The following is a 72,089-nucleotide window of genomic DNA, read 5'->3' on the forward strand; positions in this document are numbered from 1 at the left end:
ACTTCAGCTCAGGGCTTCCAATAGACACATCTCAGGAGAGAAAGCCAGGTGGAAGTGATATTTTTTTTTTTTTTTTTTTTTTTTTTGAGACGGAGTTTCGCTCTTGTTGCCCAGGCTGGAGTGCAATGGCGCGATCTCGGCTCACCGCAACCTCCGCCTCCTGGGTTCAGGCAATTCTCTTGCCTCAGCCTCCTGAGTAGCTGGGATTACAGGCATGCACCACCATGCCCAGCTGATTTTTTGTATTTTTAGTAGAGACGGGGTTTCACCATGTTGACCAGGATGGTCTTGATCTCTTGACCTCGTGATCCACCCGTCTCGGCCTCCCAAAGTGTTGGGATTACAGGCGTGAGCCACCGCGCCCGGCCGGGAGTGATATTTATCACCTTTAAGATCAAGCCTCAGCTGGGCATGGTGGCGGGCACCTGTAATCCCAGCTGCTTGGGAGGCTGAGGCAGGAGAAATGCTTGAACCCAAGAGGTGAAGGTTGCAGTGAGCCGAGATCACACCACTGCACTCCAGCCCAGGCAACAGTGCAAGACTCCGTCTCAGGAAAAAAAAAAAAAAAAAAAGGCCAAGCCTCATAAGTCAGGGATCATCACTACCCTGCATTCTATCAGCCGAGGCAGTCACAAAGGCCTGCCCAGGTTCAAGGGGAGGGGAAATAGTCTCCACCTCTTTATGGGGGAGACACAAATCATGTGAGACTCAAAATATTGTTGGAGCCATTTACGGAAAATACAACATGCTACAGGAGTCAAAATGTGACTTGCTTTGGACAGTGTCCAGATTGTGACCTCAGCCCTTGGTGAGCCTTCGGTTCCTCATGAGAGCAGTGGAGCCTCATAGCTGTCCCTGACCACCTGTCCAGCTGGGCCCAAAAGACATAGGGAAATGTTTCTAGCTCTGAAACCAAAGTGACCTCATGTCTGTTTGCCTTCTTGGAGCTCTTGTGGTTTGTCACATTGCTGTTCATTCAAAAGCCTTTGAGGGATGAGAAATATCTAGGATCGTTTTCTAACTACAGGTTCTCATTCATCATATCCCTTCCCTTGTCTCTGGTTGACATGGACATCCCATCTGAAAGATGTGGGCCTGGCTGTGTTGGCCTAAGTGCTGGAACTGCAGCCCAGGCCTTCCACACCCTCCGTGGGAGTCCTGTGCTCAGCCACAAGCAAGTCCCTCTCTCCCCTGCTTTAGCCGGGGGACCCTTCTGAGCACTATGCTCAACTCCATCACCAGCCTGCTCGCCATATCTTGCACAGGGTCCTCTGCCTCAAAGAAATGCCTTTTTAATGAGAGACCTAGTGGCTCCTGTAGCCATGTGATCTCTTCCCCTCCTTCCTTCTCTTGCTTCCATCTTCTCCTCACTCACTTTCTCATCCGCACCAGGCCTTGTTCAAAAATGCAGCCTTAACATGCAGCCATAAAAAAGAATGAAGTCATATCCTTTGCAGCAACATGGATGCAGCTGGAGGCCATTCTTCTAAGCAAATGAATGCAGGAACAGAAAATCAAATACTGTGTGTTCTCCCTTATAAGTGGGAGCTAAACATTAAGTACACACATGGGAACAATAGACAATGGGAAATACTGGGGTGGAAAGGGAGGAGAGCAAGGGTTGAAAAGCTGTTGGGTACTACGCTCAGTACCAGGGTGGCGGGCTCATCCTTATCTCAAACCTCAGCATCATGCAATACACCCAGGTAACAAACTTGCACATGTACCCCTTAAATCTAAAAGAAAAGAAAAAAAAGTCTGGACATGATGGCTCATGCCTATAATTCCAGCACGTTGGAAGGCCGAGGCGTATGGATCACCAGGTCAGGTGTTCGAGACCAGCCTGGCCAACATGGTGAAACCCCATCTCTACTAAAAATATAAAAATTAGCTGAGCATGGTGGGGAGCTCCTGTAGTCCCAGATACTCAGGAGGCTGAGGCAGGAGAATCGCTTGAACCCAGGAGGTGGAGGTTGCAGTTAACCCGATATCACACCGCTGCACTCCAACCTGGGCAACAGAGCAAGACTCTGTCTCAAACAAAACAAAACAAAAAACCAGAATGCAGCCTTGGCTCTTTCTGTTCTAGCTGCAGAGGGACCCACTGGAGGTGAGAAACAACCTCCCCCTTCTAGAAGAGGTGGTGGCCTGGGGCCATAGGGGCCGCCACCTTCTCTGGTTCCCTGTCTCCTGGGGCTCTGCTTGAACTGTGACAGGCTCTGGGTCCCTGAGCACTCTGTCTCTTCTCTGCCTGCCCTGACTCAGAAGAAAACCCACTATATTCTTAAACGTTTTGAAAGGATCTCTGTGGATCTAAAGGAAAGCAACTGCTAGAACGATAGCCTGAACAACTTTATGTAACTGATGTGTTTCGCTCCTACTCCGGCCACCTTCTGGGCTGAAGGTAGGTGCTGGGGCCGATAAGCCCAGGGTCAAGGGAACGAGTTCCCCGCCTCCGCCTCTCTTGAGTGGCAGCTGATGGACTTCTTGCAGATGGGATGGGGCGGTGTTCTGGAGGACTAGGCCAGGTTCAAAGGACGCAGTATTTCCGCTCACCGCCTTGGAGGGCCTTTCAGGTGGAGTTTCCCAACTATTGATTTGTGCGCAGTACTAACCTGATAACGTCAAGCAGGCTAAGCTATGAAATAATTTTACAGAACAGGCTAGAAAAGGTAAATAGATACGAATGCTGCTCTGCCACCCATCGCGGAGAGCCGACTTTCCTGGGATTTAGTGTCCTCACCTGTCAGGTGAAGCACTGGGAAGCAAGAAAACGGACAGGCCAGACTCAGGCTGGCAGGACAAAGGGCCCCGCCGCATGCGCCGGACGCCCAGTTCCAGACCTGAAATCCCCTCAGGAAAGTGTCACCCAACTATTTCTTTCCCGAAAGCTTTGCTTCCAGCGGGTCTGGGGCGGGGGAGGGGTGGGAACTGCAGGTGGAGAGGGAGTGGGAGAGGGAAGTTCATAAACAGGCTGGCGCCACCCCTCCCCTCCCCTGGTGGCCGCCCCACTTGGAGGTCTGGGTGGGGTGCTCCTCCCGAGGGCACAGTCTGCCAAACTCCCACCCACCGCCGCCGGCGAAGCCCCCAGGAGACCACAGAGCAGAAGGAATTCAAAGGAGCCTTCTCAGATACAGGTGTGTGCATTCCAGGCCTGCCAGCCGCCTCCCCCGCCGCCTTCCCGGGCCGTTTGTCCGAAGGCATTATGCAAAATAAAGCCGCCTTGTTTCCCGCGCCCAGTAACCCCGGGCTTCCCGGAGGCTTTTTTGGTGAGGGGAAGGATCCCAGCGCGGCGACGCGGCTGAATCACAGCGAGTCGCGAACCTTCTTCCCGCCGCTCGTTCTGGCCCCCCTGGGAATTCGCAGTGGGCAGCAGAGGAAGATAAGACCCAGCTTCCACCTCAGCAAGTGTGGCCCCCTAACTCTTGGGTAGCCCCTGGCCAGGGGACCGCGCCTCAAACACTTAGCGCTGCGCGGGAGGAGATGGACCCGCGCGTGAAGGACGGTGCGGGGTGGGGGTTGGAATTCAGGCCGCGGACCAACTTGCAGGAAGAGGAGTTCCAGGTCGGGCCTCTAGGTGGCGCGATTCTTCCCGGAGACGCGTGGGTGAAACGTTGGCTGGGCCTGGGGCTGTGGCACGGAGAGGGAGGCGTGGGAAAGGTACAGGGCACAGAGTAGCGCCACTTTTCAAAGTTAATCAAGCCCCACCTAAGCTAACAGCCCAGAGACGAAAGGTCCCCAATCTGGATTTCAGCATCTAGCGAGGCATCACAGTGGGACAGAACAGCCAGGGTCCTAGATCCGGTTCCAGCACATCCCCTGCTAGTGGGCTCCTTTGTCTACTCATTAATTTCCTGGTGCGCCCACGCTCTCTCTCTTCTCTGTCGGTACCAAACTGCTGAGGAAGGAGCACCTGGATGAATAAGAGAGCATCACTCCTCCCTCCTCCACAGAGGACTTCTCCAGCTTGACTCATGGCCTAGAGAAGAAACGTGTGTTGTTTTAAGTTTTCTTGGGGAAAGCAGTTTTATAAGCAGATAATTACAATGCAGTATGATACGGTTATAATAAAGGTATGTACCAAGTTTTATGGCAGTTCAGGGAGAGGGAAATTAACTCTTCCAGGGACGTTGAACGAGGTTTAACAGAGGAATTGGGTCCTGATGAAGAGTAGGCGTCTGAACGACAGGAATGATAGAAATTCAGACAATAACATCAGAATCAAAGACCTTGAAGCAAGAAAGTGCAGGTAATAGTTCAAGAATAGTATTACTATTTTCAGATGATGTGAAGATCTACACTGAGAACACAAAAAGAATCATCTAAAAAAGTATTAGAGGCCAGGCATGGTGGCTCACACCTGTAATCCCAGCTCTTTGGGAGGCTGAGGCAGGCGGATCACATGAGGTCAGGAGTTTGAGACCAGCCTGACCAGCATGGAGAAACCCTGTCTCTGCTAAAAATACAAAATTAACAAGGGGTGGTGGTGCATGCCTGTAATCCCAGCTACTCAGGTGGCTGAGGCAGGAGGATCGCCTAAACCCTGACGATAGAGGTTGCAGTGAGCCAAGATCGTATCATTGATTCCAGCCTGGGCAACAACAGCGGAACTCTGTCTCCAAAAGAAAAAAAAAGAAAAAAGAAAAGTATTAGAGCTAATTAGACCTGATTACAAAATATACCTGAAAAAAATCGTTTGATTTTTTATACAATTCTACAAGTAAGCAATGAGTAAAAAGGTTTCCCTTTTGATAACAATAGCAACAACAAGCAAAAGAGTAAGAAATAAATGTGCGGAATGTAGATTAGCAAAATTTCAGAACTTTTTTTTTTTAAACGGGGTTTCACCATGTTGGTCAGGCTGGTCTTGAACTCCCGACCTCAGGTGATCTGCCTTCCTTGGCCTCCAAAGTACGTGGATTACAGGTGTGAGCCACCATGCCCGGCCTCAGCACGTTTTTTTTTTAACCATCTTGCTCTGCCACCCAGGCTGCAGCGCTGTGGAATGACAGCGCAATCATTGCTCATGGCAGCCTTGAACTCCTGGGGCTCAAACAATCCTCCTGCCTCAACTTCCAGAGTAAACAAGAACTACAGGGGCATGCCACCACTCCTGGTAATTTTTTTAAAAATCTTTATAGGGATGGGGTCTCACTCTGTTGCCTAGGCTAAAACTTTAGCATTTTCTTTCTTTCTTTCTTTTTTATTTTAAATAAAGATGGGGTTTCACCATGATGGCCAGGCTGGTCTTGAACTCCTGACCTCAGGTGATCTACCCACCTCGGCCTCCCAAAGTGCTAGGATTACAGGCGTGAGCCACCACACCCAGCCACAGTACTGTATTTCACATATATTTTCTATTTTTTTCTCTGTTATGTGTTGAGTTGCATCTGCCAAAAAGATATGATGAAGTCCTAACCCCAATACTTCATTCAGAAAGTAACTTTAGCTAGGCACAGTGGCTCATGCCTATAATCCCAGCACTTTGGGAGATCGAGTCGGGCAGATCACCTGAGGTCAGGAGTTTCAAGATCAGCTTGGCCAACAAGGTGAAACCATGTCTATTCTAAAAATATATAAGGTAGTCAGGTGTGGTGGCGGGCGCCTGTAATCAATCCCAGCTACTCAGGAGGCTGAGGCAGGAACCTGGGAGGTGGAGGTTGCAGTGAGCCAGGATTGTGCCACTGCACTCCAGCCTGAGTGGCAGAACAAGACTCTGCCTGAAAAAAAAAAAAAAAAAAGATGGTAACTTTATTTTGAAATAGGATCATTACAGATGTTATTAGTTAAGCTAAAATGAAATCTTAATTACAGTGGGTCCTTAATTCAATATGACTGTTGTCTGTGTAAGAAACACACAGGGCTGGGCACAGTGCCTCACACCTGTAATCCCAGCACTTTGGGAGGCCGAGGCAGGTGGATCACCTAAGGTGGGGAGATCGAGACAGCCTAACCAACGTGGAGAAACCCTGGTCTCTATCAAAAATACAAAATTAGCCAGGCATGGCGGCACATGCCTATAATCCCAGCTACTCAGGAGGCTGAGGCAGGAGAATCACTTGAACCTAGGAGACAGAGGTTGCAGTGAGCTAAGATCATGCCATTACACTCCAGCCTGGGCAACAAGAGCTAGACTCCATCTCAAAAAAAAAAAAAAAAGCATACAGGGAGAAGCCATGTGAGGATGGAAGCACAGATGCACAGGTTGGAATAACATACCTACAAGCCGAGGATTGCCAAGGGCTGCCAGCAACACCAGTAGGTAGGAGGGGCCACGGAACAGATTCTCCCTGGGAGCCCTCCAGAGCCACCAACCCTGTCAGCACCTTGATTCCGGACTTCTAACCTCCAGAGCTGTGTGAGGAGAATTTCTCCTCTTTTAAATCTTCTAGTTTGTGGTGTAATTTGCTGAGGCAATTCTAGGAAACCAATGCATTCTCTAACAAAAAGAGAAATATGGTTCATGCATTATTTGAGTGAGTTCTTTTAAAGTCTACTAACCACCAAGTAAATGATATTTAATGGAGTCATTCTACTTGCATTTTTAATAAAGTGATGCTGGTAACAGAAAGTGTGCAAGGCTACTGGCAGGCATATGAGAGGGCTGAGCCCCCCTCTACCCAGCCCCAACCTGTACCCTGGCTTTCCCTCAGAAGCCCAAAACGCAAGTTGGCTGCCTTCCCAGGCAGCCGCCCCCCAAGGGGAAGCCACCCAAGCTCCCTGAGTTAGTTTGGGGCTGCAGTTACCTGCTGAGGAAAATGCCTCCCAAACAGCACAAGAAAAGGACGGTGGGACACTGCGTAAAGGAATCTGAGGGTGTGGTGTTTACCACCCAGACCAGCCACTTGCTTTAAGTCTTAATAAATATACAGGGTAATCTCATCCAGTAAGTATGGAACCAAACTTGTGGGCAGTTTAGGTTTTCCAGCCCCAATGTCCTAACTGATACAATGACAATAGCCACCTGCTGTTGAGGAGAGCCATATACGTCCTCTGTATATCCTGGAACTTTTATAAAGAGAGGCTACCTGGGGAAATCACACCAAAGACTTCAACTTCTGGGGGAATCTCATCGTTCCAACCCAGTCTAATAGGCTACATGGAGCAGGTCTTTCTGGGTTGGTTCATACTGAGCCCTCTTCCTTTGTGTCTCCCTTTCCTGCCACAAAGGCTTCATATGATTGCCTCCTTTGTTTAAAATACTCTTCCCAATTTTCAAAACACTGCGTCCACCCTGCTCTTTACCCAGCCCCCTCTTACGAGATCTCGAGTTTAACATCATTTTATGGAGGAAATCTCCATGCAGCACCACATTCTTTCTGCTCAAAATTCTAGATAAGGGATAGTTAAATGATAAATCTAAAACTGCATGATTAAGTATGAGTTCAGGATTTCCAGGAATAAGGTAACCTAAATATACTGAAATCCTCCAATACAAAACAGTTCCACCCTTTAATGCCTGGATGAGCTTGCAAAAAGAAGGTCAAACAACAAAGGGAAATCCTTGTGAGAAGAGGCAATGCTGGGTAATCAGCAGCTCTGAACCCTCAGCTGCCCTGAGGGCACCATTTCACCCCTAGTGCCTAGAGTTTAGACCACTTGCTGGGAACTAGACAAAGACTTCAGGTCAGAGCCAGGAGTAAGATCAGACACCCCCTTTTAAAGCTGGACCTCCACAAAGGGCTATACCATAGGGAAAGAGTGAGACAGGACAAAAAAAAAAATGTATAGGAAGAAGACAGCATGGAAAAGAGTTTGTCTTGGGCTTGGTTCTAGGTGGTTTCAGGGAGTCTTCTCAGAAAACTCATAGTCAAAGGTCTGGGTTTCTTTAGGTGTGATAATGGTAATGTGGTTTGGGGCTTTTAATAAAGTACTTATCTATTAGATGTACATAGTGAAATATTTATAGGTACAATTATAAATTATAAGATGTTGTAATTTACATGTCATGATAATTGAGGGGGACATGGGTAGAGGCTATCAGTGGAAACTAGAATGGCCATGATATGACGGTTATTGAAGCTGGATGATGGATAGATGGAATGTCATACTCTTCCAATTTTGCACGTTTGGAAATTTCTATCATGAGTTAAAAATAAAATAAAGTGGACCAAACCTGGCAATGCTTTAAGAGGTATCAAGAAAAATAATACAAATCCTTTCTAAAGATATATACCTTCTTCAGAAGCCTCAGAAGCTTCTCACTGGTAGCATTTCAACAAATATGAGCTCACAGTTGAAATACACATGACAAGGTTTTGAGATCAAAGATTCAAGACCAAGAGTCAGCAGAAAAAGCTGTAGAACCAACATAAATTCAAGAGTTACAGAAGTCCCCCACTTAGCCCTGGTTTCACTTTTTTTTTTTTTTTTTGAGACAGAGTCTCACTCTGTCACCCAGGCTAGAGTGTGGAGTGCAGTGGCTCGGTCTTGGTTCACTTGGTTCACTGCAACCTCCACCTCCCAGTTCAAGAGATTCTTCTGCCTCAGCCTCCCGAGTAGCTGGTATTACAGGCATGCGCCACCATGCCCAGCTAATTTTTGTATTTTTAGTAGAGATGGAGTTTCACCCTGTTGGCCAGGCTGGTCTTGAACTCCTAACCTCAAGTGATTTACCCGCCTTGGCTACCCAAAATGCTGGGATTACAGGTGTGAGCCGCTGTGCCCAGCCAGTTTCATTTTCCGTGGTTTCAGTTACATGACATCAACTATATGGTTCAAAAATATTAAATGCAAGGCTGGGCATGGTGGCTCACGCCTGTAATTCCAGCCCTTTGGAAGGCTGAGGCAGGTGAATCATTTGAGGTCAGGAGTTAGGGACCAGCCTGACCAACATGGTGAAACCCTGTCTCTACTAAAAATACAAAAAAATTAACTGGGTGTGGTGATGCACACCTTTAGTCCCAGCTACTCGGGAGGCTGAGGCAGGAGAATCACTTGAACTCGGGAAGCAGAGGTTGTAGTAAGCCAAGATCGCACCAGTGCACTCCAGCCTAGGAGACAGAGCGAGACTCCATCTCAAAATAAATAAATAAATAATAACATTTTTATTACTTGTGCATTCTAATAAATGCGCAAGTAATGCAAAATACAAATACAAAATAATTAATAAGTAACCTTAGCAAAATTGCTGTATACAAAACCTTTTTAGAAAATTTAGTTGCGGCTGGGCGTGGGGGCTCATGCCTATAATCCAAGCACTTTGGAGGCCAAGGCAGGCGAATCACCTGAAGTCGAGGGTTCAAGACCAGCCTGACCAACATGATGAAACCCCGTCTTAAAAAAAAAAAAGAAAGAAAAAGAAAACTTAGTTGCATTCCTATGTACTAGCAATATACGATTAAAAAATCAAATTTTAAGAATATCATTTCCAATAGCATTGAAAACCACCAAAAACCTAAGAAAAATCCAACAAAAGAAGAACAGAGCATTACAGAGAAAACTAAAATCATTACTGAGTAAAATTAAAATCTAAATAAATACAAGGACATACCTCCACAGATTTGAAGACTCGAGTTTATAAAGATGTCCGTTTCCCCCAACATAATCTATAGTTTTGATGCAATCATAATCAAAATCTTAACTGTGTATGTGCCTGTGTGTGTGAGTGTTTATAATTGCCTTTAGGACCAAGCATAACTGACAATCTCAAGGAAAAAGACGAAGTAGGAGGACCACTTTTGCTGATATCAAAACTTATTCTAAAGCAATTGTGATAGAATTGTGGTGTTGGCAAAGGATAAGAAAATAGACTGATGGAACAAAATAAAGAGTCCAGAAACAGACTCACATACAAATGTTCACTTGTATGAATATACTTATTTAGTATATTTCTATAAATAAGAATTCGTATGAATACACAGTATATTTCTCTTTTTTTCCCCTTTTTTTTTTTTTAGAGATGGAGTTTCTCAACGTTAGCCAGGCTGGTCCTGAACTCCTGACCTTGTGATCCACCCATCTCGGCCTCCCAAAGTGCTGGGCTTACAGGCGTGAGCCACCGTGCCTGGCCAATATATTTGTATAAATAAGAATTAAAGTTTATTTTTAAGGCTCAATAGGAAAATTAAATAGGAGAATATACATTAAAGTGAGAACTGATGAAAGGGAGATAAATATAAAGAAATTATGAAGAATGTGACTTGGAGGAAAAAAGGTGGAAAATATAATAAAGAGGTTAAGTAAAAGAAATGATGGAATGAGTTTGACCATATATTAAACTATTAGAAAAAAGAACAGAAACAATGAAGGAGAGGTGGTATTCAAAAAGATAATTGCTAGAATTTTTCAAAATTGATGATGGACATTGAAAAGACAAAAACTCTCATTTAGAGCATATAAAAAGAACTCCATACTGAGACATATCTTAATAAATCTGAAGAACATTGAAGACAGCAAGATTATTGAAAAGTAACTAAGAATGGACCAGAGATGGACATGAGATTAAAAAAAAAAGGAGGCCAGGTGCAGCTGCTCACGCCTGTAATCCTAGCACTTTGGGAGGCTGAGGCAGATGGATCACGAGATCAGGAGTTCAAGACCAGCGTGGCCAACATGGTGAAACCCCCGTCTCTACTAAAAATACAAAAGTTAGCCGGGTGTAGTGGCACAAGTCTGTAGTCCCAGCTACTTGGGAGGCTGAATCAGGGGCATCACTTGAACCAGGGAGGTGGAGGTTGCAGTGAGCCGAGATGGTGCCACTGCACTCCAGCCTCGGCGACAGAGCAAGACTGTCTCAAAGAAAAAAGTTACTAAGAAAAAAAAAAAAATCTCTGTGTAGTAATAAGAATTAGACTGGAAGTTAGCTTCTCAACAGGAACAAATGAATATCAAAGATAGTGAAAAATATCTTCAATGTGAAGCTAGCTTCACATTAAAAAAATGAAGGCCTTTGTTAGATAAGAAAAAACTGAGTGAGTCCAGGTGTGGTGGCTCACGCCTGTAATCCCAGCATTTTGGAAAGCCGAGGTGGGTGGATCACCTGTGGTCGGGAGTTCAAGACCAGCCTGGCCAACATGGAAAAACCCCGTCTCTAGTAAAAAATACAAAATTAGGCTGGGCGCTGTGGCTCACGCCTGTAATCCCAGCACTTTGGGAGGCCGAGGTGGGTGGATCACGAGGTCAGGATATCGAGACCATCCTGACTAGCATGGTGAAACCTCGTCTCTAAAAAATACAAAATAAAAAAAAAATACAAAATACAAAATTAGCCAGGCATGGTGGCAGATGCCTATAATCCCAGCTACCCAGGAGGCTGAGGCAGGAGAATCACTTGAACCCAGGAGGCAGAGGTTTCAGTAAGCCGAGATCGCGCCATCACACTCCAGCCTGGGCAACAAAAACGAAACTCCATCTCAAAAAAAAAAAAAGAAAGGAAAAAGAAAAAACGGAATGAGTTTATAGGAACAAAACGTCACTAATGGAATTCCTAAAGTGTGTATTTCAAGAAGCCAAATTTTAATGTCAAAGGACGATTTGAGATTCAAGAAGCAATTTTAGCAAAGAAAATGGTAAACAAGAGGAGAATTATTGAACAAACATTTCCACTATAAAACAATACCAGAAAATCTCTCTGAACCTATTCTGGTTTGTGAGACTGCCGGATTGAAAAAAAAAAAAGAAACAAAAACAATACTAATAATTTAAATTTGCAGGAGTACAGAATAGAAGGCTGGCTCACGACTATAATCACAGCACTTTGGGAGGCTGAGGTAGGTAGATCACCTGAGGTCAGGAGTTCGAGACCAGCTTAGTCAACATGATGAAACCCCCTTCTCAACTAAAAATAAAATTAGTTGCAAATGTCATGTAGAGAATACAGAAAGGCTGTGTGTGAGATGGTTAAAGAAATGAAGGATACAATCACAAAAATGAGCATAACATAGGAAAGCATCAGAAATAAAGAGGCAAGCTTAAAGAAAAAGATGGAAATGATCGGAAAATTCCAGTAATTAAAATTACAAACTCAGAGATTGTAGTGCATAGCAAGTTAGATAGTATCCTTTTCCTAACTTTTAGCAAGATGCTTACTACATTAATTTTCATTTTTCTTTTTTTTTTTCCTTTTTTTTTTTTTTTTTTAGGAATTTCCCTCCTGTTGCCCAGGTTGGAGTGCAGTGGTGCAATCTCAGCTCACTGCAACCTCTGCCTCCCAGGTTCAAGCGATTCTCTTGCCTCAGCCTCATGAGTAGCTGGGATTACAGGTGCCGGCCACCATGCCCAGCTAATTTGTGTACTTTTAGTAGAGACAGGGTTTCACCATGTTGGCCAGGCTGGTCTCGAACTACTGACCTCAGCTGATCCACCCACTTTGGCTTCCCAAAATGCTGGGATTACAGGCATTAGCCACCACACCCGGCCAATTTTTCTTAGTTTCTAATACAAGCATTTGAAGATCTAAATTTTATTTTCATTTTTATTATTTTTTTGAGACAGAGCCTCATATTGTCGCCCAGGCTGGAGGGCAGTAGTACAATCTCGGCTCACTGAAACCTCCACCTTGAGGGTTCAAAGGATTGTCCTGCCTCAGCAGGAGAGCTTTCGCTGATCAGAGCTTTAACTGCATCTTGTAATTGTTTATATTTTTGCTAAATTAAATTCTAAATGATTTATAATTTTCAACAGATTTGGAAATCAATATTTCTTTCAAGTCCAAGATTTCTTTCTTTACTCATGAGATAATTAGAAGTGTGGGGTTTTTTGTTTTTCTTTACAGAAGATTCAAGTCCAATATAAGTGTGTTTTTAAGGTTCCAAGTAGTTTTTTATTAATGATATCCTACTGATAATCTTTATTGACAAAGAACGTAAAGTCTATACTAGATTTTTGTTTTGTTTTTTTCTTTCTTCTTTTTTTTTTTTAAAGATGGGGTTTCACCATGATGGCCAGGCTGGTCTTGAACTCCTGACCTCAGCTGATCCACCCACCTCAGCCTCCCAAAGTGCTAGGATTACAGGTGTGAGCCACTGTGCCCAGCTACGCTAGATTTTTGAAGTTGAGTTTTATATTACAGCTTAGTGCCTAGTCAAGTTCATAAAGCTTTCTTATGTCCTTCAAGAGATGTTATATTCTCCAATTGTTTCTGTATGTGCCCATCAGAGCAACAATCAACCTTGTCAATAGGTTCTAATTTTCTGTATTCTTTTTTTTTGAAACGGAGTCTCACTCTGTCGCCAGGCTGGAGTGCAGTGTGTGATCTTGGCTCACTGCAACCTCCACCTCCCAGGTTCAAGCAATTCTCCTGTCTCAGCCTCCCAAGTGGCTGGGATTACAGGGATGAGCCACCACTCCAAGCTATTTTTTTGTATTTTTAGTGGAGATGGGGTTTCACCATATTGGCCAAGATGGTCTTGATCTCTTGACCTTAAGATCCTCTGGCCTCGGCCTCCCAAAGTGCTGGGATTACAGGCTTGAGCCACCACACCCGGCCATTTTCTGTATTCTTAATGATGTTTAACATCACTAATCATTAAAGAAATGCAAATTAAAATCACAATGAGATCGGACTTCACACACGTTAGGATGGCTATTACTAAAACCAAACACAGAGGCCAAGCACCTTGGCTCAGGCCTGTAGTCCTAGCACTTGAGGAGGCCTAGATGGGTGGATCACCTGAGGTCAGAAGTTCAAGAACAGCCTGGCCAACATAGTGAAATCCAGTCTCTACTATAGCTGGACGTGGTGGCAGCCGCCTGTAATCCCAGCTACTCCGGATGGTGAGGCAGAAGAAGCATCTCTGGAACCTGGGAGGCAGAGGTTGCAGTGAACTGAGATCATGCCATTGCATTCCAGCCTGGGCGACAAGAGCGAAACTTTGTCTCAAAAAAACAAAGAAACAGGCTGGGCTCGGTGGCTCACATCTGTAATCCTAGCACTTTGGGAGGCCGAGGTGGGTGGATCACCTGAGGTCAGGAGTTCAAGACCAGCCTGGCCATTGTGGTGAAACCCCATCTTAAAAAAAAAAAAAAAGAGAATTAAAAAACAACAACAACAACAACAAAAAAAAAAAACCAAAGAAACAGAAAATAACAAGTGTTGGCCAGGATGTGGAGAAGCTGAAACCCTTAGGCACTGCTGGTGGGAATGTAAAATGGTGCAGCTGCTGTGGAAAACAGTCTGGTGGTTGTACAAAAAGTTAAATCAACAAGTGGATAAAGAAAATATGGTAGATATATCTACCATATGACTACTCAACCATAAGAAAGGAACAAAATAGTGGCATTCGCAGCAAACTGGATGGAATTGGAGACAATTCTAAGTGAAGTAACTCAGGAATGAAAACCAAACATCGTATGTTCTCACTTATAATTGGGAGCTAAGTTATGAAGATGCAAAGGCATCAGAATGATACAATGGACTTTGGGGACTTGGGAGAAAGGGTGGGAGGGGTGTAAGGGATAAAAAACTACACATTTAGGTACAGTGTACACTGCTTGGGTGATGGGGGCACCAGAATCTCAGAAATCACCATTAAATAACTTACTCATGTAACCAAACACCACCTGTTCCCAAAAACCTATTGAAATACAAAGTAAATTAAAACAAATAAGTTAGACCATGTAGAATTACCGTAGAACTCAGAAATTCCACTTTGGGTATACCCCCAAAAGAATTGAAAATAGGAACTCAAACAGATATTTGTACACCCAGGTTCACAGCAGTATTATTTACAATTGCCAAAAGGTGGTTACAACCTAAATGTCCATCAACAAATGAATGGATAAACAAATGTGGTATATACATAAAATGTAGTATAATTCAGCCTTAAAAAGGAAGAAAATTTTGATTCATACTACAACAGGGATGAAACTTAAAAATGTTATGCTAAGTGAAATAAGCCAGACACAAAAGGATAAACATTGTTTATGTTTATAAAAGGTATGATTCCACTTATATGGAAAACCTAGAATAGTTCAATTCATAGAGACAGGAAGTAGAATAGTGGTTATCAAGAAGGAAATGAGGAGTTACTGCTTCATGTACAGACTTCCAGTCTGGGATGATGAAAAGTTTCTGGAAATGGACAGTGGTGAAAGTTACCCAACAATGTGAATGTACTCAATGCCACCAAATTGTACACTTAAAAATGGTTAAATTGGGTCGGGTGGCTCACGCCTGTAATCCCAGCACTTTGGCAGGCTGAGGTGGGTGGATCATCTGAAGTCGGGAGGTTGAGACTAGCCTGGCCAAAATGGTGAAACCCCATCTCTACTAAAAATACAAAAATTAGCTGGCTATGGTGATGCATGTCTGTAATCCCAGCTACTCAGGAGGCTGAGGTACGAGAATTGCTTGAACCCAGGAGGCAGAGGTTGCAGTTAGCCGAGATGGTGCCACTGCACTCCAGCCTGAGCGAGACTCCATCTCAAAAAAAAAAACGGTTAATTGTAAATTTTATGATCTGTTCCCCTCTACCACCACTGCAGCACTCTGACAGTGTTTTATTTCAAACTCTGATCTCTGCCCTGTGATTAAAAGAGAATTCTGCTGGTTATCTCCCACAGTCCCTGCTGTGGGAAAAACTGGTATCCAACATTCTCTGAAACATACTGCCTTTCATCTAGACTCAGAAGCTAGACATACAATTTCAAACAGAAGAACAGGAGTCATGGCGGTGTTACACCTGTCACCTGCCTGGGCCCAGCCATCAGCTATGGTTGTTGATGGTGAGACTGCTGAAAAGACCTGAGCAGTACGGGAGAGAACAAAGGTAGTTCTTTCTATAGCATGATGGGGATGGAAGACGTCAAACTTCCAGAAGCCTCGTCTCCCATGCTTCACCCCAGAAGTTATTTTTGCGGTCAGGCTAGCTGAGGCTTCTGGGCCTCTCCTTGTGCCTCTTCATATTGTTCCCCTGGTTTCAGCTGAGGGTCAGGGATCATCACCGTCTTAAGGACAGTGCTTAGATGGGGAACAATCTTGCCATGCATTCTCCAGCTTCCATAGGGGTTTGTCAGGTGCTTTTCAAATAAAACATACTCCAAGACACCGTTGGGTACATCTCCCTGTCCATACAACAACAGGCCAAACTGGTCATGGATGGCCAGAGTCTGCTGGGTGTGCAGGCCTATGGTGACCTGGCCATACATCATGCTCTCGTTTATCAGATTTGAACAGCAAACTTAAACCACATGATAGGGCTCTAAAGATTCCACGAAGCTCCAGCAGATGGTCTTATATTTGATATCCCAGATCATGTCTGGAAAAGTGTTCAGTTACCAAGGTATAAAGTCGGTCATGTGTGAGTTGTTTAGACAAAGTTAAGATTCAATAAAGATATCCTTAGCTTTCTCAGGGAAGTCCTTTGTTTCAAAATTGTCATCATCCTTTTTTTTTTTAGATAGAGTCTCGCTCTGTCGCCCAGGCTGGAGTGCAGTGGCATGATCTTGGCTCACTGCAACCTCTGCCTCCCGCGTTCAAGATTCTCCTGCCTTAGCTTCCTGAGTAGCTGGGATGACAGGCATGCGCCACCATGCCTGGCTAATTTTTGTATTTTTAGTAGAGACGGGGTTTCACCATGTTGGCCAGGATGGTCTCAAACTCCTGACCTCGTGATCCACCCACCTCGGCCTCCCAAAGTGCTGGGATTACAGGCGTGAGCCCCATGCCTGGCTGTCAACATACTCTTATCTTCTGGATTAATTGTAATGCCACGTTATTCTTCATTCGTTCAATTCTGTTTTAGTCCTTCCTTTGAAAGAGATGACATTCGGCCGGGCGTATGTCATCTCTTTCAAAGGAAGGACTGAAACAGAGAATTGAATGAATGAATTACACGCCTGTAATCTCAGCAGTTTGGGAGGCCAAGGCGGGCAGATCACCTGAGGTCAGGAGTTCGAGATGAGCCTGGCCAACGTGGTGAAACCCTGTCTTTGAAAAAAAAAAAAAGAAAGAGATGACATTTGAATATCACACTCAAGAGGAACATAGGCATCAAAGATACCAGCTGTACAGGCCAGATGTATGGGACAATCCAAAGGTTCTGGAGGAGTAACCAGTCCTGCTTTCTAGGCATGTTCCATAAACTTCTTTTCTGTTTTGTATTTAGGTTGATAAATAAGAGGTGTGAAACGTTTTTTTAATTTTTACTGGAAATATAGCTGCAGACCGAATCACCAGAACTAGCTGCCAAGACCACCAGCCCAGAACCTTTGATAAAAGAGACAACCCCTGAGGTATAGGGGCTGTCATTTTGTTCACACAAAGGCCACTGGGAAGGTGTTTTTTTTTTATTTTTTTTTTTAGTTTTTGAGAGGGAGTCTTCTCTGTCTCCCAGGATAGTAGAGTTCAGTGGTGCAATCTCAGTTCACTGCAACCTCTGCTCCTGGGTTCAAGTGATTCTCATGCCTCAGCCTCCTGCATATCTGAGACTACAGGCACACACAGCTAAGTTTTGTATTTTTTAGTAGAGATGGGGTTTTGCCATGTTGGACAGGCTGGCCTCAAACTCATGACCTCAGGTAATCCACCTACCTTGGCCTCCAAAAGTACGAGGATGACAGGCGTGAGCCACCATGCCTGGCCAAAGCTCTGTATATTTTATCATAATTTTTTTTTTTTTTTTTTGAGACGGAGTTTCGCTCTTGTTACCCAGGCTGGAGTGCAATGGCGCGATCTCGGCTCACCGCAACCTCCGCCTCCTGAGTTCAGGCAATTCCCCTGCCTCAGCCTCCTGAGTAGCTGGGACTACAGACACGCGCCACCATGCCCAGCTAATTTTTTTGTAGTTTTAGTAGAGACGGGGTTTCACCGTGTTGACCAGGATGGTCTCGATCTCTTGACCTTGTGATCCACCCGCCTCGGCCTCCCAAAGTGCTGGGATTACAGGCTTGAGCCCCCGCGCCCGGCTTTATCATAATTTTTAAAAAGGAATGAAAGGCCAGGTATGGTGGCTTATACTTGTAATCCTAACACTTTGGGAGGCTGAGGCCAGAGGATCCCTTGAGCACAGGAGTATGCCAGCAGCCTGGGCAACATAGGGAGACCATGTCTCTAAAAACAAACAAAAAAATTAATTAGCTGGATGTGGTGGCACATGCTCGTGGTCCCAGCTACTTGGAAGGCTGAGGTGAGAGGATCACTTGAGCCCAAAAGATGGAGGCTGCAGTGGGCTGTGACCACACCACTGCACTCCAGCCTAGGCTATAAAGTGTGACGCTGTCTCAGAAAAAATAATAATAATAAGGAAGAACTGATGCATGCTACAATGCAGATGAACCTCTAAAACATGCTAAACATGCTAAATGAAGGAAGCCAGACACAAAAGGTCACATATGACATGATTCTATTTATATGAAACATTCAGAATAGGCAAACCCATAAAGTCAGATAGCAGGTTAGTGGTTTACTAGGGCCAGAGGAGAAAGGAAAGAAAGGAAGATACAGAGTGACTGCTAATGGGAATGAAATCTCCTTTGCGGGTAATGAAAATATTTTGGAACTAGTTAGAAGTGGTGGTTGTACAATATTATGAATATACTAAATGCCACTGAATCATATACTTTAAAATGGTTAATTTTATATTATGTGAATTTTACCTCAAGTTAAAAAAATCTTACTTGATGCTACATATCAGCTGGGATTGAAAAAGAAAAATAAATTTAAAAATACTTGAGAATAAAGATGAAACATGGAGACACCATAATGACTAAAGAAATTGAATGACTATTTGAGAATCTTCCCACAAAGAATACATTGAACCCAAATGGATTTACAAGTGAATTCTTCCAAATGTTCCAACACCCAAAAGTGTAATTGAGTGGAAATGTGAGAAAAAGTTTTAATGGCTGGAGAGCAGAGTGTGGAATAGTGTGGTGCTTGGTGAAAGGTGGGCTGGAGAAAATGGGCAAGAACAGTCATGATAAGAGTCTATCATGGGGTTTGGACTATCTTAAGGGGCCTTGGGAAGATTTTGATAAGTCTGAGCAGGAGACTGAAATATTACCTTTGAACCTCTGCCTTATGTGGTGGGTGGGTTTGACTATAAATAATGCTCTCAATTATTGCCATGTTGGACAGGCTGGCCTCAAACTCATGACCTCAGGTAATCCACCTACCTTGGCCTCCAAAAGTACGAGGATTATGGGTATAACTTTTAAATTTTAAAAATTATTTAAAAAATAACCTTGTACTGGGAGCATCGTAATATCCTTGGCATCATTCTAATTTTAGTATATGTGCTGCTGAAGCAAATACCATATAACTTTTATAGGCTTTCATTACCAGTGCCTTTTCTTTGTTTACTCTTTTCATTTTTTTCTCCTATTCTTTCATTTATTTATTTATTTTTTTTTTGAGATGGAGTCTTGCTCTGTCGCCCAGGCTGTAGTGCAGTGGCGGGATCTTGGCTTACTGCAACCTCCACCTCCCCAGTTCAAGCAATTCTTCTGCCTCAGCCTCCTGTATAGGTGGGATTACAGGCATGTGCCACCATGTCTAGCTAATATTTTTTTTTATTTTTATTTTTAGTAGAGACGGGGTTTCACCATGTAAGCCAGGCTGGTCTCAAACTCCTGACCTGGTGATTCTCCCACCTCAGGCTCCCAAAGTGCTGGAATTACAGGTATGAACCACCACGCCCGGCATCATTTATTTATTTATTAATATTATTTCTAGAGATAGATCTTGCTCTTTTGCTCAGCCTGGAGTGCAGTGGTGCGATCTTGGCTCACTACAGCCTCAACCTTTTAGGTTCAAATGATCCTAGCACCTCAGCCTCCCAAGTAGCTGGGACTGCAGTCACCCACTACCATACCTGGCTAATTTTTTTGTATATTTCATAGAGAGGGGGTTTCTACTATGTTGCCCACGCTGGTCTCAAACTTCTGGGCTCAAACAACCTGCCCACCCTGGCCTCCCAAAGTGCCTGGATTATAGGCATGAGCCATCGCACCTGGCCTCTTCCATTCCTTTAAATGCGATCTAAGACATAATGACCAGAAGTTTTAAAAATGAGTCTCAGTTTATTAAGATTAATTCATCCTTCTAAACTGTTGATATGCTTATTAATTCTGTCCTAACTATGGTCTTATTTTATCAATATTTTTTGAGACAGAGTCTCATTCTGTTGCCCTGGCTGGAATGCAGAGGCGCAATTTCGGCTCACTGCAATTCCACCTCCGAAGGTTCAAGCTCCTGCCTCAGCCTCCTGAGGAACTGGGACTAGAGGCATGTGCCACCACCCCTGGCTGATTTTTGTATTTTTAGCAGAGACAGGGTTTCACCCTGTTGGTCTCAAACTCCTGAGCTCAAGTGATCCACCTGCCTTGGCCTCCCAAAGTGCTGTGATTACAGGCATGAGCCACTGCGCCCAGCCTCTAACCATGATTTTAAACATAATTTGTTTTTTGTCTCTTTTTTCTAACTTTTTATTTTTGTATTTTTAATATTTATTTATTTACTTAGAGACAGGGTCTCACTTTGTAACCCAGGCTGGCGTGAACATAGCTCACTGCAGCCTTGAACTCCCAGGCTGAAGTGATTCTCCTGCCTCAGCCTCTGGAATTGCTAGGACCACAGGCATAGACTGTTACAGCTGGCTATTTTTTTTAATTTTTAGAAGAAGGAGGGCTTATTATATTGCCCAGGCTAGCCTCAAACTCCTGAGCTCAAATGATCCTCCTACATTGGCCTCCCAAAGTGTTGGGATTACATGTGTAAACTTTTTATTCTGGAAAATTGTGAATATACTGGAAAGTTAGAAAGTTAGAAAGAATGGTGTAATGAAATCTCATGTATACATCATCCAGCTTCAGTAAATTTCAAGTAATGGAAAATCTCTTTCATCTATACTGTCACCCACTTCTTTACCCTCATTGTTTTGAAAGAATACCTAGACATTATATCAGTTTGTTTGCAAATATTTTATTATTAAACATAATCATGTTCCATTATAAAATGAAATTACTAAACTTCAATTCTCAGGTGTCTGTTATACATGTTGGTATATGATGATCATTGAGGATATTACAAAATTATCTTTTTTTTTTTTTTAATTGAGATGAAGTCCACTCTTGTCTCTCAGGCTGGAGTGCAATGGCGCGATCTTGGCTCACTGCAACCTCCACTTCACAGGTTCAAGTGATTCTCCTGCCTAGCCTCCTGAGTAGCTGGGATTATACATGCCTGCCACCACGCCCAGCTATATTTTGTATTTTTAGTAGAGGCAGGGTTTTAGCAAATTGGCAAGGCTGGTCTCGAGCTCCTGAAGTCAGGCAATCCAACTATGTCGGCCTCCCAAAGTGCTGGGATTACAGGTGTGAGCCAATGCACCTGGCCTCCAAAATTATCTTTGAAAATAAAATGTGGGCTGGGAACAGTGGTTCACACTTTTAATCCTAGCACTTTGGGAGGCCTAGGTGGGAGGATCACTTGAATCCAGGAGTTCAAGACCAGCCTGGACAACATAGCAATATATTATCCCTATTTTATTTTTAAGGTAATTTATTAATTAAAATAAAATAAAATATGGTGTGTATATTTGGAACTTTGTTCACAGATGTCAGGAAAAATTATAAAATTCACCATCACCCATTGAAAATAGCTTTTAACCTGGTTTCATTGACAAGGTATCTCTAAGAGAAAGAGTAACAGATATAACTAAAAATTATTTGTTGGCAGGCAGGGGGAGGGGGGTAATACATAAATAAATAAATAAATATTATTTGTTAACTTTGTATAAGACTTTTTGATATATTTCTCAGGAATTGAGAGAGGGAAAAACACTAATAACTTGGCATTATTTTCTTCACTGGGTGGTTTCCATTTATTTTATTTGTTTATTTTATTTTTGACATAGGGTCTTGCTGTCACACAGGCTGGAATGTAGTGGCATGGTCATAGCTCACTACAGCCTTGACCTCCAGGGCTCAAGTGATCCTCCCACCTAAGCCTTCAGAGTAGTTCATTCTACAAGTGCATGCACCACCACATTCAGCTAATTTTTTTTTTTTTTTTTTTTTTTTGAGATGATGGAGTTTTGCTCTTGTTGCCCAGGTTGGAGTGCAATGGTACAATCTCGGCTCACTGCAACCTCCGCATCCCAGGTTCAAACAATTCTCCTGCCTTAGCCTCCTGAGGAGCTGGGATTACAGGCATCTGCCACCATGCCCAGCTAACTTTTTTTTGTATTTTTAGTAGAGATGGAGTTTCACTATATTGGTCAGATTGGTCTTGAACTCCTGACCTCATGATCTGGCTGCCTTCGCCTCCCAAAGTGCTGGGATTACAGGTGTGAGCCACTGCTCCCGGTCCTCACATCCAGCTAATTTTTAAACTTTTTCATAGAGACAGGGTCTCACCATGTTGCTCAGGCTAGTCTGGAACTCCTGGGCTCAAGCAGTCCTCCCATCTTGGCCTTCCAAAGTCCTGGGATTACAGGCATGAGCCATATGTCTGGTCAATAAAAGATTTTATTTTATTTTATTTTATTTTAAAGACGGGGTTTCACCATGTTGGTCAGGCTGGTCTTGAACTCCCGACTTCAGGTGATCTGCCCGCCTTGGCCTCCAAAGTGCTTGGATTACAGGCGTGAGCCACCACATCCAGCCCAATACAAGATTTTCAAGCAAAATTATATTTGGATAAGATTCTGGGAGGAAAAAAGAAATATAAAATTTCCAATTTTACAAAGGTTGTTTATGTGTTTTTCAGTGGCTGATAAATATCAAAGTCACTGTGGAATTTAGATTATACTGGATAAATACAAATTGGAGAAACAATCTTTTTTTATTTTTTATAAAATTATAAAAAAATTTTAATTCTTTTAAAACTTAAAATTTAAAAACTTTTTAAAAATTTATTTATTTTTTTTTAAAAGATAAGAGATGGGGTTTCTCCATGTTGGCCAGGCCAGTCTCGAACTCCCGACCTCAGGTGATCTGCCTACCTCGGCCTCCCAAAGTGCTGGGATTACAGGCGTGAGCCACCGTGCCCGACCTAAAAACTTTTTTTCTTTAGAGATGGGGTCTCACTACATTGCCCAGGCTGGAGTGCAGTGGCTATTCACAGGCTCCATCCCATTACTGATCATCACCGGAGTTTTGACCTGCTCCGTTTCTGACCTGGGCCAGTTCACCCCTCCTTAGGCAACCTGCTGGTCCCCCGCTCCCGGGAGGTGACCATATTGATGTCGAACTTAGTGCGGACACCCGATAGGCATAGCACTACAGCCCAGAGCTCCTGGGCTCAAGTGATCCTCCAGCCTCAGCCTCCCGAGTAGCTGGGACTACAGGCACGTGCCATGGCATCCGGCTTTTTTTTTTTTTTTTTTTTAAGAGACGGGGTTTCACCATGTTGGCCAGGATGATCTCGGTCTCCTGACCTCATAATCTACCCACCTGGGAACTCCTCTCCCTTAACATCTGCCTGAAATATTTACTGATTTTAAAAATTCTTTTTTCAAGATTTCCTACCACAAGGAGCCACTTGATCCACCCCATCAAACTTAGGCTCTCTTTCTTTTCTGGTTCAACGGAACACCCATCCCTGCCTCAATCTCCCCTACCCTTTCCCAAACTCCGTCCCCATCATCCTAAAGCCCAAGAGTCTCTCAGCCTGGTTGGAGCTCTGAGCTGCCTATAAACTTGAAAGAATTTGTATACCCATAACTAAAATGAACTTTTTCTGCCATCATTTAAGTCACTTAATTGAAAAGTGCATTTGTCCCTTGGTATCCAAGAGGGACTGACTCCAGGGACTCCCTCAAATACCAAAATCAGTGGATGCTCCAGTCCCTTATATAAAATGGCATAGAATTTTGCTTATAACCTACATACATTCTCCAGTATACTCTAAATCATCTCTAGAGTATTTATAGTACCTAATAGAATGTAAATGCTATGTAAACAGTTGTCATACTGTATTGTTTAGAGAATAATGACAAGAAAAAAGTCTGTGCATGTTCAGTACAGATTTTTTTTTTTTTTCTTTTTTGAGACAAGGTCTGGCTCTATTGCCTAGGCTGGAGTGCAGTGGCACAATCTCAGCTCACTGCAACCTCCACCTCCCGGGCTCAAGCCATCCTCCTACCTCAGCCTCCCCGAGTAGCTGGTAGCTGGACCTACAGGTGCACACCCCCACACCCAGCTATTTTTTTTGAGTTTTTTTTTTTGGTTTTTTTTTTTTTTTTTTTTAGAGATGGGTTTTGTCATATTGCCCAGACTAGTCTTGAACTCATAAGTTCAAGCAATCCTCTCACCTCCGTCTCCCAAAGTGCTGTGATTACATGCATGAGCTACCACACCCGGACAGATGCAATTTTTTTGTCTTTTTTTTCTTTCTCCAGTGTCAGTGTTGATCAAATATTTCCAGTCTGCAGTTGGTTGAATCCACCAATGCAGAACCCATGGAAACAGAGATCTGACTGTATTGGACTGTGAATCATTCATGTTATCTCCAGAACAATCGATGTAGCCTCCTGTATCTTTGTCCATGAATGACCTAAGGCCAAAGGCTGACTTTGACCTCAAGGTGAGTGCCTGAAGGCATCAGGTAATCACAGCCCTCCGGGGTCACACTTGTTTAATACCTCTCAATGGTGCCAAATACTGCAGACAATAGAATGCAATCTCCCAATTTCCCTTTTTGACTGGGACCTTATCTTACTAACCTCAGTTAAGGTCACTCTCCTCTTCTCCTTTCTCACTAAACTCAACCACCCCACTTTTCTTCAGCCTCCGGACTAACTCTCTTCTGCCCCTCTCCTCTGCCTTTGCCTTCAAGGTCCTTTAGCCTGGAGTGTTTTCAAGACTCCTTCAGTGATTGGCTGCCTCTTTCTCTTTGGGTTTGCTGCAATTTGACAGTAACTGTCAAGATGTAAGATATCTGCCCATGAGCCCATATGAAGAAATATTCATATAGTGCTCCACAACATTAAAATAATGCTTATTGCAGCATTTTTTATTTTTTATTTTTACACAGAGTCTTGCTCGGTCACCCAGGCTGGAGTGGAGTGGTGCGGTCATAGCTCACTGCAGCCTTGAACTCTTGGACTCAAGTGATCCTTTCACCTTAGCCTCCCTGGTAGCTGGAACTATAGGCGTGCCACCACTTCTCACTAGCTTTTTATTTATTTCTGTCTTTTATAGAGATGGGTCTAACTATTTTGCCCATGCTGGTCTCTAACACTTGGCCTCAAGAAATCCTCACGCCTTGGCTTCCCAAAGCACTGGGATCACAGACATGAGCCACCACACTGGGCTCAGCTTTTTTTTTTTTCTTTTTTTGAGACAGGATCTTGTTCGGTTGCACAGGCTGAAGTGCAGTGACACAGTCATGGCTCATTGCAGCCTTGATTTCCCAAGGCTCCAACAATCCTCCACCCTCAGCCTCCTGTGTAGCTGGGACTACAGGTATGTGCCACAATGCCCAGTTGATTTTTAGGTTTTTTCAGTAGAGATGGAGGCGGGGGTCTCACCATGTTGCTCAGGCTGATCTTGAACTCCTGGGCTCAAGTGATTCTCCTGCCTTGGCCTCTCAAAGTGCGTGGATTACAGGTGAAAACCACATCGGCTTTTTTTCTTTTAAATAGATAAGGTGTTTCACAATGTTGCCCAGGCTTGTCCCAAATTCCAAGGCTCAAGCAATCCTCTTGCCTCCACCTTCCAAAGTGCTGGGATTACAGGCATGAGCCACCACACCCAGCCTCGCCATTTTTTAAGAGCAAAAGAAAAAAAAAATGTTAAGAATGTAAATACCCTTCAAGAAAGGGATGGTAAAATGGTTGTACATATGCAGCCATTAAAAAGAATGAAGCAGATCAGGAAGTCCCGGCAAGGGTAGAGGTCCATGGTACTGAATATTGCATGTAAAAGAAGAAAATCACAGCACATATAGAGTGTTTAGTCCTATTCATGTAAATACAACAAAGCCACCATGCCTGTGTGGTTATACAGAAAAGGCTCCAGAAAGCCTCACACTCCCCAGGAGTGGAAGAGTAGAAGAAAGAACATTTTTTGTTTCCTCTACTTATTCCTATTTTGTGTGAGCATTTTACAACAACTGTGTGTCTGTGAAATAATATAAATTTGAGGTAAATTTGAAGGCAAGGAGCTATCTGCAAATTGGTGTCATGCTAGGGAAATACGATCTTCCAAAGAGATACCAAAAGTCTGAAGCAACCTCCCTGGCACCTGCCTTGAGCTAAGCAGGTAAGATGTGACCCATTGCCTTGGTGCTGGAATTACCAGTTAGATGCTTATTGTCCATGGCCAGGCACAGTGGCTCATGCCTATAATCCCAGCACTTTGAAAGGCTGAGGTGGGTGGATCACTTGAGGCCAGGAATTTGAGACCAGCCTGGTCAACATGGTGAAACCCTATCTCTACTAAAAATACAAAAAAATTAGCTGGGGGTGGTAGTGGGCACCTGTAATCCCAGCTACTTGGGAGGCTGAAGGAGGGTGAGGCAGGAGAATCGCTTGAGCCCAGGAGACAGAGGTTGCAGTGAGCCAGAGTCGTGCCACCGCACTCCAGCCTAGGTGACAGAGTGAGACTGTTTCAAAAAAAAAAAAAAAAAAAAGATGCTTATTATCCAGACCAGGATCACATCTTTTGACCTAAATTTGTTAGATGGTGGGCAGGCACGGTGGCTCATGCCTGTAATCTCAGCACTTTGGGAGGCTGGGGTGGGCAGATCATCTGAGATCAGAAGTTCAAGACCAGCCTGACCAACAAGGTGAAACCATGTCTCTACTAAAAATACAAAATTAGCCAGGCATGGTGGTGCATGCCTACAATCCCAGCTGCTTGGGAGGCTGAGGCAGGAGAATCACTTGAACTCGGGAAGTGGAGGCTGCAGTAAGCCAAGATCACACCATTGCACTCCAGCCTGGGTAACAAGAGTGAAACTCCATCTCAAAAAAAAAAAAAAAAAAATTGTTGGATGGCACAGGCTGGGCCACCATGGGCATGGATGTTATCATGGTTAGTGTGTTAGGCCATCCTTGCATTGTTATAAAGAAATACCTGAGGCTAGGTAATTTATAATGAAAAGAATTTTAATTGGCTGATAGTCTGCAGACAGTACAAGACGCATTATGCCAACATCCATTTCTGGTGAGGGCCTCAGGAAGCTTACTTCCTGAAGTATTATGTTGGTGCAAAAGTAATTGCTGTTTTTGTCATTACTTTTAACATCAATTAAAAGTATTACTTTTGCACCAACCTAATAAGTACTTACTGGCTGAAGGTGAAGTGGGGAGCAAGTGTCTCACATGATAACAACAGGAGCAAGAGAGAGAGGAGGGTGGAGAGAGGAAGAATAGAGAGGAAGAGAGAGAGGCTCTGCACACTTTTAAACAACCAGATCTCAAGAGGACTCACTATCTCAAGGATAACACTAAAGGTCTGGCACTAAATCATTTATGAGAAATGTCCCCATGGTGCAATCACCTCCCACCAGGCCCCACCTCCAACATTGGGAATTACAATTCAACATGAGGTTTAGCAAGGACTACATCGAAACCCTACAATTAGAAATGGTTCATTTCAGGCCAGGCATGGTGGCTCACGCCTGTTATGCCAGCATTTTGGGAGGCTGAGGCAGGTGGATCACCTGAGGTCAGGAGTTTGAGACCAGCCTGATCAATATGGAGAAACCCCGTCTCTACTAAAAATACAAAAATTAGCCAGGCGTGGTGGTGCACCTGTAGTCCCAGCTACTTGGGAGTGCTGAGACAGGAGAATCACTTGAACCCAGGAAGTAGAGGTTGCAGTGAGCCGAGATTGCGCCATCACACTCCAGCCTGGACGACAAAGCGAGACTATGTCTAAAAAAAAAAAAGAAATGGTTCATTTCTTTTTGGCGGGGAGTCCCAGCCAAGGCAAAACTTGTTTTCCTTCCCTGGGGCAAGAAAGGGAAATGGGAGAGTAGCAGGGGCCGGAAGATAAGAAAATAGAAGTGGAAGAATAAATGAATCAGGAGAATAAAGAAGAGAGGAGAGGAACAAAAGGGAGCAGATGGGAGAAGAGAGAAGGGAATGAGATGGGGCAGGGAAGAGCAGAGGAGAGAAGGTAGGAGAGAAAATGTGAAGGGAAAGGAAGGGAAAAGAAAGGAGGAAATAGGGGAGAGGAGGAGAGGAGAGAGATTCTAATCACGGGAATTTAGGTCAAAGTGGGCATTTGAGAAAGAGGAAGGAAAGAAAGAGAGAAAGAAGGAAAGAAAAAAAGAAAAAGAAAGGAAGAGAGAAAAAGAATGAAAACTCAATCTGATAGTGACTACTATTTTAATTTCTAAGCCAAGTAGAAGAAGATAAATATAAACTATAGGTTGTTTCTGAACAGCTGATAATTGGGAATGCTTTGTTTTCCCACCTCTGCCAGTCTAAATAAACCAAGGTGTCTACTGCTGCATAACAAATTACCCAAAGCTTAGTAGCTTAAAACAACAAACACGTATTATCTCACATAGTTTCTAAGAGTCAGGAATCCAAGCGTTGCTTAGCTAGTAATTCTGGCTCAGAGTTTCTCATGAGGTTGCAGTCAAGATACAGCCAGGGCTACAATCATCTGAAGGCTTGACTGGGGCTGGAGAATCAGATGGTTCATCCATGCTTACTACAGACCTCAGCTCTTTGCCAGCTGGGCCTCTCCATAGGGCTGCTTGAGCATCCTCATGACATGGCAGTAGACTTCCCCCAGAAGGAGTGACTCAAGAGAGCAAGATAGAAGCCACAATGTCTTTTATGACTTAGCCTTGGAAGTCACAGACCATCACTTCTACCCTATTCAATGGGCCACACCCACCTTTGATACAGTGTGGAAGGCAGCTACAGAACAACATGAATATCAGAATGCGAGGATCATTCAAGGCCATTTTGGAGGCTGATAATCACACAAGGCAGAAGAAAAGATTTTTTTTTTTTTTTTTTTTGAGACAGAGTCTTACTGTTCACTGTCACCTAGGCTGGAGTACAGTGGCACAATCATGGCTGACTGCAGCCTCAATCTCTTGGGTTCAAGTGATCTCCCCACCTCAGCCTTCCAGATAATTTGGACTATAGACACTCGCCACCATGCCTAGCTAATTTCATTTTATTTTAGTAGAAACAAAATCTCGCTAATGTTGCATAGGCTGGTTTCGAACTCCTGGGCTCAAGCGATCCTCTCACCTCAGCCTTCCAAAGTTTAGGATTACAAACATGAGCCACCTCACCTGGTCTAACAGACAAATTTCTGATGAGCCAGTCTCTTCTCTAGCTGTTTACAATGACTTAAGAACTAGTCTTGTCAAATCTCTCTGGGATGCTTCTCACTCAGCAGATTCTCTTCCAGTTATATTCTCTGGAAATATGTGTACTAGTGGACAAGAATATCCCTAAAAGCATTGCTCCTGGACAAAAAATATTTGATAGCCCAAACACCATTCAGCAATTGACCACATAAGTTGTGCTGTATTTATATGACATAATATTCCAAGTATAAACCCACTATCACGATTAACCCACTATGGCCACATGCAACAACCTAGATGAAGCTCACAATGTTGAACAAAAGAAGCCAGACCAATATATACTGTATTAATTCGCATTTAGATAAAGCTTAAAACATTCAAAACTAAACTAAAATGTTTAGGGCCGCCTACTTAGGTGGTAAAACCATGAAGAAGACAATGAACTTATCAGCATGAAACTTGGGAGAGTGATTTCTTTTTTGGGGTGATGAAAGGCATTGCAATCAGGAAGGGAGCAGGATGAGACTTCTGACAACGTTCTATTTCTTTGCCTGAGTGCTGATTACAAGTGTTTCCTTTTTAATAATACTTTAAGCCATAGATTTACGTGTTAGGCACTTTTCTGTATATGTATCATTTTACAATAAAAGGGCTTTAAAAAAATATCTTAATTCTCCAAGATCTTGTTTTGGAAAACAATCAACAGTGATGATAGTAATAATCAGCCTATAATGTGCACATAGTTCCCATCCCTCTGGGGATTTGCAGCGAGTAGGGAGAAGCTTGTACCCTCAAATAAGTGACACGCACTGAACCCTGACCCCTGGTGCCCATCGCTGCAGAGCCTCACGTTTGGACGCTGGGAACTGAATACCTATTGTTGTGACCTCTGAGCGTCTCCTTCCAGAAACCTTGGTCCTGGAGGAATTTCAGTCTGGTTCTGCCATCATGGGTCTCCCCCATCACCCGTCCTTCTTTGCCTGCTCCCCCGCACCCCTTCTAATCCTAGCTTTTTCTGAATATCTTTTGTTAAGCTGACAGAAGCCATAATTGAGCCCCCTGACAAGAACTGGACTGTGCTTTTCTCTCTCTTCCTTTTTTGCAATCTACAATGAGCCTTCCAAGTTCATTACCGCAGATGGTCCTGGTCAAGACCCAGGGCCCGATGGGAGAAGCTTATTATCCGGCCTCAGGGACAGTGAGAACTGGCTGGCAGCCGCAGTCATTCTGAAGCAGTCATGTCCAATTAGAAGAAACATTAGGCACTTTCCTTCTGGAGCCCCATTAACAAATTAGTCCTACCACAAACTGAGAGAGACTGGATGGGACCAAATACCTTTTGACCACTGGATAATTTGATAATTTGGAGAAGAAACAGTGCAGAACACTGCTGTGTGTGTGTGTGTGTGTGTGTGTGTGTGTGTGTGTGTGCGTGCGTGTGTGTGTCTGTGTGTACGTGTTGGAGGTAGGAGGTAGCAGGTGGTTTGGGAGGAGGATTTGACACCGTATGCCTGTGCCACCCAGGAATGAAACCTTTCTAACTCTAAGCCATGCCTGTTACTGGGTTAAAATGGTCAGGGATTTGGCAAGAAAAGCTGTCTTTTCCGTGGTCAGTATTTCATCCATGCTGGACTTGCTGGGCTGGAGAAGCTGGCACTATGTCCTTAGGAATTTTTGTTAAGTTTTAGTTCCAGGAAGTTTGTGGAAAGTGGGTTGGGAAATCCAATGCTCCATGTACCTGCTGTGATACAATAATCTTAATTCACTATTTTAAAATTATGCTGGGTTTTCAAAATATTGGTTGTAAATGGCTTGCTCAGGAAAAGTACTAATTAGACCTCTGAGATTTTTTAAATTCCAAAGTCTGAACCACAAATAAGTTTTTGTTGCTAAGGAAACCACTGCATTCAAATTACCATTGCAAATTTAAATTGCCATTTTAGGTTCATTTGCAATAGAGCAAAAGCTTGGAGCAACTCTTCTAAAAGGGAGAGAGAGAAAGGAAGATGAGGTAGAGAGGAAAGAATGTTACTGGTGAGAACATGATGCCTACTTTTGATTGACAGCTGAAGAACTAAGAAAATCTAGAAGCAAAGAACTGCAGAGAAGGTCCGTATGATCTCTCATTTCATAACAGGTTATCAATCCTGAAGTCTCACATTAGAAAGATTCTTAGAGATTTTCTGCCAACTCCTATTCAGTGCAGGAGTGTTCTTTTTATTTACTATAGATCTTACACATATAAACAAATAATAGGATAATCTTATAAACAACTTCATGCAATATGTTCAACAACCTAGATAAAAAAGACAGGTTCCTTCAAAACCATAATTTTTTTTTTTTTTTTTTTTTAATAGAGACAGAGTTTCACCATGTTGGCTATCAGGATAGTCTCGATCTCTTGACCTTGTGATCCGCCCACTTCGGCCTCCCGAAGTGCTAGGATTACAGGTGTGAGCCACCGCGCCCAGCCTCCAAAACCATAATTTATCTAATCTGTCATGAGATTAAATTGAAAAGAAGAAAAACTTTTATTTTTTATTTATTTATTTATTTATTTTGAGACGGAGTTTCGCTCTTGTTACCCAGGCTGGAGTGCAATGGCGCGATCTCGGCTCACCGCAACCTCCGTCTCCTGGGTTCAGGCAATTCTCCTGCCTCAGCCTCCTGAGTAGCTGGGATTACAGGCACGCGCCACCATGCCCAGCTAATTTTTTGTATTTTTAGTAGAGACGGGGTTTCACCATGTTGACCAGGATGGTCTCGATCTCTTGACCTTGTGATCCACCCGCCTCGGCCTCCCAAAGTGCTGGGATTACAGGCTTGAGCCACCGCACCCGGCCGGAAAAACTTTTAAAAAAATTAAAAATTAAGGACGTGTTCGTGACCCGGGTTCCGGAATGAATCCCAAGCGGCTGTGGCGACCGCCAAGGAGCAGTGGGTGCTGGTGGAGATGGCACAGGTGCTCTGCGAGGCTCCTGCTTACCATCTTATTTTGGAAGGGTTTCTAATACTCTGGATAATCAGACTTCTTTTCTCTAAGACTTACAAGTGACTAGAACGATCTGATCTTATAGTCAAGGAAAAGGAAGAACTGATTGAAGAGTGGGAACCAGAACCTCTTGTTCCTCCTGTGCCAAAAGACCATTCTGCCTCTCAACTACAACATCGTTTCAGGTTAAGTGAGCACCTGGTCTTTGAGAATCTTCTCTTGAGACAGCTCTCTTTGGTTCCACAACTCTTTCATCCACTTTGTGTGGCCTTGCACCCTTGGCTGCGTCTGCCTCCTCCACAGTGGCATATGTGAAGAACCCAAAGCCCCTGGAGAGCTTGGTGTTTGGATCCCTCATTACCACACAGTCCGTGAGCGTTCCCCATGGCTCAGAATGGCTCCTCAGCCTGTCATTGGTTGTTTCAAAGCTCAACACTCCAATGAAGAACTTCCTCAGCTGTTCGGCTCTTTAGGAGACTCTGACTTAGACATGATCACAGGGAGCAGAGAGACTTTAATGATGCTTCTTCAGTGGCATCCACGGACAGAAACGACTATTAATTATTTTTGACACAGAGTTTCGTTCTTGTTGCCCAGGCTGGTGTGCAATGGTATGATCTCAGCTCACCACAAGCTCTGCCTCCTGGGTTCCAGCGATTCTCCTGCCTCAGCCTCCCAAATAGCTGGGATTACAGGCATGCGCCACCATACTTGGCTAATTTTGTATTTTTAGTACAGATGCGGTTTCTTCATATTGGTCAGCTGGTCTTGAACCCCCAACTTCAGGTGATCCACTCGCCTTGGACTCCCAAAGTGCTGGGATTATAGGCATGAGCCACTGTGCCCAGCCATAGATATCAATTTTTACTCAATTCTTGGTGTGGTCAAAAGTGAAGGGATGGGCAGGATGAGGGGCCCAGCAGCCACTTGGGCCAGGTCAGAGGTAGGAGGAGGAGCTGGGACCTGTGACATGTAGGTGGCCTGAGGCAGGGAGTCTCAGCAGGTGGGAAGACATCGGGGCAGGCTGGCTGGCACTGCAGTTTACCATATCTTCTTTATCCTCCCATGTCACTTTTTCAGTCTCCTGGATTGTGATGTTCTACCTAATGCCCCCATGTTGTCCGTGAATCCTTCCAGGGATAGGCGGGGACGTTTAGCGGTGAGGGCCCCTCGTCTCTCCCCCACCTCCATTGCTGGGGAGAAACCAGTGGCAGCTGCTGGGGTTGCCCTGACCGTTTTGATTGTCGGGAACTGTGGCTGGCAGCTCTGGGTGGAGAAGAGCTGCTTACTACAAGAGCTGCAGGATCCTTGCGCTGGGCCTCCTTCCCCTACATCTGCAAGCCAGAGGAGCCGGGCAGGTGGTCTTTCTCCAGCGCTTCAGAGGCCGCCTTCTCTGGCCAATGGGAGCAGCTGGGAACTGGGCCAGGGAGCACTGCTGGAGCTGAGTCAGGCTTGCCAAAGGGAAGGACGCCTCCTGCAGGGCTGTGTGCGCTGGGCACTCCACGGTCCTTGGAGTGAAAACTCACTGCAGGCACCTGGGCCTTGTCAGTCGTGTTCGTTTCTGTCAGGCTTCTGCTATGGACATTTCCCTTTAAGGCCCTGGGGCTGCAGTCGAGGGAAGCGAGGTTTCACTGAGTCTCCCGGGTTCTCGAGGTGGATGCTGCTCCCCCATTGCTACAGGGCTCCCCTTTCTCCTCCTCCTGCCCCTGGGTCTCTACCTGATCGTCCACCTCCACTGGTTCTTCCGGCTCTTCTTCTGCCCTCACCTCCGTCTTCAGGATCGGGACGGAATTCCAAGACCTGTTCCCCGGCACTTGTAGCGAACGCAGTTGGAGGGGAAACTTGAGTCTTAGACGAGGGATCCTCACGGGGCTGACACATGCGAACATCATGGAGTTGCGTGCAGACAGCATGGGTTTCTCCCTTGCTGGGTGGGAGGGGGGGCTCCAGACCAGAGGAGGCAGGTCCCGCAGTAGGGCGCTCGAGTTCGGGGTGATATTCCAGCTGGCTGGAAAACAAGGCCCAAGACCTCGCTGAGGGTTCAAGAAGAATCGAGAAGAGTGTAGGGCTCCCGGGGCAGGCACACACGCATAAGCTGTGGGGTGAACCCGGCGAGCCGAAAAGTCCGCATGGACAAAAGGAGACCATTGCTGTTGCTACCGCGCTGGGGCCTGCAGTGGAATCAGGAACGAAATCTGCTTAGGAAATTTCCCATATTGCACAAGTTGTGCGCGGACAAAAATCACGGTCAGAAATGGAGAGGTTACTCCTGAGTCACCCACTAGTCTGTGGCCGGGAGGGTACTGGGCAGCTGGGCTCTTATGACATCTCAATGGGGCTGGTGACAGAGCAGGGTGTGGGGCAGTGCACAGGAGCCCAGCAAGGGCACCTACAAATGGAGTCAAAGGGCAAAGGGCGAGGCTCCCCACCCGTCCAGCTGGACTCTCTAGCCCCAGGGATGTCCTGCTCCTGGGGGCAGGTGTGTGGCCCTGGCTGGGCCCCGCTGTGGGGCTGTGGGGGATGCGGGGCTGTTCTGCCAGAGCCCTTCCCACCTGGTGCGTGGCCCAGGCACTGGCTGGCACCCAGTGGCCATGTCTTGGCTGGCCTTGTCCCCTGGGTCACAGGGCCAGACTCTCCTGGAAGCAGAGCGCAGGACTAGCCAGATCCTGCCAGGCTCCCCTAGGGCCTCTTCAGCGCCTCTGTGCCTCCCGGAGCCAGGCCCGCCTTCTCCCTTGTTGTCCTGGCCTTGCCAGGCAGATTTCAGGAGAGAATGCATGCCCCGGCTTGACTGACTGCCGCCCCTTACCACTTCCCTTCCCGGCAGGCAGGGTCTCCACTTCTGTTTACAAATTTGCCTGAGAACTTTCCTCAGGTCGTTTGGGTGACCATGACCCAGCCAGGCTTTGAACCCAGGCTATGTGATTCCACAGCTGCCACTCTGGCCTGTGTGCCTCCGCATCGTGGATACAGCATGTATTCTTAATTTTCCTGTAGTCCTACGGTACTTAGCACCGTGACATATCTGTAATAAGCACATACACACATAGAAGGAGGTCTTCAACACATAAGTTGACCATGGCCCACTCTGGGCTCCAGTCCTCTTCAAAGATGTTGGGCAGGGATCACCAGCTGTCAGCACAGCACCATCCCACATTGCGCTTCTAATGGAGACTTTCAGCCCAGATGTTCTTTCTCTAGTGGGAAGAATCTAAGTACGTAAAGACGATATTCTAGATCAGCTTTGGTCTATCCTGAAAGAAATTCACCAGTGGATTATTCCATATAGATAAAAGCCAGTTTATCTAGTCTTCCTGGATGTGTCTAGAAAGCAAGTACATTATTTTTTTGCAAGTTATAGTGGATCAATATATTGGATTAAAATGTGATCAACATAATTTCGCTATTGTGAGCATGCCAGCTGGGTCCAGTCTTCACCACACATTATGATACTCTAGATTTTCTTATGGCCAAGAGAAAAACATACACTTGGTTGTCGGGACTAGGGAAACATGTATGAAAAACCATTCGGTCACTCCACATCCTTTCATTAGAGAACTGAAACCATCTATATTCGAGGATATTACTAAACGGTAAGAAGTTACTTCTGTCATTTTGTTAACTGTTTTCTGGTTGTTTTGTAGGTCTTTTGTTTCCTTCTTCTTTTACTGTTTTCTTTATAGTTTGGTGAGTTTCTGCACTGATAAGCTTTGATTCCTGTCTTCATTTCATTGACATAGCTGATATAATTTTTTCCCTTTGGTTACTCTGTAGCTTACAATTAAAAATTTATAGTTATGATAGACTATTTAAAGCTGATAAACAGTTGTGATCACACATGAACATGCTATACTCCCTCTACATCCCACACCAATGCACAAAATTTATGCTTTTTTGCCATGATTTACATTGTTCTGTGTTGTGTATTTGTTAACAACTCATTGTAAATATAAAAATAAAGGATGCTCAACTTTCTCAAGGGTGAAAAAAATTTAAAAAAAAAATAAAAAAAGAAGAAAAAGTATTAAAAAAAAAAAACAAGAATAAAGTAATTTATCAAAATGGACCCAAGAAGAAATTTAAAAATCTAAATAGCTTCATATCTATTAAATATGTTGAATTATTACTTATTTTTATTTATTTATTTTTATTTTTTGTAGAGACGGGGTTTCTCCATGTTGGTCAGGCTGGTCTCAAACTCCCAACCTCAGGTGATCTGCCCACCTAGGCCTCTCAAAGTGCTGGGATTACAGGTGTGAGCCACCACACTCAGCCTATTATTATTTTTTGAGACAGAGTCTCACTCTGTCACTCAGGCTGGAGTGCAGTGGCATGATCTCGACTCACTGCAGCATCCGCCTCCCAGGTTCAAGCAATTCTGCCTCAGCTTCCCAAGTAGCTGGTATTACAGGCAACTGCCACCATGCCCAGCTAATTTTTGTATTTTTAGTACAGACAGAGTTTCACCATGTTGGCCAGGCTGGTCTTGAACTCCTGATCTCAGATGATCTACCCACCTCAGCCTCCCAAAGTGCTGGGATTACAGGTGTAAGCCACTGAGCCTGGTCAAGAAAGTTATTTTTAAAAATCAATGCTGACTGGGCACGGTGGCTCAAGTCGGTAATCCTAGCACTCTGGGAGGCTGAGGTGGGCAGACCACAAGGTGAACAGTTTGAGACCAACCTGGCCAACATGGTGAAACCCCACCTCTACTAAAGATACAAAAAAATTAGCCAGGTGTGGTGGTGCTCACCTGTAATCCCAGCTACTCAGGAGGTTGAGGCAGGAGAATCGCTTGAACCCAGGAGGCGGATGTTGCATTGAGCCAACAACATCGAGCCATTGCACTCCAGCCTGGGCAACAGGATAAGACTCTGTCTCAGGAAAAAAAAAAAAAAGCAGTGTTGAAACTGTATGTCTTTTAAGGAAAAAAATTTAATCCCAGCCCAATCTCACTCCACATACAATTTTATTTTTGTTTTTTGTTTTTTTTTTAGATGGATTTGCCTGGGATTACAGGCAGCTAAGTTTTGTATTTTTAATAGAGATGGGGTTTCACCATGTTGGCCAGGTTGGTCTTGAACTCCTGACCTTGAGATCCACCCACCTCAGCCTCCCAAAGTGCTGGGTTTACAGGCATAAGCCACCACGCCCGGCCTCCACATATAAAATTAATTTGAAATTAATCACAGACAAAACATAAAAATCCAAACCAGAAAGCTTCCAGAAACAAAACACAACAGAAAAACCATTTTGAAGTTATCAAAGATTTATTGGACAGGGCACAAAAAATGTTAAAGAAGAAATAAATAAATTTGACTTCATAGATACTTCTATTCTCCAAAGATAATAAAAGGGCAAGCTACAGACTGAGGGAAAATATTCACAATGCGCATTTGTAGCAAATGTCTTGAATCACAATAAGAAATAATTCAGGCTGGGCGAGGTGGCCCACGCCTGTAATACCAGCACTTTGGGAGGCCGAGGTGGGAGGATCACCTGAGGTCAGGAGTTTGAGACCAGCCTGACAAACATGGTGAAACCCTGTCTCTACTAAGAATACAAAAATTAGCCAGGTGTGGTCGTGGGCACCTGCAATCCCAGCAACCTGGGAGGCTGAAGCAGGTGAATCCCTTGCACCTGGGGGGCTGACAATGAGCCAAGACTGTGCTATTGTACCCCAGTCTGGGTGACAAGAGCAAAACTCTGTCTCGAAAATAAATAAATTAATAATAACAATAATAGCTGAGCACAGTGGCTCACGCCTGTAATCCCAGCACTTTGGGAGGCCGAGACAGGTGGATCACAAGGTCAGGAGTTCAAGACCAGCCTGGCCAAGATGGTGAAACCCCATCTCAACTAAAAACTACAAAAATTAGCTGGGTGTGGTGGCAGGCACCTATAATCTGATCTACTTGGGAGGCTAAGGCAGGAGAATCGCTTGAACCTGGGCGGCAGAGGTTGCAGTGAGCTGAGATCGAGCCACTGCACTCCAGCCTGAGCGACAGAGTAAGACTCCATCTCAAACAAACAAACAATAATAATAACTCATACAAATTAATATAGGAAAACCAACCCATTTTTTTGAGATTATGTCTTGCTGTATTGCCCAGGCTGTTTTTGAACTCCTGAGGTCAAGTGATTTTCTCACCCTGCAAGTGATCCACTCAGGCTGGAGTGCAGTAGCTGTAGCCTCAACCTCCAGGGCTCAAGGGATCCTCCCACCTCAGCCTTCCAAGTAGCTGTGGAGGTGAGAGGATCACTTGAGCTTGTGCGGAAATAATTATATATGTGATTTGCACACATATGATCCCTTTAGTATTCCCAACCACCCCATGAGGTATCTGCTTGCAGTCTCATCCTGGGGACAAAGAAAATAAGATTCAAAAATATTCAAAAAATGTCTCAAAAATCCTTGGCCGGGTGCGGTGGCTCATGCCTGTAATCCCAGCACTGTGGGAGGCCGAGGCGGGCGGATGACCTGAGGTCCGGAGTTCAAGACCAGCCTGACCAACATGGTAAAACCACGTCTTTAAAAAAAAAAAAAAAAAAAAAGAATTTCTCAAAAATCCCTCCCAAAGTGCTGGGATTACAGGTGTGTGCCACCATGCCCAGCCCCCAACCCAATTTTTTAAATGGTCAAAATTTTGACCAGGAACCACCAAAGAAGATATTCAAATGGTTCATAAGCACATGAAGTTATGTTCAACATCATGAATCATCAAGGAAATGCATATGAAAACCACAATAATAGCTAAGTGTTAAAAGCCTGGTAATTGCAAGAGTTGATAAGGATGCGGAGCAGGCTGGGCGTGGTGGCTCATGCCTGTAATCCTAGCACTTTGGGAGGTCAAGAGACAGAGACCATCCTGGCTAACATGGTGAAACGCTGCCTCTACTAATAAATACAAAAATTAGCTGGGCGTGGTGGCATGTGCCTGTAGTCCCAGCTACTCGGAGGCTGAGGTAGCAGAATTGCTTGAACCCAGGAGGTGGAGATTGCAGTGAGCCGAGATCCCTCTACTGTGCTCCAGCCTGGTGCCTGGTGACAGACCAAGACTCTGTCTCAGAAAACAAAGGATGTGGAACAAATGAGAACTTCATACACAGATGATAAGAGAATAAAATGGTACTATCACCTTTGAACACCAGATTGTAAATTTCATATAAAAATGACAAAAACACCTATTTTATGATTCAGCAAATTCCACTTCTAGGCAGCAGCAGATATCCACAAAATCACTTCCGTATAAATATTTATATAATAGTTGCTGCCATGTTCTGAATGTGTCCCTCCAAAATTCGTGTACTGGAAACTTACTTTACTATTATTTTTTTTATTTTTATTTTTTTGAGACGGAGTTTTGCTCTTGTTACCCAGGCTGGAGTGCAATGGCGCGATCTCGGCTCACCGCAACCTCTGCCTCCTGGGTTCAGGCAATTCTCCTGCCTCAGCCTCCTGAGTAGCTGGGATTACAGGCACGCGCCACCATGCCCAGCTAATTTTTTGTAGTTTTAGTAGAGACGGGGTTTCACCGTGTTGACCAGGATGGTCTCGATCTCTTGACCTCGTGATCCACCCGCCTTGGCCTCCCAAAGTGCTGGGATTACAGGCGTGAGCCACCGTGCCCGGCCTACTATTATTTTTTAAAGACAGGGTCTCATTCTGTGGCCCAGGCTGGAATGCAGTGGTATGATCATGGCTGAGTGTAGCCCATACCTTCCAGGCTCAAGCAATCTTCCTGCCTCAGGCTCCTGAGTAGCTGAGACCACAAGTGCACACCACTATGCCTGGCTAGTTGTTTATGTTTTGTAAAGATGCATACTGACTATATTGCCCGGGCTGGTCTTGAGCTCCTGGGCTCAAGACATCCTCCTGCCTAGGCCCCCTAAAGTACTGCGATTACAGGTGTGAGCCACCATGCCTGGCCATGTTTTGGAAACTTAATCCCTAATGCAACAGTGTTGAGAGGTAGGGCCTTTGAGGAGGTGTTCAGATCAGGAGGGTTCTGCTTTCATGAGTGGATTAACACTATTATAAAAGGGTTTAATGGAAGAAGTTGGACCCTTTTTTTTCCTTCAACTTTCCACCATGTGAGGACATGGTTTTCCTCCCCTCTGGAAGATGCGATGTTCAAGGCTCCATCTTAGAAGCAGAGAGTAGCCCTCGCCAGATGCTGATGCCTTGATTGTGGACTTTCCAGCCTCCAGAACTCTGAGAAATAAATTTCTGTTTTTTATAAGTTACCCAGTCTAGCATTCTAATATTATAGTAGTAAAAACAGACTAAAACAGTAGCTTTATTCATAATAGCTGAGAACTGGAAATCAACCAAATGTTCATCAATGGGACTAAAGAAACTGAAGTACATCTACATAGTGGAATATTACTCAGCAAGAAAAAAACAATGAATTATTGATATCTCTAATAACATAGATGAATCTCACAATTATCATGCTGAGTGAAAGAAACCAGACAAAAAGGCTACACTGTGTATTTCATTTATATGAAGTTCTATAGCAAGCAAAACTGATCTATGGTGACAGAAATAAGATCTGTGATGAGCTGGATGAGCAGTCACCACAAAGGGGCAGGAGGGAGTTCTATGAGGTGAAGAAAATGTTCTACATCTTGACTGGGTGGTGGGTAAATGGCTTTGTAAGTACCAAAACATAGCCAAATGACTACCGAAACGGGTTCATTTTCTGTACATAATTATACCTCAATCAAGGTTTTGTTTGTTTGTTTACTTTTTGAGACAGAGTCTTGCTCTGTTGCTCAGGCTGGAGTGCAATGGCATAGTCTTGGCTTCCTGCAAACTCCACCCCTGGGTTCAAGCAATTCTCCTGCCTCAGCCTCCGGAGTAGCTGGGATTATAGACGCCCACCACCACGCCTGGCTACTTTTGTATTTTTGGTAGAGACAACATTTCACCATGTTGGTCAGGCTGATCTGGAACTCCTGACCTCAGGTGATCCACCTGCCTTGGACTCCCCAAGTGCTAGGATTACAGGCGAGAGCCACCATGCCCACCTTTCACATTTTATTTATCTTTACATGGGTGGGACAAGACTAGAAAGAGGTATGAATATTGAAGAGGAGATTGGGTGTATCCTGCAGCCAATAAGAAACCACCATAGTTGCTTACCAGAAAGTGATAGGATGAAATTAATCAGAATCATTTTAATTCACCAAATAGCTGTTGGGGCAAGGCATTGTGTCAGATAGCGCAGCAATTCTGATGGAAATAATACAAATAAAAGTCATTTATTCTTGTTATGTTTTACCTGTTCCACAACCAATGTACTTCCAAGTACACTGAGTAGACTGGACATCACCCCCAAACAACCTGCTAAGGTAGGAGAAAGGCTTCTAAATCCCTTTTATATAGGAGATGACCGATGCTCAGATTGGCAAGTGAGGAAGTGAGGACTAGACATTCAGATTACAAATTCAACACTCTTTTGTAATTTACACTTAACACAGTATAGTTTAAAAACCTACAAATGATTTCTACATATATAACCCCTTTAATATTTCCAACCACCCCTCGAGGTATCAGCTTGTATCCTCATCCTGGGGACAAAGAAAGTGAGATTCAAAAAAGTTTGAAGAATTTCTCAAGAACCTACAGCTAGTCAAGTTCAGAGGCTAGTACTGGGACCTGGCTTTTCAGATTCCACATCTAACCTGGCTCCACCTCACGGCCTCTCTGAGTCCTTGTTCTACAGATCAGAGCTTTGCCAGGCTCAGAGCCACAGCTTCTGTGTGAGCCATCCCTGCTGAAGCTCTTCACAGCCCACTCAGACCTAGAGACAGCCACTGTGGCCAGACTCGGGTCCCTTGACTTCTTCCACTCTTTGCTCTCTGAGCTGTGGCTCAGGCTGAAGTGTAGTAGCTGCAGCCTCAACCTCCAGGGCTCAAGGGATCCTCCCACCTCAGCTTCCCAAGTGGCTGGGACCAAACACATACCACCATGCCCAGCTAATTTTGTTTTTGTTTTTGTTGTTTTGTAGAGAGGGAGTCTCACTATGTTGGCCAAGATGATGTTGACTCCAGATATCAAGTGATCCATCCGCCTCCACCTCTCACAGTGCTGGGATTACAGACATGAGCCACAGCATCCAGCCTACTCCTTCCACTCTTAAAACTGTCACAAAAGACTTGGTGTGTTCTTACCACCAAAAAAAAAGTAAATATGAGTGGTGATGGATATGCTAATTAGCTTGATTATGGTGATCATTTCATAATGTATGCATATATAAAACATCACATTGTACACCTAAAATATATACAATATTTATTTTCCAATTATGCCTCAATAAAGCTGAAAACAAAATCATTTAATATGAAAGAACTTTTCGGGCCAGGCACAGTAGCTGATGCCTGTAATCCCAGGACTTTGGGAGGCCGAGGCAGATGGGTTGCCTGAGTTCCAGGAGTTTGAGACCAGCCTGGGCAACATGGTGAAACTACACCTCTACAAAAAATACAAAAATTACCTGGACATGGTAGCTTTCATCTGTAGTCTCAGCTACTCAGGAGGCTGAGGTGGGAGGATCTCCTAAGCCCAGGAGGTCAAGGCTGCAGTGAGCCGAGATCGTGCCACTGCACTACAGCCTGGGTAACACAGTGATACCCTGTATCAAAAGAAAAGAAAAGAAAAAAAAGAAAAAAAGTAAAGAAAAGAAAGCTGGGCGCAGTGGCTCATGCCTATAATCCTAGCACTTTGGGAGGCTGAGGCAGGCAGATCACCTGAGGTCAGGAGTTTGAGACCAGCCCCACCAACCTGAGCTTTAGTAGAGAAACCCCATCTCTACTGAAAATACAAAAAAATTAGCCGGGCATGGCTCATCTCTATAATCCCAGCTACTCAGGAGGCTGAGGCAGGAGAATCCCTTGAACCTGGGAGGCAGAGGTTGTGGTGAGCTGAGATTGTACCATTGCACTCCAGCCTGGGCAACATGAACAAAACTCCATCTCAGAAAAAAAAACAAAAAAGGAATAGAAAGAAGGAAGGAAGGAAGGAGGGAAGGAAGGAAGGAAGGAAGAAAGAGAAAAAGAAAGGATTTTTCCTTTCTGGCTTAGACTAGGTTTTATTCATCTCAATTTCCCTTTCTCTCTCTCTCTTATTACTTCAAATCTTTATTTATTTATTTTGATGGAATGCTCCTTGAATTTGCATGTCATCCTAATGGAGAGGCCATGTTCATTTTCTCTGCATTGTTCTAATTTGTAGTATATGTGCTGTGGAACCTAGCCTAAATCTTCATTGGTTTTTAAAAATTATTATAAAAGTATACATTCTTATTGCAGAAACCAAATCAAACCAAAGTAATATAAACATTTATGACTTAGATTTTGGGGGAATGGTAAATGCCTCAAATTTCAATAGGGAGTCATTTACAATGGAAAAAAATTACATGACACTCTGTAAAAAGTGTTGTGGTTGTTGAAAAAGTGACACCCTGCCTGCTTAACTTGTCTCCATCATCACTGGATCCCTGAAGCCATGTGAGTTTGCAACCCCTTCTGGATGCTCAGTGCTCATCCTTGGACTGACTACTCCCCTCATCGGGGTGGGGAAAAATCCAGCTAACATTTACTGGTCCTTGCTATGAACTAAGTGTCTTTTCACGTATTTTGTCATCAGACATAATACAAGATAAGGCACTGCTCTCTTTATTTTCCAGATAAGGGCATGGGGAGTTGAAGCTCAAGGTCACATAGTGCAAGGTCAGCACTAGTGAATACAGGACTCTAGTCAAACGTAGAAATTTAATTCTGAACCCTGTGCATTTAACTCTAGACTGTACTTCCTTCCTAAAGAGACCCAAACCATGCTTTATAGCGACATTGAAGGATAAAGGCAGGTCCAGCAGAGGGTCTAACATCCATGCAAACCTCCCTGGAAAGCTTAGGCTCCAATAGGGATTCTTGGTTTCACATGGAATAAGTCCTGAATGGGTACCTTTCAGATTGTGTGACAAGTCAAGGGAAAGATATTCAGGGGGAGGGGACGGGACAATAGAAAAGCAAAGCCTGCTTAGCACCCTCCGTGTTGATGATTTCTCTTTCTAGAGTCATCAAGTGTCATTTCCTTCCTTCCTTCCTCCCTCCCTTTCTTCCTTTCTTCCTTCTCAATCTCTCCCTTTTCATCCAACTGAAACCTGTGGGAAATGCTGATATCTTCCTGAGCTGAAACCTTTTAAAAATTTTTTAATCTGATTTCAGAGAGGCATGTGTTGATCCCTCCATTGTCTATGATGGAGCAAAATATCAGACCTGTAATTATCTCTTCTCCTGGCAGGCCTTAAGATAAAACAGACAGGAAGACCTGAGCGGATTCTTCTCAGATGCCACCTCTTAGCACTGGGCTTTGCGAGCCTGTTATTTGGGGCGCTGCAGAAGGCAAGGCCCTATCCCGCCAAGGATCAATGGGAAAATAAGCAGTTGCTTGTGAATAGACTGCGGTCTCCTGCAGTTGTCATGCCTCCTTGGTAATGGCTATTTATCCCCACTTAATTGCTACCTGGGTTCCCCTCATTCTGTGCTGGCTGGCACTTCCCACCCCTGCCACCCTGGGCAAACTCAGGGCAGCCTGCAGAGGTGAGGCATGCCTGCCTGCCAGCCCCTTCACAGAAGCAGAGGATGCTGGTGACCTCAGCAAGGCTGACAGCGGTGACACCACCTTTTACTGCCTCTCTACTGGGTGATGTTACCTTGATCATCAATGCCTCGTGACAGCTGTACTGGTTCAGCCCTGGGATCTTCTTGCCTGTCATGCTGAGTGTCCGGGTGGTTTGTGGGTAGACCTGAGTGATGGTACTTCTGTTTGACAACAAACAGTCTGAAGCAGAAAAAAATAAAAATAAAAAAAAGTGTGTTCCTGGAAGGTGGAGGAGCCCAGAGAACTTCAGAAGAAGGGTATCTAAGCCCATCCATGTCTGGATTTCTTGTTATGTGATATGACAAATGGATACCCCTAAAATAAGAGAGAGAAACACATTAGTACCTAAGTAAAAATCCCACAGAAAATATAATAAGCCAAACCACACATTATAGCATGAGTAAACTTGACAAATATAAACTAGCTTGAACTTGGAAAATCAAATCCTGTAATTTATAATCATCAAGAAGAGACAACTCACAGAATGGTAGAAAATATTTGTATATTGTCTACCAGACAGTGGCCTAGTATCCAAAATATATAAAGAACAATGACAGCTTAGCAATAGAAAAACAATGCTAGCCTGACAAAGGCAAGGCAAAAACAAAAAAAGATAATTCAATTTACAAAGATTTGAACAGACATTTCTACAAAGAAAATATACAAAGGGACGGAGCATAGTGCCTCACACATGTAATTCCAGTACTTCAGGAGGCTGAGGACAGAGGAATCTTTGAGGCCATGAGTTTGAGACCAGCCTGGGCAATGTACCGAGACCTCATCTTTACTAAAAGAAAAAAAATTAGCTGAGCATTGTGCCTGGTGCCAGTAATTCCAGCTACTTGGGAGGCTGTGGTGGGATGACGGCTTGAACTCAGGAATCTGAGGCTGCAGTGGGCTGTGATTGAGCCACTGTACTCCAGCCCGAGCAACAGAACCAGACTCTGTCTCAAAAAATAAATTAAATAAATAAATAATGAAAATGGCCAATAAGCACATGAAACAATATTCAACGCAATCATTGAGAAAATGCAAATCAAAATTCCAATGGGTTGCCATTTCATATGCACCAAGATGGCTATAATCAGACATATAGACAACGATCAGTATAGACAAGGACAAATCAGAACCTCATGCATTGCTGCTGAGAATGTAAAATGGTGCAGCCACTTACATGCTGGAAAAAGTATAGCACTGCTTCAAAAGTCAAACATAGGATTACTATACAATCTTATGCATAGAATTGATCAGCACTTCTACTCTGAGTTCATGAGAACTGTAAACGTTATGTCCACACAAAAACTTGAAGATGAATATTCGTAGCTCATTATTTATAATAGCCAGCAAGTGGAAACAGTCCAAATGTCTATCATCAGATGAGTGGATAAATAAAATGTAGTGCAGGTTGAGTATTCCAAATCTGAAAATCTGAAATATAAAATCTGAAACTTTTTGAGCACTGACATGATGCTCAAAGGAAATGTTGTTTGGAACATTTAGAATTTTGGATTTTTGGAGTTGGGATGCTCAACCGGTAAGTATAATGCAAATATTCCCAATTTTTTTTTTTTTGAGACAGAGTTTCACTCTTGTTACCCAAGCTGGGGTGCAATGGCGTGATCTCTGCTCACTGCAACCTCTGCCTCCCGAGTTCAAGCTATTCTCTTGCCCCAGCCTCCCGAGTAGCTGGGATTACAGGCATATGCCACCACACCCGGCTAATTTTGTATTTTTAGTAGAGACAGGGTTTCTCCATGTTGGTCAGGCTGGTCTCGAACTCCCAACCTCAGGTGATCCACCCACCTCGGCCTCCTAAAGTGCTGGGATTACAGGCGTGAGCCACCACACCCAGCCCAGATTTTTTTAAAATCCCAAATTTGAAACATTTCTGGTCCCAAGCATTTTGAATAAAGGCTACTCAACCTGTATATTTATACAATCGAATATTATGGAGTCATGAAAATGAATTTGGTATGATACATACCACACTGTGGATGAGCCTTAAAAGAATTATGCCACAGGTGGGCATGGTGGCTCAAGCCTATAATCCCAGCACTTTGGGAGGCCAAAGCAGGTAGATCACTTGAGATCAGGAGTTCAAGACCAGCATGGCCAACATGGTGAAACCCCGTCTCTACTGAAAACACAAAAATTAGCCAGGCATGATGGTGCATGCCTGTAATCCCAGCTACTTGGGAGGCTAGAGCACGAGAATCTCTTGATCCCGGCAGTCGCAGGTCTCAGTGAACCAAGATCGCCTGAGCAACAAAGTAAGACTCTTGTCTCAAGACAAAACAAAACAAAACAAAACAAAACAAAACACATTATGCTAAGTGAAAGAAGCCAGTTGCAAAAGGCCAACAGTGTATGACTCCATTTACATTCATATGAAATGTCCAGAATAGGCAAATCCATGGAGACAGAATACATTAGTGATTGCCAGGGGCTGGGGGAGGAAGAAATGGGGAGTGACTGCTGATGAGTATGAGGATTTTGGGGGGTTGATGAAAGGTTCTCAAATGAGATGGTAGTTGATTGCACAACTTTATGAAGGCACTAAAAGCCACCAAGTAGTACACTTCTAAAGCATGACTTTTATGGTATGCAAATTACATATCAATTTTTTTAAGACTAGGGCACAGTTCTCAATCTCAAATGGCTGACAGTCTTCAGTGTTCAAACACTGCTGTTCGACATCATCTAATTATCAATAATTTATGTTTTCATTTTCTTCTTTTTTTTTTGAAGCATGGTGGTTTGTATATGTTTTTGTTTTCTGAGATGACCACAAATCACATGATTCTTGATGAATTAATTGATTCATGACCTCTTAAAAGACAAAAATGGAAAGAAGTTCAGAAAATAAATGGCACTAATTGTTCGAATTTTAATTAATAAGAATATGAAACATTTTTCCTAAGCAACAAGGAAAATAATAGTCATATTGGTAGACCTGGAGACACCTGCATTTGATGATGTGAGGAGTGACTTTAGGGCTCAAACATGACACAAAGATGCTCGTGGTTTTATTTGTTCACTTATCCATCTCTCAAACCATTACTGGTTGTTAGTATGTGCTGGGCCCTGGGGAGAGACTGTGAGTTTCCTCAAGGACCTCAGTGTCTAAGGTAAGAGGTAAACCTGTGACCAAATCCTTGTGGTGCTGATGATAATATGCTAGAAGAGCCATCACAGCAATGCTCCAGGTCCAGCAGTAGCCTGACCCACAGTGCAATTGTTTTCATGCACAGATATACTCAAAGGGCCGAGAATCAGCCCAGCATTTGACTGTATTTCCTCTCTCACCAGCAGCATTTTCTCCAGGTATATGTTATTACCCCAAATTGTCAACTGACAGCACAATCATGACCTCTACAATGTATTAAAAATGTGAAGTAAGTAGCCAGGGACAGTGGTGCATCACCTATAGGACCCGCTACTTGAGAGGCTCAGCCCAGGAGAATTGCTTGAAGCCAGGACTTCAAGGCTGCCTTGCCCCGTACTATGATTGTGCTTGTGAATAGCCACCACACTCTAACCTGGCAACATAGCTAGAGCCTGTCTTTTAAAAAATTAGCCTGGAGTGGTGGTGCACCTGTAGTCCTAGCTACTGTGGGGGCTGAGATGGGAGGATCCTTGAGCCCAGGAATTTGAGGCTGCAGTCAGCTATGATGACACCACTGCACTGCATCCTGGGTGGCAGACAGAGCAAGAGATTGCCTTAAGAAAAACAAATAAATAAAAATAAAAGTTTTAAACAAATCATCAACATATAAAAACTAGTGCCCAGGCACAGTGGCTCATGTCTGTAACCCCAGCAACTCAGGAGGCCAAGATGGGAGAATCACTTGAGGCCAGGAGTTTGAGACCAGCCTGGGCAACATAGAAAGACCTTGTTCTCTACCAAAAAAAAAAAAAAAAAAGTTTTTTTAGTTTATAAAAATAAATAAATAAATATGCAATAACAATTAAAAGGTTTTAAGAAAAATAAAAATGTCTAGTTTCTTTTTAAAATCTGGGCTAGGCCAGGTATGGGGACTCACGCCTATAATCCCAGCACTTTGAGAGGCCATAGCAGGTGGATAACTTGAGTCAGGAGTTTGAAACCAGCCTGGTCAACAGGGTGAAACCCCATCTCTACTAAAATACAAAACTTGGCCAGATGTGGTAGCATGCACCTATAATCCCAGCTACTTGGGAGACTGAGACAGGAGAATCACTTGAACCTGGGAGGTGGGAGGTTGCAATAAGCAGAGATTACACCACTGCACTTCAGCCTGGGTGACAGAGTGCGACTTTCTCTCAAAAAAAAAAAAAATCTGGGCTGGGTGTGGTGGCTCACATCTGTAATCCCAGCACTTTGTGAAGTGGATTGCTTAAACCCAGGAGTTCAAGATCAGCCTGGGCAACATGCAAAACCCCGTCTCCACAAAAATACAAAAATTAACTGGGAATGGTGGTGTGTGCCTGTAGTCCTAGCTAATTGGAAGGCCCAGGAGAGAGGACTTCTTGAGCTCAGGAGTTCAAAGCTGTAGTGAGTTATGATCATGCCACTGCACTCCAGCCTGGGCGACAGAGCAATATATTGTCTCTAAAATAAATGAATAAATAATTTTTTTTTAAAACCTGGCAGTGCTGGACTTCTGTACTGGCATATAACTCCAAGCTAGAGTAGAATACCAGCTGTTTCCACTCACCAGACGCAAAAATGGGCCAAGACTTCCATAACCTGCCTAGGATTGACAAGCTGGGTAATGGGTTCAAGGGGCTGCATTATGCTGTCATCTCTTCTTTGTGTATATTTTTAGATGTCTATAGTAACAGGTTTAAAGCAAACAAAAAATTCAGGGTATGTATTCTTCAATTGGCCACAGCCCCCACCCTGTGCTACTGTAATTGAAGCAGAATGTTGGTTACAATTCACTGGAATTGAGCTACTCTTTTCCTTAGTAGTATTAAAAGTCTACTGATGTGTTTTTCACATCTCGCCTGTTGGCCTCATTTTCCTTTCCAGTCGGTCTTTAAGTACACTGTCTCTAAAAGTAGCCTTAAGCAGAGGGCACAGCCTGGTGGCCAATGGCCAAACTCTACCCACAGATGTGTTTTGCTTGGTCTGAAGAATGTTTTTCTTAATAAGAATGTCACAGGTGAGCATCACTTGCTAGTTTTCCCAGTCCTCACCTCCCACTACCTTATGATCCTCTGGCCCAATACACATTTGCGTTCCTTATCTTGCCCCTGTAGGCATCTGAATTTTAGAATCTAAGAGAGACAGTGATTGTATTCAGTGTTTCTACTGGTTTATGGATGGGCTTTGCTAATCTTCAAGAGTCTTCAAAGTCCTGTCTGCCATTAATTCTTTCCATTTAGGGATGGTTGTAAATATCTTCTATTGGGGGAGTTTAAAACAGCTCTTTATCTTTCTTAATTTTTGACTAAATGAGCAGCTATGTTCTGCCTAATATTGGTTATCACCATTGCCTCCATCTCTGACTATGTTTGATTATTATTAAATGTGCAACACAAGTGAGTGAAAGTAAATAACTCAATGTGACCAAATATAGTTTATACTCAAGGAAATACAGTCTATAATCACTTCAAAAACTTACAAGTTTCCCAGTAGAGGGAAAAAACACAACACCAAATAGGTTTAAGATATTATATCTCTGTTGAGTTGATTTCAAAAATTAAAAGGGTAACACTCTGATTATGAGAAACAGGTTCACTTGCACATCACTTGATAGCTGAAAATTGGTTGGATCCTTCAGGTAAGTAACTTGCAAATATTATAAGAGGTGTGGTCAGGTAATTCCATTTGAAAATTACCTGAAAATAAACCCCCTCAAAAAATAACCAAAAATGAAGTCTACAAAGATATTTCTACTAGTGGCATTTATAAGACAAAAAAAAAAGTAAGCAAACCCCAATGCCAAAAATAAGTGATAGGCTAAGAAAACTTTCATTTATTATCATTGCTAGAGAGGAGGTCTTGCTGTCTCCCAGGCTGGAATGCAGTGGGGCCATCATAGCTCACTGCAGGCTTGAACTCCTGGGCTCAAGTGATCTTCTCACTTCAGCCTCTTGAGTAGCTGAAACTACAGATGCACACCATCACGCCTGGCTAATTTTTCTATTTTTTGTAAAGATGGATTTCACTATGTTTCCCAGGCTGGTCTTGAACTCCTGGCCTCAAGCCATCCTCCTAACTAAGCCTCCCAAAGTGTTGAAATCACAGATATAATATAGTTTGGATGCTTGTCCCTTCCAAATCTCATGTTGAAATGTGATCCGAAATGTTGGATGCGAGGCCTAGTAGGATGTTTGGGTCATAAGGGTGGATCCTTCATGAATGGCTTCATTCCCTCCTCGTAGTAATGAGTTCACGTGAGATCTGGCTGTTTAAAAGATTCTAGGACCTCCTCCTTCTCTCTCTTGCTTTTTCTTTTACCATATGACACCCCAGCACTTGTTCACCCTTTGTCTTCCACCATGATTGTAAGTTTCTTTCTTTTCTTTTCTTTCTTTCTTTTTTCTTTTTGATATGGAGCCTCATTTTATCATCCAGGCTAGAGTGCAGCAATATGATCTTGGCTGGCTGCAATCTCTGCCTTCAAGATTCAAGTGATTCTCCTGCCTCAGCCTCCCAAGTAGCTGGGACTACAGGTGGATGCCACCATGTCCAGCTAATTTTTGTATTTTTAGTAGAGACAGGGTTTCACCATGTTGGCCAGGCTGGTCTTGAACTCCTGACCTCAGGTGATCTGCCTGCCTTGGTCTCCCAGAGTGCTGGGATTACAGATATGAGCCACTGCACCTGGCACCCATTATCATGAATGTCTTTAGGCCTTACCAAAAGCTGACCAGGCACTGGTGCCGTGCTTGTATAGCCTGCAGAACTATGATCCAAATAAACCTCTTTTGAAATATATTACCCAGCCTCAGGCACTCCTTTAGAGCAACACAAATGGACTGACACAGAAAATTGGTACTGAGTAGTGGGGTGTTGCTATAAAGATATCTGAGGACATGGAAGCGGCTATGGAATTGTGTAATGGGCAGAGATTGGAAGAGTTTGGAGGTTACAGAAGAAAACAGGAACAGAAGGGAAAGTTTTCAATGTCTTAGAGACTGGGTAAGTGATTGTGACAAAAATGCTGATGAAATATCAACAGTAAAGGCCAGTCTGAGGAAGTCTCAGATGGAAATGAGGAACCTCAGACTGGAAAAAAACTCGAATTTGTTATACCTTAGCAGAACTTGACTGGATTGTGTACATGATCTAGAAATTTGTGGAAGGTTGAACTTAAGAGAGGTGGAAGAAATTTTTTTCTTTTTTTTTTTTTGAGACAGAGTCTCGTTCTTTTGCCAAGGCTAGAGTGCAATGGCACACTCTCAGCTCACTGCAACCTCCACCTCCCAGGTTCAAGATATTCTCCTGCCTCAGTCTCCCAAGTAGCTGAGATTACAGGCACCCACCACTAAGCCCAGATAATTTTTTGTATTTTTAGTAGAGACAGAATTTCGTCACATTGGCCAGGCTGGTCTCAAACTCCTGATGTCACATAATCCACCCACCTCAGCCTCCCAAAGTGCTAGGATTACAGGCGTGAGCCACCATGCCTGGCCAGGTGGAAGAAATTTCTAAGCTGCAACATGTTCAAGATGAAGATGTGGCCTGGTCAAACAACCTATGGTGAGGTTCAGGAGGAAAGCAATTACTTAAAGTTGGAACTTACAATTAAAAGGGAAGCAGAGTACAAAAATTTGGAATATTTGCAAACTGGCCCCATGGTAGAGAAGGACAAAGCATTTTCAGGGCCAGTCATGGTGGCTTGTGCCTGTAATCCCAGCATTTTGGGAGGCCGAAGTGTGTGGATCACTTGAGGTCAGGAGTTCAAGACCAGCCCGGCCAATATGATGAAACCCCATTTGTACAAAAAATACAAAAAAATTAGCCAGACGTGGTGGCAGGCACCTGTACTCCCAGCTACTCCAGAAACTGAGGCAAGAGAATCGCTTGAACCTTGGAGGCAGAGGTTGCAGTGAGCTAAAGTTGCATCATTGCACTCCAGCCTGGGCAACAAGAGCGAAACTCCATCTCAAAAAAAAAAAAGAGGCATTTTCAGGAAAGGAATTTGCGCAGGCTATGGGGCAGCCACTTGCTAGAGAGATTAGCATGCCCAAAAGGGAGCCAGTTGCTAATCTTCGAGCAAGCCCCTCTCGTCACAGGCCCAAAAGCCTAGGAGGAAAGAATGTTTTTAGAAGCCAGGCCAGTGCCCCATGCCCTGTGCAGCCTTGGAAACTGCTCCCCATAGCCAGGCTGCTCCAGCTCCAGCCTCGGCTCAAAAAGTCTCAGGTACAGCCTGGGCTGCCACTTTAAAGACTGCAAGCTTCTGTAAGCCTTGGCAGTTTCCACATGGTATTAAGTCCACTGGCATGAAGAATGCAAGAGTGAAGGCTTCAACCTAGATTTCAAAGGATGTATGGGAAAGCCTGCATGCCCAGGCAGAAGCTTACTGTAGGGATGAAGCCCCCACACAAAGTCCCCACCAGAACACTGCTTAATGGAACTAAGGGAAGGGGGCCACTGCCCTTCAGACCCAAGAATGGTAGAGCCACCAGAAGCTCACACCCTGAGCCTGGTAAAGCCAGGGACGTTAAACTCCAACCCATGAGAGTAGCCACAAGGAGTGCACCCTGCAAAGCCACAGGGATGGAACTGACCAATGCTTTGGGAACTCCCCCCTCATACCAGTGTGCCCTGGATTCAGGACAGGGAGTCAAAGATTATTTTGGACTCCTAAGATTTAATGTCTGCCCTGCTGGTTTTCAGACTTGTGTGGGGCCTGTTGCCCCTTTCTTTTGGCTGATTTCTCCTTTGGAATGGAAAGGTTTACCCAACACCTATACCACCATTGTGTCTTAGAAATAAACAACTTTCTAGCCAGGTACAGTGGCTCACGTCTGTAATCCCAGCACTTTGGGAGGCCAAGGTTGCCAGATCACCTGAGGTCGGGAGTTCAAGACCAGCCTGACCAACATGGAGAAACCCGTTTCTACTAAAAATACAAAAAAAGTAGCTGGGAGTGGTGGTACATGCCTGTAATCCCAGCTACTCAGGAGGCTGAGTCAGGAGAATTGCTTGACCAGGGAGGCAGAGATTGTAGTGAGCCAAGATCATAGCATTGCACTCCAGTCTGGGCAACAAGAGTGAAAGTCCATCTCAAAAAATAAATAAATAAACAACTTTTTTTTTTTAACTTACAGGCTCATAGGTAGAAGGAATTCTCACCTTGAGTCTCAGATGAGGTTGTTGGACTTTGGGCTTTTGAGTTGATGCAGGAATGAATTGAAACTTTTGGGGACTATTCGGAAGGAATGATCGTATTTTGCAATAGGAGAAGGACATGAGATGTGGGGGCGGGTGGTGGAATGATATAGTTTGGATGCTTGTCTCCTCCAAATTGCATGTTAAAATGTGACCCACAATGTTGGAGTTGGGGTCTAGTGGGAGATGTTTGGGTCAAGGAGGCAAATCCCTCATGAATGGCTGGTGTTCTCCTCATGGTAATGAGTTTGCATGAGATCTGGTTACTTAAAAGAGTCTGGGATGTCCCTGTCCTCTCTCTCACCATGTGACACTCCTACACTGGCTCACTCTTTACATTCCACCATGATTGTAAGTTTCTTCAGGTCTCACCAGAAGCCAAGCAGATGCTGGTGCCATGCGTGGACAGCCTGCAGAACCATGATCTAAATAAACCTCTTGGGAGGAGGATCCAAGATGGCCAATTAGGAGCAGCTCAGGATTGCAGCTTCCAGTGAAAGAGCAGAGGGTGAGTGGACACCGCATTTCCAGACAGATTTTTATTGCCCACAGACCAGGAGATTCCAGGTGAAGGAGCCCCACGAGTCGCCAGTGTGGCTGGTTTGGCCAGCACAGCTGCTTTGCTGGTGCCCCGGCGCGGTGGGTCTCCATACAAAATACATGGTTCTGGGCACCCTTTTAGCTGGCGATTGGAGCTCTGGGAAGACAGAGTCACACATTCATCTGATTAAAAAGGGGACTGAAATAGGGAGCCAGGCCAGGAGATTCCCGGGCAAAAAAGTGCCTCGAATCTCAGCGCTGCTGTTTCAGCGGGTGCAGTGGGTCACCACACAGGAAATCACACAGATCCTAGTGCCTTTTCAACAGGCGACTGGAACACCTGGGAGACAGTCTACTGTTCAACTGAAAAAAAAAGGCTCTGAGGCAGGGAACAAGGTGATCAGGCTCGGCTGGTCCCACCCCCACAAAAAAACAGCAATTGGAAACTCTCTGGGTTGAGAGTTTCACAGCAAGCACAGCTGAACCCAGGAAGGTCCAGCTCTGTGGGGGAGGGGCATCCGCCATTACCGAGGCACTCACCACTACGGAGGTAGTCCACTATTGCTGAGGCAGCTCGCTGTTGCCAAGGCAACCCGCCACTACAGAGAGAGTCTGCCATTACAGAGGTGGGCCGGCTATGCCAAGGCAGTTCTAACTACATCCGTATAAACAGAACTGCAGGGAAGTTCACACGGCAGCTGGGCGGAGCCCACAGCAGCTCACCAAATACTCTGCAGGCAGACAGTGACTAGGCTGCCTCCTCGTGGGGCAGCAGCCCTGACAAAAAGGCAGCAGCACAATGGAAACTCATAAATAAAGCCCTAACTACCCAGGACAGAGCACCTGGGGAAATAAAAAGGGGGTTTATGAGTTCTGCTGCAGCAGACATAAACGTACTTGCCCAGCAGCTCTAAATGAACAACAGAGATCACAGCTCAGCACTTGAGCTCCTATAAAGGACAGACTGTCTCCTCAAGCAGCTCCCTGGCCCCTGTATATCCAGAGTTACCTCATAAAGGAGAGCTCAGAATAACATTTGGTGGGTATCCTTCTGGACAAAGCAGAAGAAGAAACCGGCAGAAACCCTTACTGTTCTGCAGCTGCTGCAGGTGATCCCCAGGCAAACAGGACCTGGAGTGGATCTCAGCAGTCCTACAGCAGAGAGGCCAGAATGTTAGAAGGAAAACTAAGAAACAGAAGGAAATAACTTCATCATCAACAAACTGGACGTCCACTCAGAGACCCAATCTAAAAGTCAACAACTTCAAAGATGACAGGTGGATAAATCCACAAAGATGGGAAGAAACAGCACAAAAGGGATGAAAACACCCGAAACCAGAACGCGTCTCCTCCTACGAGGGATCACGCCTCACCAGCAAGGGTACAAGGCTGGATGGAGAACAAGTGTGATGAATTGACAGAATCAGGCTTCAGAAGGTGGGTAATAAGAAACTTCTGTGAGATAAAGAGCATGTTCTAACCCAATGCAAAGAAACTAAGAATGTTGAAAAAGGATTTGATGAAATGCTAATGAGAATGGACAACGTAGAGAGGAATATAAGTGAATTGATGGAGCTGAAAAACACGAGAACTTCGCGAAGCATGCACAAGTTTCAACAGCCGAATTGACCAAGCAGAAGAAAGGATATCAGAGGTCGAAGATCAACTCAATGAAATAAAATGAGAAGGCAAGATTAGAGAAAAAAGGGTAAAAAGGAATGATCAAAGTCTTCAAGAAATATGGGACTATGCGAAAAGACCTAATCTACGTTTGATAGGCGTACCTGAATGTGACAGAGAGAATGAATCCAAGCTGGAAAATACACTTCAGGATATCATCCAGGAAAACTTCTCCAACGTAGCAAGCCAGGCCGATATTCAAGTCCAGGAAATACAGAGGACCCCACAAAGATATTCGTCAAGAAGAGCAACTCCAAGGCACATAATCGTCAGATTCACCAGGGTCGAAATGAAGGAGAAAATGCTAAGGGCAGCCAGAGAGAAAGGTTGGGCTACCCACAAAGGGAAGCCTATCAGACTCACAGCAGATCTCTCAGCAGAAACCCTACCAGCCAGAAGAGAGTGGGGGCCAATATTCAACATCCTTAAAGAAAAGCACTTTTATATTTTTCTCTTAAAAAAAAAAAAAAAAGAAAAAGAAAAGAACTTTCAACCCAGAATTTCATATCCAGCCAAACTAAGCTTCATAAGTGAAGGAATAATAAAATCCTTGGCGAACAAGCAAGTACTCAGAGATTTCATCACCACCAGGCCTGCCTTATAAGAGCTCCTGAAAGAGGCACTAAACACAGAAAGGAACAACCAGTACCAGCCACTCCAAAAACGTACCAAATGGTAAAGAGCATCAACACAATGAAGAAACTGCATCAACTAACGAACAAAACAGCCAGCTAGCATCAAAATGGCAGGATCAAATTCACACATAACAATATTAACCCTAAATGTAAATGAGCTAAATGCCCCAGTCAAAAGACGCAGACTGGCAAATGGGATAAAAAACCAAAACCCAACGGTGTGTTGTATCCAGGAAACCCATTGCACATGCAAGGATACACAAAGGCTCAAAATAAAGGGATGGAGGAACATTTACCAAGCAAATGGAGAGCAAAAAAAAGCAGGAGTTGCAATTCTCATCTCTGATAAAAGAGACTTTAAACCAACAAAGATCAAAAGAAACAAAGAAAGACACTATATAATGGTAAAAGGATCAATGCAACAAGAAGAGCTAACGATCCTAAATATATATGCAGCCAATACAAGAGCACCCAGATACATAAGGCAAGTTCTTAATGACTTACAAAGAGACTTAGACTCCCACACAATAATAGTGGGAGACTTTAACACCCCATTGTCAATATTAGACAGATCAACAAGACAGAAAATTAACAAGGATATCCAAGACTTGAACTCAGAACCTGGACCAAGCAAACCTAATAGACAGGTACAGAACTCTCCATCCCAAATCCACAGAATATACATTCTTCTCAGCACCACATCACACCTACTCTAAAATTGACATAATTGGAAGTAAATCACTCCTCAGCAAATGTAAAAGAATGGAAATCATAACACACAGTCTCTCAGACCACAGTGCAATCAAGTTGGAACTCAGAATTCAGAAACCAACTCAGAACCGCACACATTCATGGAAACGGAACAACTGGCTTTTGAATGTTGACTGGATAAACAATAAAATGAAGGCAGAAATAAACATGTTCTTCAAAACCAATGCGAACAAAGACAAAACATACCAGAATCTCTGGGACACATTTAAAGCAGTCTCTAGAGGAAAATATACAGCAATAAATGCCCACATGAGAGGCAAGGAAAGATCTAAAATTGACACCCTATCGTCAAAATTGAAAGAGCTAGAGGAGGAGGATCAAAAAAACTCAAAACCTAGCAGAAGACAAGAAATAACTAAGATCAGAGCAGAACTGAAGGAGATAGAGACACAAAAAAACCCTTCAAAAAAATCAATAAATCCAGGAGCTGGTTTTTCGAAACAATCAACAAAACAGACAGACCACTAGCCAGATTAATAAAAAAGAAAAGAGAGAATAATCAAATAGATGCGATAAAAACGATAAAGGGGATATCACCACAGATTCCACAGAAATTCAAACCATCATCAGAGATTATTACAAACAACTCTATGCACATAAACTAGTAAACCTGGAAGAAATGGATAAATTCCTGGACACTTGCCTCCTCCCAAGCCTAAACCAGGAAGAAGTCAAAACCCTGAATAGACCAATAACAAAGTCTGAAGTTGAGGCAGCAATTAAGAGTCTACCAACCAAAAAAAGCCCAGGTCCAGATGGGTTCACAGCCGAATTCTACCAGGCATACAAAGAGGAGCTGGCACCATTCCTTCTGAAACTACTGCAAATAATACAAAGAGAGGGAAACCTTCCCAAATCATTTTATGAGACCAACATCATCCTGATACCAAAACCCGGCAGAGCCTCAGCAAGGAAAGAAAACTTCAGGCCAATATCCATGATGAACATAGATGCAAAAATCTTCAATAAAATACTGGCAAGCCGATTGCAACAGCTCATCAAAAAGCTTATCCACCATGATCAAGTAGGATTCATCCCGAGAATGCAAGGCCTGTGCAACCTACGCAAGTCTATAAACGTAATTCACCACATAAACAGAACCAAAGACAAAAACCACATGATTATCTCAATTGATGCAGAGAAGGCCTTTGACAAAATTCAACAGCCCCTTATGCTAAAAACTCTCAATAAACTAGGTATTGATGGAACGTATCTCAAAATAATAAAAGCTATTTACGACAAACCAACAGCCAATATCATACTGAATAGGCAAAAACTGGAAGCATTCCCTTTGAAATCTGGCACTAGACGAGGATGCCCTCTCTCACCACTCCTATTCAGTATAGTACTGGAAGTTCTAGCCAGAGCAATCAGGCAAGACAAAGAAATAAAGGGTATTCAAATAGGAAAGGAGAAAGTCAAATTGTCTCTATTTGCAGATGACATGATTGAATATCTAAAAGACGCCATCGTCTCAGCCCAAAATCTCCTGAAACTGATAAGCAACTTCAGCAAAGTCTCAGGATACAAAATCAATGTGCAAAAATCACAAGCATTCCTATACACCAGTAACAAACTTAAAGAGAGCCAAATCAAGAATGAAATGCCATTCACAATTGCTACAAAGAGAACAAAATACCTATGAATACAACTAACAATGAACATAAAGGACCTCTTCAAGGAGAACTACAAGCCACTGCTCAACGAAATAAGAGAGGACACAAACAGATGGAGAAACATTCCATGTTCATGGTTAGGAAGAATCAATATCTTGAAAATGGCCATACTGCCCAAAGTAACTTACAGATTCAATGCTATCCCCATCAAGCTACCAATGACCTTCTTCACAGAACTGGAAAAAAACACCTTAAACTTCATATGGAATCAAAAGAGAGTCCGCATAGCGAAGCCAATTCTAAGCAAAAAGAACAAAGCGGGAGGCATCACGCTACCTGACTTCAAACTATACTACAAGGCTACAGTGATCAAAACAGCATGGTACTGGTACCAAAACAGAGATATAGACCAATGGAACAGAACAGAGACCTCGGAGGCAACACAACATATCTACAGCCATCCGATCTTTGACAAACCTGACAAAAACAAGCAAAGGTGAAAGGGCTCCCTGTTTAATAAATGGTGTTGAGAAAACTGGCTAGCCATGTGCAGAAAGCAGAAATCGGGCCCCTTCCTGACACCTTACAGCAACATTAACTCCAGATGGAGTAAAGACTTAAACATAAGACCTAACACCATAAAAACCCTAGAAGAAAATCTAGGCAAAACCATTCAGGACATAGACGTAGGCAAGGACTTCATGACCAAAACAAGCATTGGCAACAAAAGCCAAAATAGACAAATGGGACTTAATCAAACTCCACAGCTTCTGCATGGCAAAAGGAACAATCATTAGAGTGAATTGGCAACCAACAGAATAGGAAAAAATTTTTGCAGTCTACCCATCTGACAAAGGGCTGATATCCAGAATTTACAAAGAACTAAAACAGATTTACAAGAAAAAAACAAACAAGCCCATTCAAAAGTGGGCAAAGGATATGAACAGACACTTTTCAAAAGAAGATATATATGAGGCCAATAAACATATAAAAAAATGCTCATCATCACTGGTCATTAGAGAAATGCAAATCAAAGCTACATTGAGATACCATCTTACGCCAGTTCGAATGTCGATTATTTAAAAATCTAGAGACAACAGATGCTGGAGAGGATGTGGAGAAATAGGAACACTTTTACACTGTTGGTGGGAGTGTAAATTAGTTCAACCATTGTGGAAGACAGTGTGGCGATTCCTCAAGGACCTAGAAATAGAAATTCCATTTGACCCAGCAATCATATTACTGGGTATATATCCAAAGAATTATAAATCATTCTACCATAAGGACACATGCACACGACTGTTCATTGCAGCACTGTTTACAATAGCAAAGACCTGGAACCAACTCAAATGCTCATCAATGATAGACTGGACAGGGAAAATGTGGCACATATACACCATGGAATATTATGCAGCCATCGTGTCCTTTGTAGGGACATGGATCAACCTGGAAACCATCATTCTCAGCAAACTGACACAAGAGCAGAAGATCAAACACCACATGTTCTCATTTATAGGCGGGTATTGAACAATGAGAACACATGGACACAGGGAGGGGAGCATCACACACTGGGGTCTGTTGGGGGGCAATAGGAGAGGGACAGCAGGGGCTGGGGAGTTGGGGAGAGATAGCATGGGGAGAAATGCCAGATATAGGTGAAGGGGAGGAAGGCAGCAAATCACGCTGCCATGTGTATGCCTATGCAACAATCTTGCATGTTCTTCACATGTACCCCAAAACCTAAAATGCAATAAAAAAAAATAAATAAAAAATAAACCTCTTTTCTTTATAAATTACCCAGCCTCAGGCATTTCATAGCAATGCAAACAAACACAAGGCATGAGCCATAGTGCCAAGCTGACTTACTTTTTTTTTTTTTTTTGAGATGTAGTCTCCTGCTGTTGCCCAGACTGGAGGGCAGTGGCTCAATCTGGCTCAGTGCAAGCTCTGCCTTCTGGGTTCAAGTGATTCTCCTGCCTCAGCCTCCTGAGTAGCTGGGATTACAGGTGCCCACCACCATGCTCGGCTAATTTTTGTATTTTTAGTAGAGACGGGGTTTCACCATGTTTGCCAGGCTGGCCTTCAACTCCTGACCTAAAGGGATCTGTCCACCTCAGCCTCCTAAAGTGCTATGATTACAGCCGTGAGCCACTGTGCTTAGTCTGACTTTCATTTACTAACAAGATTTGTTAACAAACTGCACACTTTTCAAATAACAATTACATAAATTATAGTTAATATATTATGAGCAGGTGAGAAATAAAGATAAACCAAGAAAAGGAAACAGAAAATAGGTATATATTGATTTCATATGAGTAAAAAATTGAGAGTTATTATTGAAAAAGATCAGAAGAGGATATAGAGAGTTTAAAAGAATGGTAGTTTGAAACTTATGTATGGTATAAGCAGACAATTTTAAAAGAAAAGATGGAGTTGGGTTAGTGAGGGAGATGAAGAAGATGTAATGTATTTAATAGAGTTTTCATTATGTCCACGTCAGATAAAGGGGCAATGACACAGAACTTACCTGGAGAAAAGTTGAAAGCCCATATGTATGAAGTTGTGCAGCAGAGTTTAAGGGAATGTGGCTATTACTGAAACATCTAAAAACTGACAGTTGCTGTTATTTATACAGATTAGACATCGACTTTATTTTGTGTTACATTTGTTGAGGTGTATCTGGAAATCAAAAGCTGGAAGATGGTCCTTTACTAAACCTTACCCAGGAAATATGTAGTGTATTGATTCAGGTTTGACTTTCTTAGACTATCCCTTGTTCAGGCTGGAGAGAGGCTTGATCATTGCTATGATGTTCCAGATGGTGAATTATTCAACCTTTGTTAAGCATGAGAAATCTGTTCAGCTGCAGCCATGGGAATGCTAGCTCTGTAAACACCAGGCTCAGTTTTCTGGTCAAGGCATACTAACCTATACTAACTCCTATGGTTAGCATACCTACTTTACGGGGGTTGGAATTAGCAGGTTCTAGGGGTTTTCAGCCATTGATATCAGAAGCATGACAGTGATATTTAGCATTGCCTTTTAACTGGCTCAAATAAATTAGCATTACCATCACAATGGGTGAATTGGGAAGGGGTAGTTAATTTACAAACCAAAAGGAAAGGTTCTGCAGGCAGAGAAAAGAAATAAAAGATGCATTTTAAAATTTAATCATAAATTAACCTTTTAACCAAATAAGTAGTGCTGGTATTTTTATATTTGATAACTCTTCCAATATAAAACATAAACATAGCCATCTGCTGTCAAGAATGTTCTCATTGAAACATCAGCATCAGTTCAATTTCTTTTTTGGAAAAAGTTTGGAAAGGTTGCATACCTATCCAACCACCTACATATAGATGAGGAGACAATAAGACAAAACATGACTTGAGAAAATTAGAAAGCCCATAAGTATAGAAGTCTGCAGAAGAATTGAGGCATGAGTCTCAGTTCTTAGCTATCGACTCAATCCCTGGCTATTACTATAACACCTAAAAGATAGATAGATAGACAGACAGTCAGATAGGTATATGGTAGGTGGGTTGTTAGGTAGGTAGATAGGTGATTGGATGAGATGTAATAAACATTGAAATACACAGTATAGGCTGGGCATGGTGGCTCATGTCTGCAATCTCAGCACTATGGGAGGCTAAGTCAGGCAGATTGCTTGAGCTCAGGAGTTCAAGACCAGCCTGGACAACATTATGAGACCCTGTCACTATTAAAAGAAAATTTAGGCTGGGCCATGGTGGCTCATGCCTATAATCCCAGCACTTTGGAAGGCCGAGGCAGAAGGATCACCTGAGGTCAGGAGTTCGAGACAACCCTGGCCAACATGGTGAAACCCCGTCTCTACTAAAAATACAAAAATTAGCCAGGTGCAGTGGCACATGCCTGTAATCCCAGCTACTCAGGAAGCTGAGGCAGGAGAATCACTTGAACTCAGGAGGCAGAGGTTGTAGTGAGCCAAGATCACGCCACTGCACTCAAGCCTGCGTGACAGAGCAAGACTCCATCTCAAAAAAAAAAGGTGATTCATAGCTCACTGCAACCTTGAACTCCTGGGCTCAAGCAATCCTCCCTCCTCAGCTTCCCAAGTAGCTGGGATCACAGGCACATGAAACCAGCACCCCCTCTCCACCTGCTAATTTTTTTTTTTTTTTCATAGAGATAGGGCCTCATTGTGTTGCTCAGGCTGTTCTCAAACTCCTGGCCTCAAGTGATCCTCCTGCCTCAGCGTCCCAAAGTGTTGGGATTATAGGTGTGAGCCTCTGTGCCAGCCTAAAATATAACTAAAAGAAACAAACAACACAATATATTAATTCAATAGAACTTTTTCCCTTCTAGAAACTTCACTCTGGATATTACAAAGCCTAACCCTGCATCACACTCCTACTCACCTCTCTCTCACACAGAGACGGAGAAATAAGGAAATAAGAGATCAATATCAAGATGTTGTGTCCTTCTAGTACATTCATGCAGTTTAATTTGACAAACATGTATTGGGCACCTATGCAGCAAACACTGTGTTAGGCATTGAGCACATAGAAGATTTAATGAAACGCATTCCTTTGCTGGTAAGAAGCCCAGGGCATAATGAGGGAAACACCGCGCTATACCAATGGTAATACAGTAATAACATTTACCGAGTTTCTGCTGACTGCCAAGAACCGTCCTCAGTGCTAAATTTACCTTGTCTCCCTTGAACTTGAACACAATCTCGTGAAGGAGGAGCTATTATTACTCCCATTTTAAAAGAGGGAAAACTGAAGCTTAGAGGTTTTGTCTTATTAGACCATATGACAAAACATGATTTGAGAAAACTAGAAAGCCCATAAGCATAGAAGTCTGCAGAAGAATTGAGGCATGAGCTCAATTCTTGGCTATTGGCTCAATCCCTGGCTGTTACTGTAACAGCTAGAAAAAAGACAGATAGAAAGGTAGATAGACAGTCAGGTAGGTATATGGTAGGTGGGTTGGTAAGTAGGTAAATAGGTAACTTATTTAATGTTACAGCTATTAGCAAGAGATCCATATTTTGAACCCTGCTCTGTCTGACTTACAGCACTTAACCATTCTCTCTTCTGTTTTTCATAAATGTAGTAGTAGCCTCTATAAAAAGTGCTGATAGGCTGGGTGTGGTGGCTCATGCCTGTAATCCCAGCACTTTGGGAGGCCGAGGTGGGTGGATCACCTGAGGTCGGGAGTTCAAGACAAGCCTGGCCAACATGGTGAAACCCCGTCTCTACTAAAAATACAAAAGTTAGGTGTGGTGGCACATGCCTGTAGCCCCAGCTACTTGGAGGGCTGAGGCAGGAGAATCGCTTGAACCTGGGAAGCGAAGGTTGCAGTGAGCTGAGATTGTACCATTGCACTCCAACCTGGGTGACTGAGCAAGACTCCTTTCTCAAAATAAAAAAAAAAAAACTGGCCTGACATGAAACAGTAAATTCTGCCCAGTGACAGGAGGATGACAAAGAAAGGTTTCAGAAAAACCACAGAGGAGAAGTGACATTTTAACTGGGTCCTGAAGAATAAGTTGCAATGTGTCAGGAAGATGGGGGGGAGAGGGTGATTTAAGTAGAGAAAACAGCCTGGGCAAAAACATGGTGATCTAGCATTTGACTGAGAAGGGGTAATAGGTGAAGAGTGAGCAGGTTTAGGACAATAAGGCTTTAGCATATAAAAATTTGCTGAACACCCACCAGGTATATTCCCTGTAGTCCATGATTGGTTGTATTCCATGAGGCCAACCAAGAATATGACAAAAAATGCTGGGCGTGGTGGCTCACGCCTATAATCCTAGCACTTTGGGAGGCCATGGTGGGCAATCACCTTAGATCAGGAGTTCGAGACCAGCCTGGCCAACATGGTGAAACCCGGTCTCTACTGAAAATACAAAATTTAGCCAAGCGTGGGGCCACACATGCCTATAATCCCAGCTACTCATGACGCTGAGGCAGGAGAATTGCTGGAACCTGGGAGGCAGAGGCCTGATATTGCACCACTGCACTCCAGCCTAGGTGACAGGGCGAGACTTCATCTCAAAATATATATATATAACAAGAAACATGAACGTATCTATCTATCTATCATCTATCTATCGATCTATCTATATATGTATATGTATATATACATCTCAAAGCTTGAATCACAGCACCCCCTGGCACATAAGAAAACTATAAATCTCTTTTTTTTTTAATTATTTCTATATGTATGTCATATTAGCTCAGGTCAATTGAAAAAACACATTTTAGAAATAGTGAATGGCATCGCTATAATTTATACAGTGTGTAACCTACCCAGCTGTTCCTGCCTATCTTGATTATGGTTAGTTTTTTTTGTTTTGTTTTGTTTTTGTTTTTGAGATGGAGTCTTGCTCTGTCACCCAGGCTGGAGTGCAGTGGCATGATCTTGGCTCACGGCAACCTCTGCCTCCTGGGTTTAAGCGATTCTTCTGCCTCAGCGTCAAGAGTAGCTGGGACTATAGGAGCATGCCACCACACCCAGCTAATTTTTGTATTTTTAGTAGAGACAGGGTTTTGTCACGTTGGCCAGGCTGGTCTCAAACTCCTGACCTCGTAATCCGCCTGTCTCGGCCTCCCAAAGTGCTGGGATTAGAGGCATGAGCCATTGTGTTTGGCCGATTATGGTTAGTTTTATATGTGGAGGTTAAAAGGTTTTACTGTGAGGTCAGGCACGGTGGCTCATGCCTGTAATCCTGGCACTTTGGGAGGCCAAGGTGGGTGGATCACCTGAGGTCAGGAGTTCAAGACCAGCCTGGCCATCATGGTGAAACCCCATCTTAAAAAAAAAAAAAAAAAGGTTTTACTATGATGCTCTTTCTGTATTCTTTAAGATTTCTGATCTTCCTGCTCTTCCTAAGAAATACAGAGGACAATCCCACTTCTCAGAATGACCTAAAGCTATCCTGCCACCTTTTAAGTAGACTGCTATTGATTATTTATCAAATAATTCATTTAGCAAACATTATTTGGTTAACAGCTACTGGCCAGTGCCCAAGCAATGAAAAGAATAAGATCCCCCAACTGCAAAAGAACCAACGTAAAATTGTCCTCATGAGGATTAGAAAATTAAAATTAAAAAATCAAAAATATCTCTCCTTTCTTTTTTCCTTAGAGAGAAAACAGTTGTCAAAAGGAATTGTTTTTTGAGACAGAGTCTCGCTATGTTACCCAGGCTGAAGTGCAGTGGCTATTGACAGGTGCAATAATCGCACACTTTAGCCTCGAACTCCTGGGCTCAACTCCTTGATCCTCCTGCCTCACCCTACTGAGTAGCTGGGACTACAGGTGTGCACCACTGTGCCCAACTCTCTACTTTATGTTCTATTTAAAATAATGCACAAACTTCCTACGGCTTTTTGAAACTAGTCACTTTAGGTGGTATCTGTTCCCCCGTTTCTTTTATCTACAAAATGAGGGTAAAGATATGAATAATCTACATCTGATTAGCAACAAGCTACTTAACCAGAAAACACCAAAGAGGTGATTGGGAGCAGTTCATGAGCAAATAAATTTGGAAAATGAGTCAAGTCACATTCCATCTTGGGGATTTACATGCATATTCACTTATTAAAGGGCCTGAGGCCGGGCACGGCGGCTCACGCCTATAATCCCATTGCCTTGGGAGGCCACAGTGGGCAGATCACCTGAGTTCAGGAGTTCGAGACCAGCCTGGCCAATGAAACGAAACCTGTCTCTACTAAAAATTTAAAAATTAGCTGGACATGGTGGTGGGCACCTGTAATCCCAGATACTCGGGAGGCTGAGGCAGGAGAATCACTTGAACCTGGGAGGCGGAGGTTGCAGTGAGGCAAGATCGCGACATTGCACTCCGGCCTGAGGGACAGAGCAAGACCCCCCCGAAAAAAAAAAAAAAAAAAAAAAAAAAAAAAGTTGGGAGGGGGAGGGTCCTGAAAAATAATTTTTTACCTTTGGCTAATTCAGAATTTCCAAAACATATCTGACCATAGAACCACTTTTTTAATCCAGCACTGACTTTAGGGACTGGTTCTTGATGTGCGAGCCATAGACATTCTACCTGAGAATCACCTGAGGGTAACTTTACCAAAATCTTGCAAACAGACTTTCAAAGGTTTAAGTTAACATCTTAGATTATTAATGCTTTATGAGTAATAGTGCATTAATGGCCGGCAGGACCAATAGGCAGAGAGCAGAAATGAGCAGGGTGAGTGTCAGAATGTCCCTAGGAAACTCCGGGCTGATGACAACAGGACTGAATTAGGAATCACGCGCCTAAATTCTAGTCCTGGTGTCCCCTCAAACACATGTTTCATCTTGGGGAAGCCACTTTCCTCCCAGGACCATCTGTTAAGGGAGGGGTTGAATTAGACTGGTTGGCACTACCCCTATAGGGTGTGTAAATGTATGAGGCCATTTTTGCTTGTCAGTGATTAGGGAGTCACCACTGACGTGAAGCATGGAAAAGGACTATGGATGCTAGAGATTTGTGGCATGCCAGATAGTTTCACATCTTGAAGGCTCTGTGATTTTCTGATGTTCTTCTGGACATTCACATATGAAGTTAAAAAAAAAAAAACAAAAATCTGATTATCTCAGATACCAACATTCCGAGCCTACAACCTAATTCCAAACTGTACATAAATGGCTTTATATGCACCGAAATTTCCAGGAATGCAACTACATTGCAAATCAAGAGCGGGTTGTACTTTATGTATTCTGAACTTTGCCAGAAACTTTGGAATATTGCATCACTACTTATAGGTTTTAACTAAATTACCAGTATTTCATGTCTGGATGAGTCTTTGCTTGTAGCTATAACATTCACGTTGTCTCTATGTAGGGGTTCAAGCATGTTACGTCATCTAGAGCAGGCAAAAGTGTCAGTATACTGATAAGGAGTCTGCACTAGAATGTTTCTGTCAATGTCTTGCTTCTTTCATCAAGAAAGTCTTTGGCTGGGTGCAGTGCTCACACCTGTAATCCCAGCACATTGGGAGGCCAAGGCCAGTGAGGTCAGGAGTTCGAGACCAGCCTGGTCAACATGGTGAAATCCCGTCTCTGCTAAAAATATAAAAATTAGGCCAGGTGCAGTGGCTCACACCTGTAATCCCAGCACTTTGGGAGCCAAGGCGGTGGATCTCCTGAGGTCAGGAGTTCAAGACCAGCCTGGCCAACATGGTGAAACCCCATCTGTACTAAAAATAAAAAATTAGCTGGGTGTGGTGGCACTCACCTGTAGTCCCAGCTACTTGGGTGGCTGAGGCAGGAGAATCACTTGAACCCAGGAGGTGGAGGTTGTAGTAAGCCAAGATCACACCACTGCGCTCCAGCCTAGGTGACAGAGTAAGACCTCCTCTTAAGAAGGAAAAAAAGGAAGGAAGAAAGAAAAGAAAGGTCTTGCTCGATGGAGACCAAAAAAAAAAAAGTTCAACAAAACTAGTGTGCTTAGTGATGTATTGGTTTTTATTCTGGCGTAAGCTTTTTAACTCATTGCAGACCAGTAACAATTTATTTTATGTTTACAGCATATTGTTATTTTATAGTCATATATATAAATAAGCTTTATCATGGTTATATTTCATTTCAGAAAAGGAAAGGAGATATAACAAATGTTGGTTATGAAAAATGAAAACTGGGTGCAATGGGATTGATAACATTGGATCTAAGGGTGGATTGCCAAGGGCAGGAGCAGGGCACGGCAGGGCTGGGTGAGGAGCTTTAGTTTGCCCATAGCATCATTAGCTACCCCACTCAGGTCTCTGATAAGGATAATTGAGAAATCTCAACCTGGCATAAAGTGAGTGCAGGTCCATTGCCACTTTGGGACACGTCTTTCAAACAGAGCACAGGCCATGAGCCCCATCTATGTAGAAAGTCTGGGGCACCCTGCAAGTTAAGTCTAAGTTCTTTTTCAGACTTTTGGTTTCCAGTTTATTTCCGCATCTTTCAAGATTTGCAGTTCTATGCCTTAACCTATCAGTATAGCTACCCAAGTCACAGAAAGAATTGATGCTTCTCTATCAGGGGAGCAATTCAATGCTTTTCCCACCTCTAAAACAAGGATAATTACCTCCTTCATTTCCCTGTCCCCTAGACGTGTACTGGGAAATTGATGTGAGAGTACATTTTCTTTACATAGTCAATCCAGTTCAGCCCAGCAAGAGTTAAAGCTGGCTTCCTGTCTCCGCTGGGGAGCCAGGCTGATGGGGCTCCTCCTGAACTGGGCGCAGATGCCGCCATGCTTTGTTGATTACAATCTCCCACACCAAGGAGGCTTTGACTAGGTTTGACATAATCAGCTCACAGCCTCTGCCTGCACTCTTTCACAAACAGGCCATTTTCACATCTTTTTCATGGAATCCGACAAGCGGAAAAATAATTAATGTTACCTCAGCCCAACAATGACCCTGGCTCTGATTCAAAAAGAAGGCATGTTGCATAAACTGCCCTTTAATTGAGGGTTGGGGGCAGACCCCACATACTCCTGTATCGGTTCTGCCTCCCTGGCCAAGGATGATTAAGGCTTTCCTAAGATTGAGGACCCATGGTCACTGAGTACTACTCAGTTTCAGGTTCAAAGAGCTTCCGTGAAAGAATTCTGTTCATGGTATTTAGCAAGTACAGACCTGTTGTGCTGGTCAGAAATTCCAGATGGTACTCTTGGTTGTTCCCATTTTACTGATAAAAACAAAGTGACTTCCTCTTTGCAGAACCCACAACTATTTTTCAATGTTTCTTTTCTTTCTCCTGAAAAAGAAAATACAAATGTCTTTTATTGTGGAAGTCTATGTGGTTACCTTCACTGCTGCTGTGAATGTGAAATGGTGCAGTCATTTTGGAAAATAATCTGTAAGTTTCTCAAATGGTTTAACGCAGAGTTACTTCTTGATCTAGCAATTCCACTTCTAGATACATATCCAAGGGAAATGAAAACTTACGTTCACACAAAAAGCTGTACCTGAATATTTATAGCAGTATTATAATAGCCAGGAAGTGAACACAACACAACTGTGCAACAGCTGATAAATAAACAAATGTGGCATATCCATACAACAGAAAAGTATTTGATCATAAAAAGAAATTAAGTACTGATAGTTGTTATAACATGGGTGAACTTTCAAAACATGCCAAGAATTCTGTCACACACACACAAAACGCATATTATTTTATTTATATAAAATACTCAGAATAGGCAGATATAGAGAGAAAGATTAGTGGTTGCTTCAGGGTGGGGAACATAAAGAGTTGAGGGGTGGATAGCTAACGGATGTGATGTTTATTTTTGAAGTGATGAAAATATTCTATGGCTAGGCTCAGTGGCTCAGGACTGTAATCCTAGCCTTTGGGAGGCCAAGGCAGGACTAAGGCCAGGAGTTCAAGACTAGCCTGGCCAACACGGCAAAACCCGATCTCTACTAAAAATACAAAAATTAGCTGGGCGTGGTGGTGGGCACCTGTAATCCCAGCTACTTGGGAGGCTTAGGCAGGAGAATTGTGTAAAGCCGGGAAGCGGAGGTTGCAGTGAGCCAAGATCAAGACACTGCACTCCAGCCTGGGTGACAGAGTGAGACTCCATCTCCAAAAAAATGAAAGTATTCTAAAATTGATTATGGTATTTGTTACACAACTCCATGGATATACTAAAAATCATTAAACTGTACATTTAACAAAAAGTATAAAGTGCACCTTAATCTTACTCTAAAAAAAAAAAAATTGTTGGCCTGAGCAGTGGCTCATACCTGTAATCCCAGCACTTTGGAAGACTGAGGTGAGCGGATCACGTGAGGTGAGGAGTTAGAGACTAGCCTGACTAATATGGTGAAAGCCCAGCTCTACTAAAAATACAAACATTAGCCAGGTGTGGTAGCGGGCACCTGTAGTCTCAGCTATTTGGGAGGCTGAGATAGGAGAATTGCTTGAACCCAGAGGCGAAAGTTGTGGTGAGCAAGATCACACCATTGCACTCCAGCCTAGGCAACAAGAGCAAAACTCTGTTTCAAAAAGGAAAAAAAGAAAAGAAAAATAATTGTCAAATTCTGGGCCAAGAGCCCTGGAAATTCTGAAGGTTTTGCAGGGGTATCTCTGAGTTTTTGCCTTTTCAACTATATACTCATGTAAGGCTGGATTTTTCTTTTTAAAAACATCACTCAGCTCAAAACATCATGAATTTCTTTCTGTAATTTAGCAATAAAACACAGTACAAAAGTTTGACCAACATGGTGAAACCCCACCTGTACTAAAAATACAGAAATTAGCCAGGCGTGTTGGCTCATGCCTGTAATCCCAGCTACTCAGGAGGCTGAGGCAGGAGAATCCCTTGAACCGGGGAAGGCGAGATCGAGCCACTGCACTCCAACCTGGGCAACAGAGCAAGACTCCACCTTAAAAAAAAAAGTAGTACAATGGATTGAATAAAAAAAGCAGTGATAAGAATCAAACTATCAATTTTTAACCAAGCCATAATAAATGTTTAATAATTTAAAAAGAAATAGAGTCTACATGGTCACCAGAGAAAATTTGGAAAATATGGAAAAGTAATAAAACACAGTCGTCGGGTGTGGTAGAGGTCAGGAGCTCAAGACCAGCCTGGCCAAGATGATGAAACCCCGTCTCTATTAAAAATACAAAAAAAAATTAGCTAGGCATGGTGGCAGGCACCTGTAATTCCAGCTACTTAAGAGCC

At 43.6% G+C, this 72,089-nt stretch overlaps 1 protein-coding gene, 1 long non-coding RNA gene, 1 other non-coding gene and 1 pseudogene across 3 annotated transcripts; all 4 read right to left on the reverse strand.

The window, feature by feature from the left end:
* Positions 1–15,589: 15,589 nt before the first annotated feature.
* On the reverse strand, positions 15,590–17,203 carry LOC116526902 (annotated as a pseudogene).
* Positions 17,204–26,469: 9,266 nt separating this feature from the next.
* On the reverse strand, positions 26,470–32,781 carry LOC116526903. The gene is made up of 3 exons (XR_004258312.1): positions 32,361–32,781; positions 30,082–30,088; positions 26,470–26,491 (listed from the first exon to the last, which is right to left on the reverse strand). It is a non-coding gene; the product is annotated as an uncharacterized LOC116526903 (long non-coding RNA).
* A 430-nt stretch (positions 32,782–33,211) lies between these two features.
* Positions 33,212–34,312, reverse strand: LOC116526901 (putative UPF0607 protein ENSP00000383144). Its single transcript, XM_032243636.1, has 2 exons — positions 33,881–34,312; positions 33,212–33,670 (listed from the first exon to the last, which is right to left on the reverse strand). The coding sequence occupies exons 1-2, from the start codon at positions 34,073–34,075 to the stop codon at positions 33,491–33,493; spliced, it is 375 nt and encodes a 124-aa protein (XP_032099527.1). The 5' UTR covers positions 34,076–34,312; the 3' UTR covers positions 33,212–33,490.
* A 9,002-nt stretch (positions 34,313–43,314) lies between these two features.
* Positions 43,315–43,422, reverse strand: LOC116527047. The gene has a single exon (XR_004258360.1). It is a non-coding gene; the product is annotated as a U6 spliceosomal RNA (small nuclear RNA).
* Positions 43,423–72,089: the final 28,667 nt, after the last annotated feature.

Source organism: Sapajus apella, unplaced genomic scaffold (genome assembly GCF_009761245.1).
Source record: "Sapajus apella isolate SASKATOON/1434 unplaced genomic scaffold, GSC_monkey_1.0 scaffold52, whole genome shotgun sequence".
Lineage (NCBI taxonomy): Eukaryota > Metazoa > Chordata > Mammalia > Primates > Cebidae > Sapajus > Sapajus apella.

Excerpts from the sequence above, each read along its gene's own strand:
- LOC116526901 (XM_032243636.1), bottom strand. The coding sequence starts at position 34,075 with ATGCTGTCTGCACGCAACTCCATGATGTTCGCATGTGTCAGCCCCGTG. Across the intron at positions 33,671-33,880 it reads CAGTGGAGGTGGACGATCAG|GACCGTGGAGTGCCCAGCGC; the intron begins GTAGAGACCCAG and ends TTTCACTCCAAG.